General features: G+C 41.5%; 4 protein-coding genes across 4 annotated transcripts; 1 reads left to right on the plus strand and 3 right to left on the minus strand.

Moving 5' to 3' along the window:
* The first annotated feature begins 897 nt into the window (after nt 1-897).
* Nucleotides 898-10,573, plus strand: atp6ap1b (ATPase H+ transporting accessory protein 1b). The gene is made up of 10 exons (XM_061735175.1): nt 898-1,033; nt 2,941-3,061; nt 3,741-3,815; nt 3,928-4,121; nt 4,208-4,245; nt 4,349-4,434; nt 6,666-6,892; nt 7,030-7,065; nt 8,474-8,711; nt 9,616-10,573. The coding sequence occupies exons 1-10, from the start codon at nt 921-923 to the stop codon at nt 9,826-9,828; spliced, it is 1,341 nt and encodes a 446-aa protein (XP_061591159.1). The 5' UTR covers nt 898-920; the 3' UTR covers nt 9,829-10,573.
* Nucleotides 10,574-12,410: 1,837 nt separating this feature from the next.
* Nucleotides 12,411-24,244, minus strand: taf8 (TAF8 RNA polymerase II, TATA box binding protein (TBP)-associated factor). The gene is made up of 8 exons (XM_061734682.1): nt 24,037-24,244; nt 21,522-21,678; nt 18,567-18,665; nt 18,423-18,485; nt 17,839-17,963; nt 16,726-16,873; nt 16,493-16,632; nt 12,411-12,903 (listed from the first exon to the last, which is right to left on the minus strand). Exons 1-8 carry the CDS (start codon nt 24,082-24,084, stop codon nt 12,763-12,765), a joined length of 921 nt encoding a protein of 306 aa, XP_061590666.1. The 5' UTR covers nt 24,085-24,244; the 3' UTR covers nt 12,411-12,762.
* A 1,956-nt stretch (nt 24,245-26,200) lies between these two features.
* On the minus strand, nt 26,201-27,608 carry g0s2 (G0/G1 switch 2). Its single transcript, XM_061734683.1, has 2 exons — nt 27,524-27,608; nt 26,201-26,594 (listed from the first exon to the last, which is right to left on the minus strand). Exon 2 carries the CDS (start codon nt 26,571-26,573, stop codon nt 26,220-26,222), a length of 354 nt encoding a protein of 117 aa, XP_061590667.1. The 5' UTR covers nt 26,574-26,594; nt 27,524-27,608; the 3' UTR covers nt 26,201-26,219.
* Nucleotides 27,609-53,149: 25,541 nt separating this feature from the next.
* On the minus strand, nt 53,150-67,162 carry camk1gb (calcium/calmodulin-dependent protein kinase IGb). Its single transcript, XM_061735176.1, has 13 exons — nt 67,065-67,162; nt 64,458-64,569; nt 60,623-60,748; nt 60,402-60,476; nt 60,163-60,301; nt 58,553-58,676; nt 57,417-57,492; nt 57,045-57,157; nt 56,880-56,958; nt 56,653-56,740; nt 55,266-55,594; nt 55,084-55,181; nt 53,150-54,126 (listed from the first exon to the last, which is right to left on the minus strand). Exons 2-12 carry the CDS (start codon nt 64,541-64,543, stop codon nt 55,124-55,126), a joined length of 1,293 nt encoding a protein of 430 aa, XP_061591160.1. The 5' UTR covers nt 64,544-64,569; nt 67,065-67,162; the 3' UTR covers nt 53,150-54,126; nt 55,084-55,123.
* Between the last annotated feature and the right edge of the window lie 4,618 nt (nt 67,163-71,780).

Here is a 71,780-nt window from a genome sequence, read left to right on the forward strand (position 1 = left end):
AGTTGCCAGGTATAGGCTCAACCTTTTGAGAAAATGAAGAGCTAAAATATACATTACCCATCATATATGTCTTGATATCTGTATTACTATAGCTATATAACTATATATTATATCAAGTGGTGGAACGATGTGATAAAGATTTGGCGTAACGATCAGGGAGGTTTTAAGTGGTCTCTTTGTCCATGATGGGGAAAAAAAGTAAAGCATTCTGGAGCAATCAGTGTAAAAGGCCAACTTAAAAAAACGGCAACGTTATCCCCGTTGATTGTTTAGTCAGAAGGCTGTGTGGCAGGGCTGGGGGTAAAGGCTGATTTATGGTCCGCGTTACACCGACGCAGAGCATATGCCGTAGGCGACGCCGTCGATTTAACGCGGAACCATAAATCAGCCTTGAGCGGGGGGAGCAGGAAGCCCGTGTTCAGCACATGACCGTCAGCTGCTGGGTCACGTGACCGAGCCGCCGGTGTTCTGACGATTTCTGCTCCTTTGCCAAAAAATGCCACCTAATGGTTTTCTACCTTTGCAGAGCTACAATTTTACTGTGTTTTACTCCCTAAACCACGTCATTTTCCCCCAAGTGGTCCTTGTCACTTGCAAGGCCGTCATTGTAAATAAGAACGTGTTATTAATGACCTGCCTGGTTAAATAAAGGCGAATGACTGAATGAATATCAAATAAAGCGATAGAATGTTTTTTTTCTCTCTCTTTATCGTATAATGTTCACAAGGTCTAATGCGATTCATGTCATGGGTAGTGTATTTTGAAGGATCAAATACTCAACATCCCATATTATCAATTTAGCGTGGCAATCAAACTTTGAAAATCAACTCTGCGCATGCGCAGAACCACGAAGTAGCATTTCTCCGAAGGTATCAGAAATGGTCAGAACACCGGGTCACGTGACGGCGGCAGCAGCGAACATGGCAGGACCGAACTGTCTCCAACTTTCGGCTTTAATCGCCTTTTTCCTGGTCTTTTCAGCTTCTGGGAGCGTCACCACACAAGTGCCATTTCTTATGTGGTCAAGTGGCGGGTAATAAATATTATACTTATTCTTTATTTATCTTTTAAGAGTCGACTTAATAGTTTTAGTCTGATTAGCATGCCAATGCTACCATTATAGCCCCCTAAGTTTGTAATGAATCAGCCAGTATTTATAGTTGTATTTATAGTCTATAAAAGACAACAGCAACAACATTAGCAACAAAGGAGGACTAGTACAGAAAGTGCAGAATTGTACGAGGTGTTTTGGTTGGGACCGGTTTTTTAGTAAAGATTACATGGATAAAGATACAGGACTGTCTCAGAAAATTAGAATATTGTGATAAAGTCCTTTATTTTCTGTAATGCAAAAATGTCATACATTCTGGATTCATTACAAATCAACTGAAATATTGCAAGCCTTTTATTATTTTAATATTGCTGATCATGGCTTACAGCTTAAGAAAACTCAAATATCCTAAACCACTTCCTTTTCCCCCCAAGTGGTCCTTGTTAAATAAGAATGTTCTTAATGACCTGATGGTTAAATAAAGGCCAATGACTGAATGAATATCAAATAAAGCGATCAAATTGTTTTTTTTCTCTTTATCGTATAATGTTCACAAAGTGTAATGCAATTCATGTCATGAGTAGTGTATTTTGAAGGATCAAATACTCAACATCCCATATTATCAATTTAGCCTGGCAATCAAACTTTGAAAAATCCACTGTGCGCATGCGCAGAACCACGAAGTAGCATTTCTGGGCAGGTGGCAGAAATTGGCAGAACACCGGTTTTTAGTTGGATCGCGCCGCGACTAAAACTTGCTCATCCAACACAAAAGACGTGTTCATAGTTCTCTTTCTGCTCTCAGAGCTGACACATGCGCCGTTTTAATTACAAACACAATTAAAGCTGCAAGCAGCGATGAACGGTCCTCCACCCTTGTGCACGTTCAGGCTGCAGTGGAAGCTTGTATGACTTGATGTAGATTCTTCAGGACTGGATGTTTAGTGGATGAAACCACCCACGACTCTATACCAAACCATTCAAAAGTTATGGCAGAAAGTAGGAACTATCAAATATGGACCAATCAGATGAAGGGGGGGGCGCGCTTTTTGGCGTCTATCGTTGCCACGGTAACGCTTTTGAAAGAGAAAAGTAATACGCATCGTCGCAGGATGGAGACGCACATTTTGATGTATAACACACCTGGGTGCACGTTACGGTTCGGGCCAAGAAATGGCATAAATTGTGGCAAAATTACACAATTAATTCAAAATGGCTGACTTCCTGTTGGGTTTCGACCATGGTGCCAAGAGACTTTTCTTTAAGTTGTGACATGATACAGGTGTGTACCGATTTTCGTGCATGTACGTCAAACCGTATTGTGGGCTTGAGGCACAAAGTTTTCTAGGGGGCGCTGTTGAGCCATTAGGCCACGCCCATTAATGCAAACCATTTAAATATCAAATTTTTCGCCAGGCCTGGCTTGGTGCAAAATTTGGTGACTTTTGGGGCACGTTTAGGGGGGAAAAAGGCCCTCATTTCGTCGGAAAAATAAAGAAAGAAGAAAAAAAAAAGAAAAATTCCTACAGATACAATAGCGCCTTCGCACTATTTTGAAATTTGTTGTGAGTGTTTAAGCCTTTATGGGACGTACGAGCAAAGATGTAGTTCAAATCCAACCCTGGCAGTTATTTGACAATATGAAACGTTTTTTTTAAATTTGTCTAACTTTTTCTCAGAATTTTTATTTCATGTATGACTGAAGCCACTAATTCTGGTAGTTTGCCTGCTAAAGGCTTACAAACAGAGTCAAAGTCCTGTGTTGGACAACAACCACTGCTGTGATGACTGCACTGGGATGTTTGGGGGGACTGCTTTTGCATTAGAAATGTGTTGAAGCAATGAATGATAAAAATCCCCACTTCCCCTTATGTTGTTTTTGTTGTAAGCTTCCCGGCGCTGAAGCCTCCTGCAGCCGGCCACGTCACATCCAACGGAGAGCTGTCTGCTTACCTCAGCACTGTGTTTGGCTCCGGCCCCCACACCGTGCTGCTGTTTCTGCAGGACAAGGTCAGTGTCCATCACCTGGAAACCACAGTCCTACCTTGAAGAACACACTGAATAAAATGGGGTAGTAATGAATCATGTCTAGAAGCACTGGAACTCCTCATGACACTCACAGTCTCATTGTGGTGTGACGATGAGCTGCAGCATTACTTCTCCTTTTTACACTTCCCCCATATTCATTCTTCAGTGTTTTTCTTTGTGATAAACAGTACAGGACTGTCAGAAAATTAGAATGTTGTGATTTTCTGTAATGCAATTACAAAAACAAAAATGTCATACATTCTGGATTCATTACAAATCAACTGAAATATTTCAAGCCTTTTACTATTTTAATATTGCTGATTATGGCTTACAGCTTAAGAAAACTCAAATATCCTATCTCAAAAAATTTGAATATTCTGGGAATCTTAATCTTAAACTATAAGCCATAATCAGCAATATTAAAATAATAAAAGGCTTGCAATATTTCAGTTGATTTGTAATGAATCCAGAATGTATGACATTTTTGTTTTTTTTAATTGCATTACAGAAAATAAAGAACTTTATCACAATATTCAAATTTTCTGAGACAGTCCTGTAATTGTTGTGGACAAATTATTGGATTGGTAATTGTTTCACAAATTGTTGTGTTTTTTGTACCCTCAAGGAGTTAAATTAATTAATTATTTTTATTTGAAATCAGTTAAGCAAAGATGACTTCACAGTCTTTGGCGGGGCATATGGAGACAAGCAGGACAGCGCCTTTAAGAACCTTGAAGTACGTTGGTTATTAGTTCTAAAAATTAATGTAACTTGTTTGTTATAAATGAAACAATCGTGTTTTATCCAAATTGAGATGAATCCATCTCTTCCTGATCCCTGATCTTCAGGATGCGCTCCAGTCCTCGTCCTCGTCGGTGGTTCTTCCTGCCCTGGAGTGGGTGGACGTCGCTACCATCCCCGCTCTCCTGCAAGAGAAACTTAACGTTTCACCTCTGCTCGTAGATCCAGACAGTCTGTCAGACCTGACCATTGACACATCTGTCAGCAATCTGCTGCTCATCAATCTGCCTTACTGCAGCGGGTGTGACTTTTTATCTACCTTCATCTATTTTCAATTATAAAATAAAGATGTTGGCGTCCGTAACAATTCATTTTATCCTTTTACAGCTTACGCAAGTCATGCAGAGAAATCCTGCTTGAAAATGGTAAGCTTTACTCATGCAATTGTGGTCAGTTGTTATCGGCTGTGTAGTTGTGAACCGATTTTTGATGTATAACATTTACCTCAATGTATTTTTCTGTCAACAGATGAAATTATGGAAAAAGTTTCAAGTTCTGTGAAAACTAGAGATGTTCCATTCACAGCCATTTACACAGGACTTCAGCCTTCCAGAGTAAGATTTCCTCATTTTTCCTATACAAGTGTAATCATTTAAAGCAACACTATGTAACTTTTCCACCTGAATCTAATATTTCCAGAGTCATTGTGATGTAGGGGTGTAACGATACACTAATCTCACCATACGGTACGATACACGATATTGAGGTCACGATAACGATACGATATTATAGCAGTATTTTTTTAACAACCTTGAATGAGGAACATGTGACTGGAAAAAATGGTCTTTTATTTGAAAGACACAAAATACAAAACAATGCTGTGTGTTTGCCCTATTGTTCCAGTTTGTAATGTTTTATAACTGTTTAAGTTTTAAAGAGAAAGTCAGGCCAACCATTTTCCACAAACTGAACTAAAAGTAAATGTCAGGTTTGCATTATGATCTTCAGTTTCATACAAGTACAAATATTTAGACACAAACTGAATAGTTTCTCTCATGTATGATCTGACTTTTTTCTTTTCCAGAAATTTAACAACTAAAATTAGATAAGTAAATAAATACATTTTTACATCATAAAAAAGATGCTCACCTTCATGCTCACCTTATAAGTGTAAGAGGAGATTTATTTTTGTTAAGAAGGTTATTTTGGTAATTCAGGGTTCATTATTTTATAAAAATATTCTTTATATTCTGATGTAAATCAGGGACTATAATGACACTAGTCAGTTTATCTGTAGTGATTAGTCTGTTTTAGATTGGGCGGAGTGATACGCCACAGTACGGCACTAGGTGCTGTGTTGATGTTCTAAAATCCTACACTGTTGAGGGACATTAAAGTACACTGGAACTCAGCAGAAGTTTCCCCGTGTTTATCCTACTCACCACCCCAAAAAGGTTTAATTTAATAAGGTAAGGCTTAACTCTACACCAGCCTTACATCAGTAAAAGTTCAGAGCTCAAAACCTGCAAGAGTCCCGTGATCGGGACCAAAACGGTACTAGTTTCTTCTGAGCGGAGGAAGATTTTGGTCCGCGGGTCGAGGCGCGGTCATTACTAGTCAACACAATAGATTAATATTAATAACCCAATATCGTGATACAGTTTGTCACCTCCACGACACGTATCGTGACGTTTTTGTATCGTGAAATTTCGTGCCACGATATATTGTTACACCCCTAATGTGATGGTACATCAACTTCCAACAGGTTTAATGAACCTCTGTCATGGTCTGAGGGGTCTGTATCGCTTTCACTGGCACTATGTAACTTTGAGGAGCATGGTAGGAACCCTGCCACACTAAAAAACTACACATTTTTATGGCTTTGACTGCTTTACGGCATACGTCACTTCCCCCTCCTTCCCCATTCGTAGTGGAGACCAAAGCTGGGCGGGGCGTGGAGCGCAGAGCTCAGCAGAAGCTGGTGTCATGGCCCAAGCAGCGGAAAAACCCAAGACAATAAAAGTTTTATCGGAGGAGGCAAAAAAAGAAAGCGGGAGAGTAACAAGCTAAATGCCCGGACAAGAATAAACATTGTCCCGGCGTTCACTCGCTGGCGTGAGCTGAAAGACGAGGAGGGATGTCCCACAAGAGAGACACAATTGTTATGATACAAATGTAAATGTAGAGTTCTATGTTCAATAAGAATCAACATTAGAATGTTTTCACATACAGGGGATTCGTCTTGGGTTCTAGTATTTTTCCTGAGAACTGTAAAATTGTGCAGGGCTGATCTGCAAAATATAAGGAATGGGCAATTAGTTATTCACAGGTTATAAAGTATTTTTTTATTTTGTCAGTAAGTATGTTGGACTATTAATTTATGACGAAGTCCCTCTAAAAACGTGACAGGAAAAAGGTGCAGTAGAACAAAACCAGAGCGTTTGTAGTTTGGGGCGCATTATCTCGCTGAAACAGGACAGGTTGAACTTAGTGATTTTCAACATCGTCATATTATATTGTTTAGCCAAAAATAGATGCATTACCTCTTCACTATCCATCCTGCAAACGACCGCTGAAAACAGAAAAGTAGTTTTGAAAGTCCGTCCCGTCTTTCATTCACTATCAAAACAAATGCAGCGACGGGGACAGGAGTTTTCCAGCAGTACACGCTGGTGCTCATGGGAAATGTAGTGTTCTTTCTGGTAAAGCACTACCGCTTTTGTCCAAAGGAGCCGCCAAACTCAACAAAAGATGAAAGTTACATTGTGCTGCTTAAAGTTCAGCAGCACTCTGGATGTTTGACTGGAAGTAACTGAGAACATAAAGCCTTGTATTACGTTTGCAGGTGATTTCTGAAACATCTGTGCCAAAGCAGCAAGTTGGGCGGTCGTTGCTCCAAGCGGTTGATCCCGTCGTCAAGGCTCCCATCATGTTTAATTCATCAGCCGGTCCCTGCATCATGCTGTGGGCTCAGAATCTCAATGTCAGCCTCTCGCCGTCTGCAGGATGGGTCAACCTCGCTGCAGAAACCCCCAGCATGACGGGATCCATGTGTAACAGCAGCAACTCACTGTAAGACAGCCTTTTATTTATTGTTCTTTTCATGAGAAAAACATGATTTAAAAAAAAAAAAAAAAGATTTCTATTTTTTCTGCCAGTCTACAAGAAAAATCTAATTTAAATGTATTACTTTTTTTTGCTCACTTTAGGCTTGTGCTCAGTTATGCATCGGGTTACACGCTGAGGTAAGGCAGTAAATTGCATATGAAAATGGAAGAGTTTTCAAATTTTTGTAGGATTTTCTTCTGGATTTAAAAAATATGACGATTGCTCTCAGTTCTGTATTTTTTGTATGTTACTGTCAAATCCAGAAAGCTGATTGTTTTCTAAACAGCTCAGCCTCCTGAAGAAGTCACATGCAGCTCAGCTGCCTGGGACTGTGTGGATCTCTGCAGTAACATCAGTATATTTGCACCGTCCCTGCCTGATTTAACAGCTGAGCTGGTAGAGGAGCCAAAAACTGTACTCAAGTAAAAGTACTGTTACTTCAGAATAATATGACTCAAGTAGAAGTAAAAAGTAGTTATCCAAATAATTACTTGAGTAAAAGTAAAAAAGTACTTGGTGAAAAAACTACTCAAGTACTGAGTAACTGTTGAGTAATGTCTGATTTATTTTTTAACACAACCATTCAAACAGAAAAAAGTACAAAATAATAATCTTCAGGCTAATTAAATCAATAAAATAAAATAAATAAAAAATAGCTTAAATTAAAATAATCTTAAATTAAATTCAAGCACTTTAATAAATAATAAAAAAAAATAATAATAAAATAACAGAATAAATAAAAAAATAAATTAAGGCAAACAATGAAGAGACTGCATACTGTTGCTGGTGTTTCCCACCGTTTTAAAGTGAACATGCTTTTAATGTGAGGCCAGGGTTGTTCCTTTTCTTCTGCGTCTGCATGGTCTGCATTGCTGATGAGTGCCAATTTTGATTAATTTTATCTGTAGACAATCCTGTCCCGCCGACTGAGGTTCAATATGGTCACGTGACGAGACTACACGGCACAGCCACGTTTGATTGGTGAAACACAGTCACGTGGTAGAGCTGGCGGACCCCTCTCTCTCTCTGACAAAAGCCTGAATTCTGGTTCCGCGTTAAATCCACGGCGTAGACTACGCGGCGACGCACACCGTACGGTGTGCGTCGCCGCGTAGTCTACGCCGTCGATTTAACTACGTTGGTGTGACGCGGAACCATAAATCAGCCTTTAATAAATATGCCCCTCTCTCTCTGAGGGAGAGAGAGATACACGCGTACGCGGATAAAAGGGATAAAAGAAAAGTAACAGCTCAACGTAGCCTAATGTAGCGGAGTAAGAGTAACAGTTTCTTCTTCACAAATCTACTCAAGTAAAAAGTACAGTTATTCAAAACTATTCCTAAAAGTACAACATTTCCCAAAACTTAAGTAAATGTAACGGAGTAAAAGTAACTCGTTACTACCACCTCTGGGTATAGCTGATTACATTATTAATCGTTCGTCACATGTTAACGGGTGTATTTGTTTCTCTGTTGTAGGAATTAACATTGATCTATTACACTGATATGTTTTCACTTCAGTACTGATTATATTGTTGGCCCACAGTTTCGCCATGAGTCAGCGCTTCTATTCGGTGTCTGCACGGAACTGGTTCACTCTGGACTCTGTGCAGCTGCAAGCGAACGGGCTAACCGAGTCCTTCGTTGGGAGGCGCAACATCTCCGCCCCTGCAGAGTATTCCTTCCACTGCCAGTCCGTCAACACCTTCAGAGAAGGCCTGCTCGTCCCCAGAGACTCCAACCAGAACTCATCACAGTGGAGGCTCAACTTTGTCGACTTCCAGGTGCAGCTGCAATCTGTACTCCAGTTGTAAAAAAGAAATCAGGGGGGTGGTGGATTTTATCATATGGTGACAGATAATTATAATATATTACAAATAATAGCAGTGACCAAAACAGCTGCAGAAATACTGCAGGAATGACATAGCAGCAGTTAAATGCAGCCTTCTGTAAGCTTTAAATATCCACTGGGCTTACATCAAATACATCAAAACACAACAATAAAAAACACTTTTCTGAACTTATCAATATGACTCTGTCCTTCACAGGATAAGTAACATGGATCACTGCAAAAACTCACAATCTTAACAAGAATATTTGTCTTATTTCTAGTTAAAATGTCTCATTTTAGTAAAAAAATAACATTACACTTAAAACAAGACTCATCACTGGAAAAAAAACCCAACAATTTTCACCTGTTTCAAGTAGATTTTCACTTAAAATAAGTAGAAAAATCTGCCAGTGGAACAAGATATTTTTTCTTGTAATAAGAAGATAAATCTTGTCCCACTGGCAGATTCTTCTACTTATTTCAAGTGAAAATTTACTTGAAACAGGTGAAAATTGTCAAATAAGTTATTTTTCTGGTGATGACTCTAAATGTTGAAATAGCAGTAAAACCACATTCATTGATGAAATGACATAAGGGATGGAAAGGAGGGATGGCAGTTTTACAGGGGGGATGATTTGGACCGTTTTTATTTCAGGGGGGGATGATTTGGACCGTTTTTATTTCAGGGGGGATGCCATCCCCCCTCATCCCCCTCAACTCCAGTCCTGGCTGTATTCCTGCCTGCCACTCTGACAGGAATACATCAGTATATCTGTATTACATTTTTGTGGAGTTGGTGACAAATTCTCTATTTCAAACTTCTTTTCTTTTCTTTTTTTATTTTGATTCTGACACAGATTCAGGGCTTTGGTTTGGCCAACGGAACCAACTTCTCCTACGCCAGCGACTGTGCCGGCTTCTTCACCGCGGGGATCTGGATGGGCCTGCTCACCTCACTGCTCATGCTGCTCATCTTTGTGTACGGCTTACATATGATCATGCAACTTAATACCATGGATCGATTCGATGACCCCAAAGGTCCGTCGATTTCAGTGCCACAATCAGAATGAAAGCCTTTAGACGTACATGTGCACTCCGCCACTGCAGTGCCTTTCTCTCTTCATTACTGTAGACCCTGGAGATACTTCCTTTACCATGTTGTTTTTATGTGTTTAGAACTCTGCATCTTTCCTTTTGAAATTCTTTATAATTCTTTCCAGGTTTCGGTATACTTTCCCTTTCCAGGGCACATTCCATTTCATCTCTCCGTATCTGTACATGCCAAAACTGATTTTGACTTAATATGCCCAAATGGTACAGTGAATAACCCCCCTAAATATTTTAGATTCTTACCAGGGAAAGCCTTCTTTGCCAAAAAGAACAGAATTCCTGAATGCTGCATTGAATCGTTTCAGACCTGTCAGTTCCTACCTTTTTAATTGTTGTTTTTTAACTACCATAAAGACTACTGGTGAAGAAATACATTTGTGTATATAATGGTTTATCAAAGATTACTGGATGTGTTCTGTTCTTCAGGCCTTCAGGTGATTTTAGTTTTGTTGTCACTGTCAGGGTTCAGTCACATGAGTTCACTACTGCAATAACACATTCTCTTGACAAGTAACTTATGTTTTTATAAAAAAAACACCTTGTCTCTTAAAGTGCCCTTAAAGTTTACCCTTGGTCCAAGTGCTATAAACTAATTTAAAAAAAAGACTGTGCCTCAGTTCAGCTTTTGTTAAACAAAGATGTGCAATTGCCATGACATGTACTGTACATTGCCTTTAATAGCAAATAAACAGAATTCTACATTGAGATGCAATGTCATGATTTTAATGCTCCGGTTTGGATTATATTAAAATATTGTAGCCTACTAGTTATTTTAAAGTTTAAGGCAACTTGTCACAAATCGGCCTACTAAAATTTTAGAATCCTACATTCTCATAATATACTGATTAATATAACTATTAATAATCAGGAAACTCCGTGTCCCAAGCCTGCACTAGAAAATTTCCTCGTTTCTTTTCAACACCCAAATCAGAAGTAGGAAGTTGGAGAGAAGCTGCTGCGATGTATTTGATTGTGTATCTAAACGAAGAAGACAACACTAAAGATGTAGAACCTGGAGGAGATGATAGATGTGCTGCTGGGTCTGTGGCTTGTGTTTGATATCGAGTTAAAAAATGAGAGAGAGAGAAGATTCAAGCGGCAACGCTTTTTTTAAATTTTGTTTGTCTCTGCGCTGCTGAAAAGTCAGCTGGAGCCGTGAGCAGCTATGAAGAGACAGAGCTCCTGGTAGATCTGGTCGTTCCTTATCTCCGTCTAGATCCCTTTTTAATTCTTTCCTCAGCACCAGGTTTATGAACATCCGCACCTCAGAGTTGGATCACCAAACACTTTTGCGCTGCCATTGCTGGAATAAAATGAAGCTGCGAGCCGCTCTAGCGCTGATTCCCTGACTCAGACGTCTGACTCCAACCCCCGACCAATCGGTGGCAGAAATCCCAAAACTTTCGGAGCAAATTTCTTAACAGGCGTAGCTACAACTGTTAGATTTCATCTATTAAACCAACATTTATCTTCCTAAATGATTGATTTCAGCCAGCGGTAATTCTCCACAGAGCTGCAGGTTTCTCCCTGGGACGACGGTGCAGGTTGACCCGGCTGTGAGCTGCTGCTGTTACCATGGTAACAGCTGCTGCTGCTCCGAGCCGGCGGCTCTTCTCCCAAAACATCAGATCAGAATTTCTTAACAGGCGTTATTTGGATAAACTGAGCCCAGGTTAGGGATCTTAACGGTTACTTTTACGCCTGTAAAAATATTAAAACTTAATAAAGTGGCATATTAACAGCACTACAGGAGGAGGAGAACCTCAGGGACTCAGAGACTCAGAGACTGTTGATGTTTTTAAAAAGAGGCTCAAGACCCATCTCTTTAATCAGGCTTTTAACTGACTCATTTAACTCTTTATAATTCTTTATGCTCACCCCTATTTTTATTGGATCATACTACTCTGTTTTATATTAATCTTTAGTTTAGTTTATCCTGTTTTACTATCTCATTGTTTTATCTCAATGTTACAGAACTGTCTCAGAAAATTAGAATATTGTGATAAAGTTCTTTATTTTCTGTAATGCAAAAATGTCATACATTCTGGATTCATTACAAATCAATTGAAATATTGCAAGCCTTTTATTATTTTAATATTACTGATCATGGCTTACAGCTTAAGAAAACTCAAATATCCTATCTAAAAAAAATAGAATATTCTGGGAATCTTAATCTTAAACTGTAAACCATAATCAGCAATATTAAAATAATAAAAGGCTTGTAATATTTCAGTTGATTTGTAATGAATCCAGAATGTATGACATTTTTGTTTTTTTAAATTGCATTAGAGAAAATAAAGAACTTTATCACAATATTCTAATTTTCTGAGACAGTGCTGTATGTACACCTGCTACCTAACAATTTTGTGATGTGGATTTTTCTTATTCCAAACCAATAAACACTAGTTTGTTTTTCCACAGCAAACCAAAAGCAGTTAGTTAAACACAGGAACAGACTGGCTTATCTGAGTTTGTACTTCTGACTCCAAGGTGACATGAAAACACGACCACAGGGCGGATCAACAAATCACAGCAAAAACTGTTTAATTTACTTGGCAAAACTGCTGTCAATAACAGTTGGTTATGTCAAAATGTAAAAAAGGAGCATCTCTTTCTTCACAAAATGACTGGATTTATGTAAAGTCTGCATGTTACATAATAAAGTTGCTCAAAAAAAGGCTTGACAAATATATACAGAGTGAGTGCTTGCTGAAAAAGTGAAAAGAAAAGCAGACGTCTTCCCCAGACGTCAGTTAGCGTATCAGCGTGAACAACAGTACTGGTCCCACTAAAGAAAGAGCAGCTGCTGCAGACGATGGTGACCCGTTCCTCTCTGAGCGGACCGATAACCAAACACCCACACGGAACAGTCTGGTGATCCGGGCCGGTCCGGCTCACTTCTTCCTCCGGACTTTGGGCTTCTTGACGGGCCGCAGGTACGGGTTGTCGATGACGTTGTCCTCGCTGACCTTGGCTGACGGGACGCCCCCGCTGGGAGGAAGGATGGAGTTCTCTTTGTCAGCACCGGGATCGTCCTGAATGATGCAAAAATACAAAAACAGAAATGAAAAGGACGACTTTATTGCACTTTGGCAAAAGAGACTGAAAGTACTTTCATTTTTATGTCACATATAACCCGAGGTGGGTAGTAACGAGTTCCATTTACTCCGTTACATTTACTTGAGTAAGTTTTGGGAAATGTTGTACTTTTAGGAGTAGTTTTGAATCACTATACTTTTTACTTTTACTTGAGTAGATTTGTGAAGAAGAAACTGTTCCTCTTACTCCGCTACATTAGGCTACGTTGAGCTGTTACTTTTCTTTTATCCCTTTTATCCACGTACGCGTCAATCTCATGACATCACTGGGTGATTCTTTGGGAAAAATGTTTGTTTTTGCATGTTTTGTCACATTTACACAGACTCAAACACACACAGAGTTTCTATGAGTTCATGTTTGTTCTAGTTCTGCTGGTTAAAAAAGAAAAGTACAAAGGCTGGAAATGTTGTGCTACTTGTGCTTAATTTATTTTTTTATTCTGTTATTATTTTATTTATTTTATTATGTATTAAAGTACTTGAATTTACTTTATTTTAATATAAGCTATTTTTTTATTAATTTTAATTAATTTTATTAATTTAATTTGCCTGAAGATGATTATTTTGTACTTTTGTCTGTTTGAATGGTTGTGTTAAAAAAATAAATCAGACGTTACTCAGCAGTTACTCAGTACTTGAGTAGTTTTTCACCAAGTACTTTTTTACTTTTACTCAAGTCATTATTTGGATGACTACTTTTTACTTCTACTTGACTCATATTATTCTGAAGTAACAGTACTTTTACTTGAGTACAAGTTTTGACTCCTCTACCAGCTCTGCATATAAATGTGAGAAGAATGGGAACACCAGCTTAACTCTAGTTTTGAAAATCTCCTCAGCCGTACGTAAGACCATTAATGACTGTGTTTCCAGCATCAATAACCCTTTTAAAACCTGAATATTGGAAATAACCCGAATTTGCGCGGCCATGTAAACACCAATAACCCCTTTGAATAACCAGAATTTGCTCATATTCCGGTTTTTAAAAACCCCAATATGATCCCTGGGTTACTCCTTTTAAAACCTGAATATTCGTCATGTAAACACCAAACAGAATATCCCCATCAAACGGAACAGGAATTTGTTTTCTGCACATGCTCTGTTCACAAGGAATCCTGGTCTTTTGAGTCCAGGAAGTTCTTCTAAACACGGAGAAACAAGACCAGGAGGAGACTAATCACTTCATAAATGTAATGAAGGATATGAACATTTCTGCATTTGTAGACGGTAGAAAGTACCGGGATAGAAGATTTACAAGAAGGTGAGAGAAAAGTTGCGTGAAGCAGCATTTGTTTTGAATTTGGATACAGGAAGAAGAAGTGGAAATGACGGGAATTGCGTCATCACGTTCTCCGTGCGTCGCTGGTTTGATCCAGATATCCTGAATGATTAATTACCATGTAAACGGAATATTCTGAATGTTTCAGTAACCGGAATATTAGCAACAACCCGAATTTTGACTGCATGTAAACGTTGTCATTGTCTCTTGCATTAATCAGAACAAACATGAGAGTAAGAGTAAGAGTTTGTAGGTGTTTTGCAGAGCTGTTTACAGGCCGGCAGCACCGAGGTCCAGCCACAAATAATAATCCAGTTATAAGAAAGGACAGAACGACAGCAGCGGCGGTCTCAGCTCATTTTAAAGATGCTTAAACCAGACTTTTTAAGTCCATCTAAAACATGCCCGTTCATTTAAATGGTACTAAATCAAATCTCAGAGTAATGCAGCACATAAAGCAGTGCAGAGCTGAAGTTCTTTTCTCTGTGTTAGTTCTGCTACTCCCACCACGAGGGGCATCATGCTTCTGATACCCATCTTATTTATATCAAACTATTTTACAAGGAATTTCAAGGACGGTGACAAATTTCCACAGCTGGGGAAACCCGAAGAATAATAAATATTCTTGCTGAGGTCTGGACACACTGTTGATCTCAGTCGCTGGTGTGAAGTATCAATTGGAGGCCGTCTTTGGTGGGTATTAATGTTACAACTAAATCTAACAGGGTTCATATTACACGTCTTTAGTCTTCTCTCATCTAACAGGAGCCCTGTACAGGACTGTCTCAGAAAATTAGAATATATTGTGATAAAATTCTTTATTTTCTGTAATGAAATTAAAAAAAAAAAAAAAAGCCATACATTCTGGATTCATTACAAATCAACTGAAATATTGCAAGCCTTTTATTATTTTAATATTGCTGATCATGGTTTACAGTTTAAGATTAAGATTCCCAGAATATTCTAATTTTTTGAGATAGGATATTTGAGTTTTCTGAATGAATCCAGAATGTTTGTTGTATTTTTGCATTACAGAAAATAAAGGACTTTATCACAATATTCTAATTTTCTGAGACAGTCCTGTATTTAAACAGGAAAACCCTATGTTCTTCTGTCTCTGCTGAAGAAAAACATGGAAATAAAAGACAAATAAATAAATAGCTTATGCTCTATAAAGTGACATTTCAAACTTGTAGGATAACTTGAGGAAACGCCTTCAGTCCAGACTGCTGTGGTCGTCCAGTCAGGAAAGGGTTGGGAGTCATTTATGACGTGAAATGCCCTTTTGGTTGATGGGAACGCTCCCTGCAGCAAGAACCCTGACCATGAACAGGTTTATGGCTCCGTGTGTTCGTCAGAACCACAATCCCTGTGTAAAGCAACTCACAGAAATAATAAAAGCCTGACCAGGAACTGGTTTTACTCAGTACTGGAGTTGAGGGGGGATGAGGGGAGATGAAATAAAAACGGTCCAAATCATCCCCCCTGTAAAACTGCCATCCCTCCTTTCCATCCCTTATGTCATTTCATCAATGAATGTGGTTTTACTGCTATTTCAACATTTAGAGTCATCACCAGAAAAATAACACCAGAAAAAGAACCTATTTGACAATTTTCACCTGTTTCAAGTAAATTTTCACTTGAAATAAGTAGAAAAATCTGCCAGTGGGACAAGATTTATCTTCTTATTACAAGCAAAAAAATCTTGTTCCACTGGCAGATTTTTCTACTTATTTCAAGCGAAAATCTACTTGAAACAGGTGAAAACTGTTGTTTTTTCCAGTGATGAGTCTTGTTTTAAGTGTAATGAGATTTTTTTTACTAAAATGAGACATTTTAACTAGAAATAAGACAAATATTCTTGTTAAGATTGTGAGTTTTTGCAGTGATCCATGTTACTTATCCTGTGAAGGACAGAGTCATATTGATAAGTTCAGAAAAGTGTTTTTTATTGTTGTGTTTTGATGTATTTGATGTAAGCCCAGTGGATATTTAAAGCTTACAGAAGGCTGCATTTAACTGCTGCTATGTCATTCCTGCAGTATTTCTGCAGCTGTTTTGGTCACTGCTATTATTTGTAATATATTATATTATTTGTAATCAGCACAAATTATCTGTCCCCATATGATAAAATCCACCATCCCCCCTGATTTATTTTTTTTACAACTCAAGTACTGGTTCTACTGTAATAAAATAAATAAAGTTGCAGGTATAAACAGATAATTGTGTGTATCTGTGAGGACTCACAGTGATATTTCCGGTAGCGTTCTCACTGTCGGTCTGGTCGTCCTGCTCCGACGAGTCCGTCTCCTCCAGCGTCTGCAGCTCCAGCTCTGAGGGCAGCAGGGCGTTCAGGTACGGGATGGCGCTGGGTTGGGCTGCAATCACTACCAGTCACAGGAAACGCGTTACACAGGGCTGGGGCTGGCCGGCAGTCTGCATTTACTAACACCTTTACTGTCTCGCCAGGGATCCCTTACGTGGGAAAGTGGTAATGTCGTCTTTGAAAAGGCTCTGAGTCTCCCCGGTCTTGGCCATGAATCGTGTGAGTGCTCGTTCCACGTCTCTCCTCTGGGTCGCTGCTTTCTCTCTCACCACCTGGTAGTCCGACACAGGCTCTCGGAACGTCTGGAGGGAGAGAATCACTTAACTCCAGGGAAGTTTTTTTTTTTTTTTTTTTTTTAAAGAAGAAAATTACGGAAGCGTATTGCATTCACAAAAAAAATCTGCTCTGTTTTTCTGAATTAACGAGATAATTATCTCAGAATTCGGAGAAAAGTTTTAATGAAAATAAATAATTCTGTTCTGTTCTGAATTAACCAGATACCTCACAACTTGCAAGAAGCTGTCAATCACTTGAGAACTCGATGTCATGGAAGCAAGGAATGGGTGATATTTTACCGTTCACGATGTACCATCAAAAAAATTCTGCACGGTAAGAATTTGTATCTCGCGGTAAAAACGATAAATTCCCAATCCACGCACAACGTACAGAAAGAAAGAAAGAAAGAAAGAAAGAAAGAAAGAAAGAAAGAAAGAAAGAAAGAAAGAAAGAAAGAAAGAAAGAAAGAAAGAAAGAAAGAAAGATCTGAGAGCGAGACACATTTATAGTTACAAAGATGGAGTTGAATTGGTATTTTTTCATCGTCATTTTTATCGTTATCGGGATAAATGCCAGAAATGATCGTGATAAATTTTTTAGTCCATACCGCCCATCTCTAATGGAAGCAAACATGTTCCTGTCCAGTTTAATCCAGTTTTATTTTGCTTTGAAACATTGGGAGATACTCTTGTCTTTTTTTAAGTTTTAAAGATGGTATTGTTATTAGTTTGTCGACTTTGCGCAGGAACCTCAGGACTTTGTGGTTGTGAGAGCTTCTAGCAGGTTGTAAACAGAGCAGATTTATTTTTTTCATTAAAACTTTTCTCGGAATTCTGGGATAATTAACTCGTTAATTCAGAAAAACAAAGCAGATTTTTTTGTTATTAAAATTTTATCTCGTTAATTCAGAAAAACAGAGCAGATTTTTTTTTCTCAAGTGAACGCAATACGCTTCCGTAGAAAATAATTGCTTTTGATTTTAAGGACTCACAGGAGTTTTGATGTAAGTGTGAGGATCTGGGAACTCTGGGAAGTGACCGGGGATGTGAGATGGATGTGTGCGTTTCTGTCCGGCTGACAGGGACTTCGGTGTCACAGGAGCATTCGTCACGGGAGCTGAAATTCAGTAAGTCCAAAAAATTACTACATTTGAAACAAATTGGCAAGTACAGAACTGTCTCATAAAATTAGAATATTGTGATAAAGTTCTTTATTTTCTGTAATGCAATTAAAAAAAACAAAAATGTCATACATTCTGGATTCATTACAAATCAACTGAAATATTGCAAGCCTTTTATTATTTTAATATTGCTGATTATGGCTTACAGTTTAAGATTAAGATTCCCAGAATATTCTAATTTTTTGAGATAGGATATTTGAGTTTTCTTAAGCTGTAAGCCATGATCAGCAATATTAAAATAATAAAAGGCTTGCAATATTTCAGTTGATTTGTAATGAATCCAGAATGTATGACATTTTTGCATTACAGAAAATAAAGGACTCTATCACAATATTCTAATTTTCTGAGACAGTCCTGTATGTTTCAAAACTCATAATGCTCAAGTGGGTACTCACGGGCCGTGATGACCATCCTCTGTGATCGCTTGGCGTAAACAGGCAGGGTGTCCACACTGAAACCTTGAGTGTCAGAAACAAATATAGTTCATTTTAAATCTGAAAGTAGCGTTGAACTCCGTGTTGGCGTCCGTGCAGTCTTACCCATTTCAATGAGAGTCACCACGGTATCTGACAGGGTGGGGATGCTCCTGGCCGTGTGCTCACAGTAGGACTTAGCACAGCGACCTATTTCACTTATATCTGAAGGAAAAACATCAAGCTTTGCGTTACAGAACGGTCCCTACTTTTCAATTTTCAGACAACAAAGATACAAATTCTGTGTGTAGTAATCATTCACAAATGTTTGCCATTTCTTTAAATTACAGATGCAGTACAACAAAATACTGAATGGAAGTGAGCATGTTATTACCATTTCTATTCATTTGTGAGGTTTGTATTTGTATAGAAAACCACCTTAAATTCAATAATAAAACTTCAAAAACGAGCCATACATATCAATAAGGCTGATTACTACGCTCACAAATATCCACTTTTTTCTAAATTCTCATGTTATTACATTTTATGATTTGTTTTATTATAAAATCATGCAAATTATGTTCAGAGCAAAATCAAAAATGCTCCCTGACTAAATACAGAGGTTTTTTCAATTCAGGAGACTCGTTATAATCTTAGAGGTGTCTGCAATTTTACTGTACAAAAAGCTAAAAAAGGTATGAAAAGGAAACGTGTCTCCATTATTGGAGTTAAATTCTGGAATGATGAAAACATACATTTAAAAACATGTCATTCTCTTTTGGTTTTTAAGAAAATGGTTTGTAAAGATATTTTTGAAGCTTATAAGTGCGATTGACTATCTGTTAATGTTTCTTTGCTTTTCTGTTGTTTCTTTGCTTTTCTATTCTCTTTTTGGTTTTCTGGAGGTCGGTAGCCACAAAAAGAAAGTTGATAATAAAGGATAGGCTTTTATAAACAGTTTCCTTCAGCCTTTTCAGTCATTGTTCAACACATGATTATTGCTTTTGTGTGAAATGTTAATGCTGTGCACAATGTTTTTTTGGTGTTGTGTCTTGTGTTGTCATGACTGAATAAACTTCATTCATTCATTCAAAATACAGACTGTATTCAGTTGTCTTTCCTTATTCCAGAAGTCACAGCATTTTCCCACTTTGAGCATCAGACTAACATTCAGACTTATGGCAGCAGGGAAACCTGAGGAACCTGAGGAACCTGCACCCAGCAGTAGTAACTGGAGCTTTCATAATGTCAATACATTTCTGATATGTGAAGGGTCTACATGAACAGAAGTTGTCAGGAGGCATGTTTCCATCACCCCTAGATTTGGACAAAATCAAATATTGAAAAAGAAATCCTGTAATGGAAACGGCCCCAATTCGAAGAACTCCCAATATGGAATAAATCTTTTTCCACTTCCAGGAGGTGGTTTTTCCAGGCGATTCCATGATCCGCTTATGGAAAAGTGTAATGGAAATGCTTTTTGGGAACTTGCACCTCTCTGGCAGCGCTGGGTGGGATGTACCAGCTGATCTAAAGACATCAGCTGTGTTTGGCCTCATTAATACGATGTAGTTGTCCTGTAACACTATCATTGTGCATCGCTACATTACATAATTTCAATGATCATCCTTTGCCTTCATCATCTGGTCAGTTTCTCAACAGCGGTATGTTTTATGTTTTAGTACATTTTCTTCCATGTACAGATTTTCTTTTTCCTTGTTTCGAAGAGAAGTCTTGCAGGACGACGAGATACGAGAATTGCACTTATTCTAAAAACAGCTTTCAATTGAAACACCGACCCCCTTCAGGTTCATTTAACTTGCAGAGATTCTATTTTTCTTGTGTGCAAAATACATCAACTTAAACCATATGTAGGAATCGTAACATTCATTATCTGCTTACACAATCCAGGAAAAAAGGTGACGCTATTTTGTTAAAGCCAAATATGTAAGAAAAAGCTTAGCGAATAAAACCGGGATCAAGAATATTATAATAACCCTTGTACTGCATATTGCACTTTAAACCGCAGCCACTATTTTAGACTGTCATAACTTGCTGCCATATTCTTAGCTGTTTAATTTGCTGCTATACTTGTCCTGCACATTGCACTTTTAAATGGATTTGTATTCTTTATCTTTTATCTCCCTTTTTTGGGGGGTAATTTTCTGGTTATTTTTTGTTGTATTGATCCTCTGCTGTCCCTAGGTGGAGACATTTGGCACTTTTGCACTAGGACTTACTGAGCCCCACTCGGCTCGTCACGCCTCTACCCGTGTGTTTTTCCACAGCCAGGGGAGAAGTGGGGGGGTTGGGGTGAAGCTGCTGTGACGTACTCGATTGCGCAACCGCTTTGTTCATGTCGGCGCTGATCAGAAATCAGCTGGAGCCGCGAGCGGCTGAGAGTAAAACAGCCCGTCTACATCCCTTTTTTAATTCTCTCGTCAGTCACCAGGTTTATGAACATCTGCACCTCAGAGTTGGATCACCAAACAGACGTTTGTGCTGTATAATAAAATCGCCGCGAGCCGCGAGTCGCTCTCGCTCTGACTCCCGCTTCCTGATTCAAACGTCTGACGGCCCCGCCCCCGACCAATCAGAGGCGCGGAGGATGGTGACGGCCCCGCCCCCCGACCAATCAGAGGCGCGGAGGATGGTGACGGCCCCGCCCCCCGACCAATCAGAGGCGTGGAGGGTGGTGACGGCCCCGCCCCCCGACCAATCAGAGGCGCGGAGGGTGGTGACGTCAGAAATAGTCCCGGCTCAGCCCGGTAGAACCTCGCCAGAATGGTTACAGAAATAGTATCGGCTTGGAGCGGCTCTACCCGTCTCAGCCCCTAGTGCAAACGTGCAAGACGGGGCTGCACCGAGCCGAGCCGGGTGGAGGCGGGACTAGTGCTAAAGCGCCAATTGTTAATGTGTATTGTTGACTGTTTTATGTTGTATTGTTGTGGCAATGAAGTTTCCCCTTTGGGGATTATTAAAGTTGAATCCTATCCTAAAAACATTGTGTTTTCAGGTCTAAAACTCCAGTTAATTGTGCCCGTGTGTGGTGTGTAACCAGCGGGTGGGAGTTGTACGTACAGCTCTGCATCATCTCGGTGAGCGTCTCCACCGCCGCCTTCTCTGCGCTGTCGAAGCCGCTCTCGGTCAGCAGGGCGCTCACCACCACCTGCAGGGTGCGCCGGCGGGCCAGCTGGTAGTTCTCTGCAGGGCTGGACGCTGCTTTAGCCCCGCCACGCTGCAGAAACAACCACAGACAACAGTTACAGTCAAACAACAGTTACAGTCAAACTACCAGAGGAGATAACAATACCATGAGGGTAGGCAGTGGCTGCTGGTGATAAAACATTTTGGGGGGGCACTGGCGAGTGGGGATTACAACGATAAACTCTACTGGAACATACATTTTGCTCTCCTCTCCTTCAGGCCAGCAAAAGTCTCTTTTCCATGGAGAGCATGGCGTATGCACGTACAGGAAGCATTTTCATTCCATTAATGTACAGATTACATGATTAATTTATGTTATTTGTGAAGCTATTTCTTGGAAAAAGGGGCAGATCAGATAAGATTCTTCTTCTTTCTGCTTGTATTTCATTCACAAGTTAAGAACATTTGTATTTGTATTGAATTATTTTATTTTTTTGAATGAAATAAAGAATATTAAAAAAAAATAAAATATGTCACAGGTGTCAAACTGAATCCCAGAAGGACCGGTGTCCTGCATGTTTTAGATGTTTCACTGCTTTAACACACCTGATTCTAATTAATGATCGTCACCAGCTTGTCATCAAAGTCTGGATAGTTCTGTTGATGACACAGCTCCTTGTATCATGGTGCAATTAAACAGGGAAACTGGCCCTCGAGGGCCTATTTAAATACATTTGCATATTTAAATGGAGGCGTGGACAGGGAGGAGTCTGGTACTCCTACATGTGCGCTCAATTCCACGTTGATTGGGATGTACAAAGGAAATGTGCTTGGATTCATGCCTACGCACAGTTTCATACATCTGGATTTTTTTGTGCGTAGGATGTTTTCTGGATTTAAGCGTAAGCCATGTTTCAGTAGGAAATCCACGCAAGTCTTTGTACATGAGGCCCCTGGTCCTGAGAAAGGTTTTCACTCTTTTCAAGGTTGAGAAGCCTCAGCTTCAGCTGTGCTCATGGGTGATGAGGATCTTTAAGTGACAGAGTGACAGTTTCTTGAAAGACCTCCGCAAGATTGTTCTCCATGAACAGCTGGAATACGTCAACTCCACAGCATCCTCTCCTGAAATTCTTATTTTGTAATGAAACAACCGAATGTAGTTTTTCTGCTGCAATTGTCTCCTGTCTTGTGGCTGTGACTCCGTTTGTAGTGAGTGACAGATACAGTCGTCTACACTGTCAGGGCTGTGACTTTGATTGACAGCTCATGAATCAATCAGATTGGATGAAGAATGACAGAACACACGCTGATTGGCCACAGAGGAGAGTCTTTGAGTAACCAATTAGAGACCAGCATGAAGTCACATGGAAGAAAAGTTTAAGAACATACAGTACACACTCATTTGGCCATTGAAACCTATGTATTTCAGTCTGCACAAAAAACAACTCTGAATAAACCCAGTATGGGATGGGAAGGCTGGAAAAATTAAGTCAGACACATTTTATGAGTGCACAGATGGGATAATTACTTTTTATTATGTAATATGTACTGTGTCTATATTTTTTCCTGTAATTTTAATGGGGGCGGCACCCTAGCGCCCCCTATTGTTACCAATCCTGGTCCTCTGGGCCGCTGTCCTGCATGTTTTACATGTTTCCCTGCTTCATTGCACCGTGATAAAAGTGACTGTCGTTAACAGAATTGTGCACAGCTGGATGACGAGCTGATGATTAATTAGAATCAGGTGTGTTACAGCAGGACGGTGGCCCCAGGACCAGGACTGGTGGCCCCAGGACCAGGATTGGTGGCCCCCTGACATACTGGTACACATTTACTAGCCCTTCAGGTCATTGCATGACAAAAAAAGGTCCTGTCCCAACAACTGCTATAAAAACATTACAGATTAATACCTTTTTCCCATATGTTTTCCTCAAATCTATCAACCTATTCAATCCTAAACAAACTACCCAATATGGAATCCTTTTAAACCGGTTAAACCTTTAAAAGCAAATTTAATTACATGATTTATTTCCACATAAAACTAACGTGGTGTAATCATATTGGCATTTACAGGATTAAAATAATATATCGTTACATGTGATGGTTTTGATCATGGTTTTGTAGTAGAGGGAGAACTCTGCATGTGGTGAAGCAGGGGAGGACTTTCCTCTGTCCCCGATCAGACCTGGACCAGGACCTGAACCTGGTCCTGGATCAGGACCAGCCTGCTAGTCTAAACCACCTCGGCCAGGTCGTCCTAAAGCCTGAATTATGGTTCTGCGTTAAATCGACGCAGAGCATACGGCGTAGGGTACGCGGTAAGGTGCGCGTCGCCGCGTACCCTACGCCGTAGGCTCTGCGTCGCTGTAACGCGGAACCATAAATCAGCCTTAACTAACTCATCGAGGCTCTGAAGGCTGTCCGCGCCGCGCATGCGCAGCTGTCTTACCGCGCCTGCCTGCAGCGCTCCTCCCGAGGACACTGCGGGGTCCGCCATCCGCGCCGAGGAACGGGTTCTTATCGAGGGAGAAGCCGCTTTACTGAGCCGCCTGTCACCCAAGTAACACCCAAATACCACCCAGCCAGCACCCAACTAGCACCCAGGCGCTGTAAACATGGCCGGGACGTCACCTCCGTGGCGGCGGCGGAAACAGAGCTTCACCGCTCTCCGCCACACTGCCCCCTAGTGGCGGCCGCGGAGCTTTACCGCTCCCCGCCACACTGCCCCCTAGTGGCGGTTCAGCTGAACTGAACTGTAGTACAAATACTGTTGCTTTTATCTCCAGAAATGAGGTTGAAATCAAACCTGCACACAGTACTGGAGTTGAGGGGGGATGAGGGGGGATGGCATCCCTCCTGAAATAAAAACAGTCAAAATCATCCCCCCCTGAATAAAAACGGTCCAAATCATCCCCCCCTGAAATAAAAACGGTCCAAATCATCCCCCCTGTAAAACTGCCATCCCTCCTTTCCATCCCTTATGTAATTTCATCAATGAATGTGGTTTTACTGCTATTTCAACATTTAGAGTCATCACCAGAAAAATAACTCCAGAAAAATAACTTATTTGACAATTTTGACCTGTTTCAGTAAATTTTCACTTGAAATAAGTAGGAAAAAAGATTTATCTTCTTATTACAAGCAAAAAAATATTGTTCCACTGGCAGATTTTTCTACTCATTTCAAGTGAAAATCTACTTGAAACAGGTGAAAATTGTTGTTTTTTCCAGTGATGAGTCTTGTTTTAAGTGTAATGAGATTTTTTTTACTAAAATGAGACATTTTAACTAGAAATAAGACAAATATTCTTGTTAAGATTGTGAGTTTTTGCAGTGATCCATTTTACTTATCCTGTGAAGGACAGAGTCATATTGATAAGTTCAGAAAAGTGTTTTTTATTGTTGTGTTTTGATGTATTTGATGTAAGCCCAGTGGATATTTAAAGCTTACAGAAGGCTGCATTTAACTGCTGCTATGTTATTCCTGCAGTATTTCTGCAGGTGTTTTGGTCACTGCTATTATTTGTAATATATTATATTATTTGTAATCAGCACAAATTATCTGTCCCCATATGATAAAATCCACCACCCCCCTGAATGTTTTTACAACTCGAGTACTGCCTGTACAGATGTAATTGTGCAGTCATTTAAACTAGTAGGGGAATTGTGTGGTCACGTTTGTCTGCAAAATCTATATTTGTCAAAGATAAGGGGAGTTTCTCTTTCACATGACTTTTCTGTCACACAAAAAAGTTACTTGACATTAGTTAGTCAATTGTAATATATGGTCTCTTATGTTACATGTAATATAATATATTGTAATATGCAATATGCCGTTTTTAAACAATTTCAGTCAAACAGTTAATGACTATCCAAAAAATAACCACAAGTTTTAGCCTTTTATTTGGTTTTTGCACCAAATCTTTAGAAGGCATGATGTCATTATAAGTCACTTCAAGAAAAAATGCCCCATAATTTATACAGGACTGTCTCAGAAAATTAGAATATTGTGATAAAGTTCTTTATTTTCTGTAATGCAATTAAAAAAACAAAAATGTCATACATTTTGGATTCATTACAAATCAACTGAAATATTGCAAGCCTTTTATTATTTTAATATTGCTGATTATAGTTTACAGTTTAAGATTAAGATTCCCAGAATATTCTAATTTTTTGAGATAGGATATTTGAGCTTTCTTAAGCTGTAAGCCATAATCAGCAATATTAAAATAATAAAAGGCTTGCAATATTTCAGTTGATTTGTAATGAATCCAGAATGTATGACATTTTTGCATTACAGAAAATAAAGGACTTTATCACAATATTCTAATTTTCTGAGACAGTCCTGTTTATTAAAAAGATGGCTTGATAGCACTGGTAACGAAAAATTAAGTTTATTAAAGTGCAAAACACTCAAATAATGCGCATTCCAAAACGCCCATCACATCTGATCCATAAGTATCTGCTGCCCAGCAGCCTGACTTTACTGCTTTTTGAAGTTTTCAAAGTATCAACTCATTTTGTTTTGTGAATTTGCCATCAGGGAAAATGGAAAGTTGAACCGAATCTGAAATAAATGAATGAGTAAAACAGGACCAGTTGAACACAGCGAGGTAATTCAGGAGGAGTTTAATTAAGAAGCATATAAACGGTTGCTGGAGCCTCTCCGGCCAGCGGTGGCCAGATGTTTGGCCTTGCTCTCAGACAGCACTGTTCCCAGCATGTCCTCCTCTTCCGTAAGAACCAGGGCCGAGCAGGGTTTTAACACCTGCTTCTCTCCCTTCCTCTTCTTCATGAAAAGCTCCTCCATCATTTTGCTCTCAAGAGATGGATCCTCCAAAACGGGCAGGAAAACATTTTCCACCAGTCCTCCGATCATCCCCAGCATTGCCAGAGTGGAGCCGAGCACGTAGATCTTCAGCATGCCCCGGCTGGGCTTCTGCTCCAGCATCTCCTTAGCAAACACGAACACTTCGCTGTTCAGCATTTTATAATATTTGCTGCTATGCTGAAAGGAAAGAAAGAAGAAGTATCATACACAGATGTTTGGTCCAAAAAAAAACATAAATTATTTTTGAAAACAGACTGATTTGGCTATACTGTAACCAGTACTGGAGTTGAGGGAGGATGAGGGGATGACATCCCCCCTGAAATAAAAACGGTCCAAATCATCCCCCCTGTAAAACTGCCATCCCTCCTTTCCATCCCTTATGTCATTTCATCAATGAATGTGGTTTTACTGCTATTTCAACATTTAGAGTCATCACCAGGAAAATAACACCAGAAAAATAACTTATTTGACCATTTTCACCTGTTTCAAGTAAATTTTCAAATATTAAATTTAAATTTGAAATTTGAAATAAGTAGGAAAAAAGATTTATCTTCTTATTACAAGCAAAAAAATATTTTTCCACTGGCAGATTTTTCTACTTATTTTAAGTGAAAATCTACTTGAAACAGGTGAAAATTGTGTTTTTTTCCAGTGATGAGTCTTGTTTTAAGTGTAATGAGATTTCTTTTACTAAAATGAGACATTTTAACTAGAAATAAGACAAATATTCTTGTTAAGATTGTGAGTTTTTGCAGTGATCCATGTTACTTATCCTGTGAAGGACAGAGTCATATTGATAAGTTCAGAAAAGTGTTTTTTATTGTTGTGTTTTGATGTATTTGATGTAAGCCCAGTGGATATTTAAAGCTTACAGAAGGCTGCATGTAACTGCTGCTATGTCATTCCTGCAGTATTTCTGCAGGTGTTTTGGTCACTGCTATTATTTGTAATATATTATATTATTTGTAATCAGCACAAATTATCTGTCCCCATATGATCAAATCCACCATCCCCCTGATTTTCTTTTACAACTCCAGTACTGACTGTAACCACTCTTTCTACTCCCATGAAGGCACTGAAACGGATCAACAGATATTCATACTCACTTTGGTCCACACAGCAAATCTCTTCCTGGCAGAGCTTTACAGCCGCCGGTAGAATCAGGCACTAAAAGGCAAAGAGGCAAGAGCAAATCCTGCAATTTAAACACCAGTCCAGTCAGGTCAACTCCCACCGTGGAGTAGACATCATGCATATTCATGAGCCCACGATAACCCTTCTGACAGATTAGCACTGATTTGTGTTAAAGGGCATTGTTAGAAGTGAAACAAACACTCCCTGCGCAAGACCCGTGACAGTACAGTACATGTGTTTCCCAACAGATACAGCAAACAGCTCTGTGGCAACAGTTTAGGTCAGAACTATGTATAATAATGAATTCAATAAGTTATTGAACACATAGGAAATGACTGACATTTCCTATGTGTGACTTGTAACCAGAGGTGGTAGTAACAAGTTACATTTACTCCGTTACATTTACTTGAGTAAGTTTTGGGAAATGTTGTACTTTTAGCAGTAGTTTTGAATCACTATACTTTTTACTTTTACTTGAGTAGATTTGTGAAGAAGAAACTGTTCCTCTTACTCCGCTACATTAGGCTACGTTGAGCTGTTACTTTTCTTTTATCCCTTTTATCCACGTACGCGTCAATCTCATGACATCACTGAGTGATTCTTTGGGAAAAATGTTAGTTTTTGCATGTTTTGTCACATTTACACAGACTCAAACACACACAGAGTTTCTATGAGTTCATGTTTGTTCTAGTTCTGCTGGTTAAAAAAGAAAAGTACAAAGGCTGGACATTTTGTGCTACTTGTGCTTAATTACATTTTTTATTCTGTTATTTTATTTATTTTATTATTTATTAAAGTACTTGAATTTACTTTAAGATTATTTTAATTTAAGCTTTTTTATTTTTTATTAATTTTAATTTATTTTATTTTATTGATTTAATTTGCCTGAAGATGATTATTTTGTACTTTTGTCTGTTTGAATGGTTGTGTTAAAAAAATAAATCAGACGTTACTCAACAGTTACTCAGTAGCCTACTAGTAGTTTTTTCACTACTTTTTTACTTTTACTCAAGTAATTATTTGGATGACTACTTTTTACTTCTACTTGAGTCATATTATTCTGAAGTAACAGTACTTTTACTTGAGTACAGTTTTTGGCTCCTCTACCCACCTCTGCTTGTAACCATAAGCACAGATCTTGATCTGGTGAGTTTGTCCGGAGTGTGTGAGGGACAGTCCTGTTCTTGGGCAACGGAGATCTTTTACTGTATTAGTGGTCAGTCAGTCACACATCACATGTCCGTTATTGAGGGAGATAATGGCCTTGAGGAGATATGACTCAAGGCAACTCCGAGGATCCAGCAGTCCTGAGATCCCCCGGCTCCTGCAGACGTCTGACCCGCTAGCAGACGACAGAGAGACCTAGGACTCCGTGCCCTTTGACCCAGATCCCTCTGCAGGGCACGGGGGGAAACAAGAGTGAGGTCAGGCCAGTGAGTTGGGAAACGTGTCTGATCTTTGTCACGGAGAGACGCGTCACCAACACTCGCTGAAAACGGCTGCACGTGATTGTTGAGTGACCGTGGTGTGCACGACGATGGACGATGAACACAGTAGCGTTTAGTCCAGTTGTCCAGTTGGTCTTCAGGGGAGGAGACGTCAGTGTGGACTGAAGTTGAGGCTCCGCTGCAGCTGCAGTTCCCCCAGCCACCACTAGGGCCCGAGCACTGACGGTGCCAAGGCCCTATTGTATCTGTAGGAATTATTTTCCTCGTTATTTTTATTTTCCTTCTTCCGACGAAAGGAGGGCCTTTTTTCCCCCTAAACGTGCCCCAAAAGTCACCAAATTTTTCACCAAGCCAGGCCTGGCGAAAAATTTTATATTTCATGGTTTGCATTAATAGGCGTGGCCTAATGGCTCAACAGCGCCCCCTAGAAAACTTTGTGTCTCAAGCCCCACAATACGGTTTGACGTACATGAACAAAAATCGGTACACACGTGTATCATGTCACAACTTAAAGAAAAGTCTCTTGGTGCCATGGCCGAAACCGAACAGGAAGTCGGCCATTTTGAATTCATCGCGTAATTTTGGGGCAATTTATGCCATTCCTTCAACAGTTAATACGGCCCGAACCGTAACGTGCACCCAGGTGTGTTATACATCAAAATGTGTGTCTCCATCCTGCGACTACACGCATTACTTTTTGTCTTTCAAAAGCGTTACCGTGGCGACGATAGACGGCAAAAAGCTCATCTGATTGGTCCATATTTGATAGTTCCCCAAAAGTCACCAAATTTTGCACCAAGCCAGGCATGGCGATAAATTAGATATTTCATGGTTTGCATTAATGGGCGTGGCCTAACGGCTCAACAGCGCCCCCTAGAATACTTTTCTCTGCCATAACTTTTGAAAGGGTTGTCATAAAGACATGTGGGTGGTGTCATCGGTCTCTGTATTGAGTCATTGACCATAATCGGCCTGAATTAGCCCCGCCCCTTCTTCTGATTGGTTGTCCCTATTTTATGCCATAACCTTTGAATGGTTTGACATAGAGAGTCGTGGGTGGTGTCATCGGACTTAGTTTTGAGTCCTTGACCTTAATTGGTGCAAATTGCACGGGCCCGTTCATCTCTGCTTGCAGCTTTGATTGTTTTTGTGTTTGTGTGAATACAGTTCTGCTACGCCCAGTCTTTGTTTTATCTGTGTTAACATCAGCCATTATTTTCCCATCTCATCTTAAGACATACAGAAAGTGCAGGAACCTCCCTAAACGGAAGCTAAACGGAACAAAATCCGAATCAATATCACTGCAATCGTCTGAGTGGGACAGTCTCTTTGAGAATAATTGAACCAGCCTGGGGCCTCAGCGCACCAGCATTTTGAAGATATGGGGAACTTGCGACGCAGGCGGTGAGGTGGTGAAATGAAGCCAGATTCATGTCATACTGTTAATGTCATCACATATCAGACTTATAGATCCATGTACACCCAAGCCGGCAGCGTTATAGATCTATGTGTTCCGTAAGTGAGCCATTACGCAGGTATTTGCAGTATAGGTACTACGTTCATATATCATACTTCCATCTTCAAATGGTATGGAGTGGTGAATAGCACCAGAATGATTATTCATTGTGACAAGGTGTGTAACAACCAGTCTAATTGCTGAGTAAGAATATAAATTGCGTGGTGACAGCCGTGCGTAATGCTGCACAATGGATGCGCTGGAACTGCTTGAGGATCACATAAATGGATCAGGATGGAGAGTATTCAGGGACCAGGAAGATTTCCTGACCCATGATGATGACGGGCTAATAAGCCGATTTAGATTCCACTAGAGCAGAGTCTTGGATCTGTGCTGAACTGGTCGAGTGTTAGACAGACCGACCCGGTGCATATTCAGGTGCTGACCATTCTTGGTTTTCTGGCAACCGGCTTTTTCCAGCGGGAATTTAGTTACTTTCACATAGAGGGTGCACAGCGGCAGCCGCCGCCGGCTTTCCCATTCATTGTGAATGTGCTGCCTCCGCGCAAGGGCGCAGGGTCTGCCGCCGAGGTCGGCGGTGCGCAACAGGACGCACGCCGCCGAGTTTGCGCGGCGGCATAGGGCGCAAGTGGACGCACGCCGCCGGGTTGCCGCCGGGTTGCCGCCGGGTTGCCGCCGTTGCCGCCGGGTTGCCGCCGGGTTGCCGCCGGGTTGCCGCCGGGTTGCCGCGGCAGCAAGGGTGCAAGACGGCTTTCACCTAGAACACGGTTTGCGCCGCGCACACCGCCGGAGTGGGCGCAGACTCGGCGCAGAGCAGGGAGCAGAGCAGGAGCAGAGCAGGAGCAGAGCAGGGCGCGCCTGCGCGCATCACGTACAAATTTGTTGCAAGTTGCTTGGCAAACGAAAAAAGGTTCATAACCATATATTGATAAATGATTCAATTGATCCTGATATGAGGCATGGAAATGCTATATTTTATTTTAAATTAACATTTTATTGTTAAAAGCGCAAAAGAATATCACATTTCTACCACTTTTAAACACACCTGGTATGTCCAAATTCTGGGAGATTTCTCTCCACTTTTGTCCCTTTTTATTGATGTCCCGATAGGCCTGCAGTCTCATCCCACAGCTCCTCACACAGACTCACAGCCAAGATCATTCTTTCTTCCATGTTGATCGTCTCTGATCTACAAGCTGCAACTTTTTTTCTCCCTCCAGCACCTTCTCTCCTATTAGACACCGCCGAGATGTCGTCACAGGGCCCACGGTGAAATTAAAAAATTTTCAATTCGCAGCGGCAGCTTGGGCCGTCGTGCGCCCTTGCTGCCGCGGCAACCCGGCGGCGTGCGCCCTGTTGCGTGGCGCCGACCTCCGTGCAAAGCCCTGCGCCCTTGCGCAGCGGCAGCACATACACAATGAATGGGAAAACGGCGCCAGACCAGAAAAACCTTTCTCCGGTCGCCAAGCAACTTGTAACGAATATGCGCGCTGCTATGCGCCGAGTCTGCGCCCACTCACCGCCGACTCTGCTCCACCTGCGCCGACTCTGCTCCACCTGCCCCGACTCTGCTCCACCTGCCCCGACTCTGCTCCACCTGCGCCGACTCTGCTCCACCTGCCCCGACTCTGCTCCACCTGCCCCGACTCTGCTCCACCTGCGCCGACTCTGCTCCACCTGCGCCGACTCTGCTCCACCTGCGCCGACTCTGCTCCACCTGCGCCGACTCTGCTCCACCTGCCCCGACTCTGCTCCACCTGCCCCGACTCTGCTCCACCTGCGCCGACTCTGCTCCACCTGCGCCGACTCTGCTCCACCTGCGCCGACTCTGCTCCACCTGCGCCGACTCTGCTCCACCTGCGCCGACTCTGCTCCACCTGCGCCGAGTCTGCACCCGGTGGTGTTGCCGCGTTCTATGTGAAAGTAGCTTTAGCCGACAGGTATGTGTTTGATTAACAATAAATAATGTTACATGTTCTGCCTAAAGCCCCTTTGAGGTACGATAATATCTAAATTCCGTCTTTAGGTCTGGCATATCACAGCCGTCACTGAGCACTATAAAGCCAGCCTTTTTGGATGTTATTATTAAAATGACCATTCGATACGTCTGGTTTCCTTACACTGTGGGTGAACAGGCCAACATTCAAAGGCAATTTGCAGCAATGGCAGGTTTCCCAAATGTAATCGGTGCTATTGGATGCACTCACGTTGCCCCTCCCGCCAGAGGCGCAGCTCCTGGCGGCCCGCGGAGCAGCGCACCCCACCTGTCCTGGTCCCCGGGACCGCGGAGCAGCGCACCCCACCTGTCCTGGTCCCCGGGACCGCGGAGCAGGCACCCCACCTGTCCTGGTCGTCGGGACCTCGATGGTCCGCCATGTGAGGGTGCAGGGCGGCCAGACCTTCTGCCACCCCGGAGCCCGCGTGAAGGATGTGGAGTCCGCCGCCCTCCAGCTGTGTGATCAGCACAGCTCGGCCTCCACGCTGGTCCTGGAGGCCGGGATCAATGATCTCAAATACCGGCAGTCGGAGGTCCTGAAGCAGGAATTCAGGGTCATGGTGGACCGCCTGCTGGACACGGGGAAGCGGCTGGTCATTTCCGGGCCGCTTCCCCCGCCGCGCTACGGGGACGTCACCACCAGTCGCCTCCGTCAGCTGCACCGGTGGCTGAAGGGATACTGCTGGGACCAAGGTATCCCATATGTGGACAATTTTATGGCTTTTTTAAACAGACCCCACCTTTTTAAACAAGACGGCCTCCATCCAAACCAGGTGGGGTCACGGCTTTTATCAGTAAACATTGACCTGACAGTCCAGTCCTGCACCACCACCTCATGACTCACTGCTAACACACAGACACATAGGAGCACCTCTCACTCACCCCCACCCACCACATACACCAACACCACACACACCTTTACAGCACCACCACCACCCCTGTCACCAGAATCTCTGGACACCCACATTATCAAAACACTCATCTCAAGTAGAAAAACAAAGCACAGGAATGTTTTTAGATCGAGCTATGTTTTTAATGTTCCATTAAAGCACCATGATGAGCATGCATTCGGCACAGACATCAAGATGGCTGTGCTGAACGTGCGCTCTCTTTTAAACAAATCCTTTATTATAAATGACCTGATTTTAGACAGGAAACTGGACTGTATTCTCCTTACAGAGACATGGCTTGGCACAGATGCACCTGTTGTTCTCACTGAGGCCTCCCCGCCAGATTTTAACTTTCTATTTTCTACCAGGGGGGACAAGAGAGGGGGCGGAACTACATCAATAACAAAAACAACTATGTCATCCAATGCAGTTCCTTTTAACAGCTACACATCATTTGAATACCATGCTTTTGTTTTTAGCAACCCCCCAATTCTCTGCATAACGGTCTACAGACCCCCCCAGTATTCCACCTGTTTTATCAGCCAATTCTCTGAACTTTTATCAATTATTCACACCTCTTACAACAGGATCTTAATAACTGGTGATTTTAATCTGCACTTAGACAACATCTCAGACCCAGTATCCAGAGAATTTTTAAACCTTTTAAACTGTCTAGATTTTAAGCAACATGTCACACAGCCGACCCACAGCAGAGGGCGCACCCTGGACCTGGTCATAACCTACGGCCTGTCCCTGGGTGCGTGCTCTGTTGTGGACCTGGCTGTGTCTGACCATTTCTGCGTGTTTTTTAACATCACCAGTTTTAACCAGCGGGAGGCCCCGGTGAGAACGGTGAGGAAACGTAACCTAACTCCTGAAGTGGCTGCAAATTTTATCCAGATTTTACAGAACACTCCTGCAGAAATTTTACCAGCTCCGTGTGATTTTATCGTTGACAATTTTAACAAAATACTCAAAACAACGCTGGACTCAGTGGCTCCGATTTTAACTAAAAGAATTAGCATAAAACCTACACCCCCATGGAGAACTGAGGAAATAAAGAAACTAAAAAGAAACTGCAGGAGTGCCAAAAGAAGATGGAGGAAATCAAAATTAACAGTTCATTATGACATTTTTTGCCAACACCTTAAGTACTACAATAACAGTATTAAAAAAGCAAGAACCGCCCATTTCAAAAACCTAATTCTAAATAACAAAAACAATTCCAAATTCCTTTTCTCCACAATAGATCTTCTAACAAATGGAAACCTGAACAGATCCCATAAGACAGCAACAGATGCCCTCTGTGAGGATTTTGCAGACCACTTCAGGGGTAAAATTGATGACATTAGATCCAGTCTTTTATCTCAACAGATTTGAACTCTTAACACACCTGGATCAATGCTTTTACCTGAGGAAACACTGGAGAGTTTTGCCTTGGTTGATGCGGGAACACTTTGTAGAGTTTTCTCCAAGGTAAAGCCCACAACCTGCCTTTTAGACCCCATTCCCACACCGTTTTTTAAAACACTCTATGGATTCTTTGAGGAACAGCTTTTGTATTTGGTCAACTGTTCTCTTCAGACGGGTGTCTTCCCCGCCACCTTTAAAACGGCGGTGGTGAAGCCCCTTCTGAAGAAGAGTGGGTTGGACCCCAATGTTTTAAATAACTACCGGCCTGTATCCAACTTACCGTTTTTAAGTAAAATTTTAGAAAAACTTGTTTTTAATCAAGTGAATTAATTTTTAAACTCAACACACATTTTAGAGGCTCATCAGTCCGGTTTTAGGATGAACCACAGTACAGAGACAGCACTTTTAAAGATTTTAAATGACATCAGGTGCAATTTAGATAACCACAAACTCACAGTCTTGGTTCTGCTGGATCTAACTGCCGCCTTCGATACAGTAGACCATCACATTTTATTAAACAGACTGAAGCACCTGGTCGGCCTCTCTGGTACTGTTCTTAAATGGTTCACGTCCTACCTCACTGATCGAAGTTTCTTCGTAAGTATGGATACATGTTCCTCAGGAACCTATAAGATAAGGTGTGGGGTTCCCCAAGGGTCAATTTTAGGTCCAGCTCTTTTTATTCTGTACATGCTGCCCCTTGGGGACGTCATCAGGAGACACGGCATCAGCTTCCATAGTTACGCTGACGATACGCAACTGTACATCGCCGTGTCTCCTGATGACACTGGGCCAATTGATGCCCTTTTTAACTGTATTTTAGACATCAAGTCATGGATGGCAGCAAACTTCCTACAGCTCAACCAGGGCAAAACAGAAGTTTTACTCATCGGTCCCGAAGGCCAGAGAGAGAAACTTTTACCAAAGTTACAGGATTTTAAACCCTCAAAATCAGTTAAAAATCTGGGCGTGATTTTTTGACTCTGAGCTCACTTTTATTCCACATATTAAAAACATAACAAAGATCGGTTTTTACCATCTTAAGAACATAGCCAGAGTCCGCCCGTTTCGCTCTCAGGCCAGCACGGAGGTGCTAATGCATGCTTTTATCTCATGTCGTTTAGATTATTGTAACGCCCTGCTCTCTGGTCTTCCTAAAAAGAACATGTACAATCTACAATTATTACAGAATTCAGCCGCACGCGTGCTGACGAGGACCAGAGGGCGGGAGCACATTAAACCTGTTTTAAAATCGCTGCATTGGCTCCCCGTGCGCTTCAGGGTTGATTTTAAGGTTATTTTACTAGTTTTTAAGTGTCTTAACGGTCTTGGGCCTTCTTATTTGTCTGCACTACTTTTACCCTATCGAGCCTCACGGACCCTGAGGTCCTCCGGTGCTGGCCTTTTAACCATACCAAAAGTTAGAACCAGGACACACGGGGAAGCGGCATTCAGTTTTTATGGTCCCCGATTGTGGAACAGCCTCCCGGAGAACCTCAGGGCCGCAGAGACTGTTGATGTTTTTAAAAAGAGGCTCAAGACCCATCTCTTTAATCAGGCTTTTAACTGACTCATTTAACTCTTATTTCTTATATTTCTTATGCTCACCCTTATTTTTATTGAATCTTACTGCTCTGTTTTATATTTAATTTATCCTTTCTTATCGTATTTTATTTTTGTTTAATCTCAATGTTTTATCTAAATATTTTAGTTGTTATTTATGGTCTATTTTATACATTTTACTGTCTTATTATTTTAGTTTTTAATGTCTTACTTTCTAGACATACTTTTAGGATTTTATGTTTGTATGTTTTATGTTTTTATGTTTTTTATAAACTCCTTTAATGTATCTTATCCTGCTTTCTTGTAGCTTTTATCTCCAGTGTTTCCTCATGGGGAGCCTCCATGCTGGGAGTGACTCTGGCCTGCAGGGGGTCGTCCTGGGGGTGGTTCTGGCCTGGATGGTTGTGGAGCTCTGCACCACGGCTTCACCGCTGTGGTGTGGACTTCTCTATCCGTCCGGGCCGGGATGGTCTCTGTGGGCCCCCCCCCCCCTTGTAGCGCATTAATAAGTTTTATGTTTATTTGTTTTTCTTGGTTTTTTTTTGTTAAGCACTTTGTGTATGAAAAGTGCTATATAAATAAAGTTTGATTTGATTTGATTTGAAGGCTCCGAGCGAAAATGAATTTGTCTGTGTGAACCGTAAAAATTAGCATTTGATGAAGCATTTTGACCATTTGGCCCCCCTGCAGGGACACAACGACGCCTTGCAGATTGCTCAAGCCCCCCCTTATGCTCATAGACATGCGGGTTCCAGTTCCTGGGGACCCCTGCCGGGACATTGTCCTGATCCCTCAGGGGTGGTCCCAAAGCTAAAAGTCCCACCTCTCTCACTGGGCTGGTTTATTCCTGTAACTTTTGTATAAAAACCCTTTTTTTTTTTTTTTTTTTTTTTTTTTTTTTTTTTTTTTTTTTTTTTTTTTTTTTACCTTGTCTGCACACATATTATTGATTGATACCATGACGGTAGAAACCAAAAGTGTATATATGTGCATTATTACTATATGTAATATATACATATATATACGCACACATATGCGTACACATACATAAATATACACATACAAACCCAGTGTTTTTTTTTTTGTTTTTTTTGTCACGAAACCGGCACGGAGCCAACCAAAACACGAACAGCAATCGACCTAAATCTTGAGATCTGATCGCAGTCTGAGCTAAGCTATCGCTACCGCTAACTAAGCCCAAAAACTAGAGAGCCAGCATGCAGGTGAACAAGCCAGTGTGTATGTCTATGTGTGTGTGTGTGTATGTATATGATCATGCGTGTGTGTGTGTGTGTGTGTGCATGTGACTAAATGACTATATGTGTGTATGTGTGTATGTGTGTGTGTGTGTGTGTGTGTGTGTGTGTGTGTGTGTGTGTGTGTGTGTGTGTGTGTGTGTGTGTGTGTGTAATAAACCAAACAAAGCCCTTTGAACAAACCAATTTGTGTCGACACACCAAATACAGACTCGATCTGAGTTGGTCATGTCGAACGCCGGCTTACTGATTAAAAAAACCTCTCTATACCACGAGCGGACTTCTGAACTGGTTTTTGATAAATTCCACAACAATTTGGTGCTGTGACCCGGATGACAATAGACCTTCGATGGAAACTCCTGTTCCAGAACAACGGCGCAATCAGCGACTCTATCTAAAATTTTAGAGGTAAGGGATCCACTTAAAAATCCCAAATTATTGTTGCTGAGTTGTTGTCGAAAGTCTGTGAATTGGAGTGCCGGAGAATGGTTGACGTCATCCTGAGATTTTAGGTAAGTCCGCTGTGTGGTTGTGAGGGTTATTTTTATTATTTTGTGTTATTGGGAACGTTATTGTAGAGATGTTTTTAGGAACGCTGGCAATTTCATAACACTTGAATTTGATTGTGTTGTGAGAATGTTCTGCTTCTCCTGCCTTAAGAATCTGACTCGCTCTTCTAAAAAGGTTTAATATCTCTGGTAACATTAAGGAAATAATGGCCAGAATGCCATGTTGGTCTGAGTAGTCCAGTGGGACTTATAGCATATGCAGGACTTGAGGTCCAAAAAGAAGTGTTTGGAACACTGAGATACTTGTGGGAAACTGACATATATGTAGAAGAACTGTTTTTTTTATAAGTGGGGATGATTTGCTCTCCCAAATACTTGAGGTATATTTCATTTCAGTAAGAATTGACTCGCTCTCCTTGCATCAACAGGAATGATTTGTATGCTCTGAAGTAGACTGATGATTGGAAGAATTAGCAAGTAATTTGTGGGTAAAAGTAAGTGTAATTGAAAGTTTTTTTGGGGGGGATCTTACAGAAAGAAAAAAAAAATTGAAAGTTTTTGGGAAGTTTTTCAGTAGAGAGTCAGAGAAAGAGTTGACTGGTCCTTTTAAATACATGTATGGTAATCACGGTACCGATAGTTTTATTTGTTAGTTTTGTTTGTTACTTAGTTAGTATTAAATATTGTTAAAATAACTAAAAAGCACTTCAAACTCCCTCAGATTTTTGGAGGGATGAAAGTAGACGCCGTAATGCAGAATCCCAAATAGCTTCGCTTACTGATCTAAATAAAAAGCTGATGGCTTTACTAAGGAAAGATTTAAAAACACAACGCAGACAAAAATGAAAATAGAGAACCAGTTAAATGATAAAATCAAAACCTTTATCCGATGAAACAGATTAAAGAATCAAGTGACGATGACACTTCTGATGACGACTAGATTTTACAAAAATCTGTTGTCTACAAAATTTGGAGCCGAAAGAGAACTAAAATAATAGTAAGAGATTTTAAATAAATACACAAAAATGACTAGAGGAAACAGCTGTTAAACTAATAACTTTGTCACATGATTTGAAAGGCAAAGTACTTGATGCGCAAAGTACTTGATGCTTGTAGAATTCCCTTTAATCCCACAGCTGTTGCCAAAATCACACCGAGCAAGCTCAGACCTTTTACAATATTCATTGCCTTAACAGTTCAAAGGGAAGTAGATGACAATCCCAGAGAACTTTATGCTAAAATAATGTTGACAGCAAAAGAGAATTGTGGTCTGTCACGAGATCAGATTGATGGATTCCCTCCAGGGTACCTGCAAAATATATATTTGCTAATTGCCCTCAAACAAAGGGTAGGGCTGGATAACGCAAAAAAAGAATCTGAAATGTATGAAAATACTAATGTCTTTTTCAAAAGTGTTGTCTACACAGGTTGAGCGCTGAGAGGAGGTGGAGAGGAGCCAGCCAATGATTATTCACACCAATCCACATGTCACACACGTCTCACACAAAGAAAATGGGAACGGCTCCCATTGTGGTGAGGCAAATCAGAGCATCCCAATTTACCTAATCTTATCCTGCCTATGGTACCTTCATAATTTAATTGCATGGAAATCTGTCTGTGACCCAACTATAACGTCTCTGAATGCATGTATAACTAATCTCTAACTAGAGGTGTCAAGTAACGAAGTACAAATACCTCATTACCTTACTTAAGTAGAACCTTTGGTTGTGTATGCTTCACTGGAGTAATTATTTTTCAGACGTTTTTTTTTTACTTTTACTCCTTACATTTTCACGCAATTATCTTTACTTTTTACTCCTTACGTTTTAAAAACAGCCTTACTCTATTTCATTTCGGCCTTTAAAAAAACTATCCAGTTAAATTGTGCCATCCGGATAGAGTGAATTTGGTTGTGGTTGGATGAGAAGTATAAACATATTTGGTTTGTACGTGTCTGGTCTCTGAAACACATGTTAATGCTCAATAATGCACATATATGGTTCTTTAATATATTTGCATTATACTAAGATGCATTCATTTTCAATGGCTTTTAGCCTTAATGGTTTTTCCCCGCTTATATTACTTTTACTTTTATACTTTAAGTACTTTTGAAACCAGTACTTTATACTTTTACTTGAGAAAAAAATAAATAAATAAATAAATACATTTTGAGTTGATACTTCAACTTCTACAATACTTCAACTTCTACAGGAGTATTTTTGAACTCTAATATCTATACTTCTACCTGAGTAATGAATGTGAATACTTTTGACACCTCTGTCTTTAACACTCGTCCTGACCTTTCCTGTTTTCCTCACTGACGGCTCTGCTTATAAAAATGGAATACCATACGCAGGTTATACAATTTGTGATAATTCTTAATTGTTGAAAGCGCCCTCCTCCTCCAGCTCCACCCAAGTAGATGAAACTATATACTGATCAAAAGGTAAAACTGTTACAATCTATACAGATTCCAGAGATGCTTTTGGTTGTGTATATTGTATTTTATAGATTTTATATATTGTGGGCGAACCGAGCATTTTTATCATCCTCGGAGACACCCGTTAAATGTGGTTAATTGATTGGTGAACTGTTACAAGCCTGTCAACTACCTTCATCTATTGCTTTGTTAAATGTGAAGCCCACACCCAGTCCAACCCTGTTTTCACTAGGCAATGCTTCAGCTGACCATGCAGCAAAAGAAACTGCCAAATTTGGCTTACCTGTCTATGTAAAACTTTGCCCTTCTATACCCGCTAACGACCTGGTTTCTCCTAATGATGTAGCCCTCCTACGAGAAGACTACTGAGGTGAAGAAAAAAACGGATTGTAGCATTCCCATGGTTGTAAAAATGTAAATAATCATGGGTCAGCAACGACGGCCGCGTTGTTGCACCCACATCCTTGTACCCGTGATAGCTGATCACAGTTGGCAATCACAGATGAGCAAAAGGGGGAATGTGTCAGATAGTGTTGAAAGACTGATAAGCTCCAAGATTTGCATCCTATAAAAATATTGCAAACATTATCAACACTTCCCCCCACCGTGACTTTTTTTTTTTGAAGCTCTACAAATAGACATTATGTGAGGGATATGAAATTATTCTTGTATGAAAATGTTCATGTATGAAAATGTTTTTGTATGTGCAGACAATTTTAAACTGGACTTAAATGGACAATGTTGACACCTGTTAACACCCATTAGGAAGCACAAAACTCACGCCTCATGAAAGGATTATGGGTAGTCCTATGACCATACCAAGCAATTCAGTTCTGTATATATGAAGAAGATGGACTTCCATGCCATGGATGAATCCATGATATCATTCTGTTCTGCTCTAACTTTTGCTGTCCAGTCAATCCACAGACAAGTAAAAGCTGTCCAGTCTCCTCCTAGTGACAAACCGTGCCATAACCTCCAACCCGGCGACTGGGTCTGTGTCAGGGAGTTCCGACGGAAAAACGCCCTGAAACCTCGCTGGTCTAAACCTCAAAACGTCCTGCTCACCACCAACACCGCCGTCAAGTGTGAGGGGCGTCTAACCTGGTTCCACGCATCCCACTGCAAGAACACAACTCCTCGACCATGCAGCGGAAACCAGCCGATTCCTTCTTCTTCCTGCCCGGAAGTAGCTGAGCTCCAGCACCTGGGACCTCTGCAGAGGAGCAGGGGAGCAGGGGAGCAGGGGAGCAGGGGAGCAAAGGAGCAGCACAGGCCAAACTGTGACTCCACATGCTCTCCTTCTGAAGAACCGCTTGTTAAGCCTAAAACAAGCCAAAATCCACTGCCCGATTCCATTGAGGATTATAGCTATCTTGCTACAATGGTTAATCGCTGTTCCATACCTCTACCAAAGGATGTTTACTGGATTTGTGGCGTGAAGGCTTGTGAATATCTTCCAAACGGTTGGTCTGGAATATGGGTTCTGGGCCATGCGGGATCAGCCATGAGAATCGTTCACATTGTTAGAAGAGAATTGTACACACACACACACAAACACCATGGACAAGATTTTTTGGTGCCTTGTTCCAAATTACGGAGTCATGGCAGCTTTGGAACAGATAAGAGATTTATCCCATGCAGTTGAAGATTAGCCAACACCACTGCAAAAGACATGCCTATGCTCTCACAAGAAATGACTGCTGTAGGGATGATGGATTTATTAGCTTCTCAAGGGGGAACTTGTGCTGTCATTAAAACTGAATGTTGTACATTTATACCCGCAATGCCACAGTCCAAGAAATAACGCATCACTTGAAAGATATTGCCAAAATGTTACATACACCTGTCATAAGTAGTTTGTTTCATTGGTTTAAAGAACAGTTAGGACACGTTGGTTACTTGATATTTGAATTTGCTTTGTTGGCTTGTTGTTATTTGGTTTCCGACCACATGTCTAAGGTTTACTTGCAAACATATGTATCACTCAACTATTACTAAAATGATGTACTCCACTGTAAAAAAAAAAAAAAAAAAAAAAAAATTGTGAATTGATGAAGCATTTTGACCATTTGGCCCCCCTGCAGGGACACAACGACGCCTTGCAGATTGCTCAAGCCCCCCCTTATGCTCATAGACATGCAGGTTCCAGTTCCTGGGGACCCCTGCCGGGACATTGTCCTGATCCCTCAGGGGTGGTCCCAAAGCTAAAATTCCCACCTCTCTCACTGGGCTGGTTTATTCCTGTAACTTTTGTATAAAAACCCTTTGAACAAACCAATTTGTGTCGACACACCAAATACAGACTCGATCTGAGTTGGTCATGTCGAACGCCGGCTTACTGATTAAAAAAACCTCTCTATACCACGAGCGGACTTCTGAACTGGTTTTTGATAAATTCCACAACACATTCAATGAATGTACAAGTCATTTGTGCCTCAAACATGGTTCTGACAAATGTAGTGTCACGGTGGCTCGACACGTATCATTCATCCTGACGCACAGCAGTGCAGGAAACAGACTGCAGGTGGCGCTGCGCATGCTCAGCAGGCTCATTTATATGCAAGTACAGTCATCAAGTACTTTGCATTGACCATTCATGGTAGAAAGTGGACGTGTAGAGGGCGGGATATGGGGGGAATTCACCTGCACAACCTTCCAGCTGCACTGTGATTTATAAAGCGAACATTGCGTACAGATGTGCGTGCACACGGTTTTATAAATCAGGATTTTTTTTTGCGCACGCCATTTTCAGCTTTTGAGCGCACGTACACTTTTAGTATGAATCCTACGCACTCTTTTATAAATGAGGCCCCTGGTTCTGAGACACATCACACTAAATGACTTTCACTTGCAGAATCTTTTTATTCTGATTTATTCTGTTCAAGATGGATCTGCAACCTTTTGAGTTTGATTTCAAATCAGTATTTGACCAGCTACAACAGAACTTTTCTAGGCTATTTGGACACGTATACACATGCATACTCTTCCTCTACTGATCCATGAGGCAAAGTGGAACTACAACCTGAGATGTTACTGGAACATTCTGGATGGCAGGATGTTCACTGCAGATAATCTCACTGGGATTACATGGTCAATAATGTTCCTGTTCTAGCAACACTGGAGCTGCTGGGGAAAGGCTGAGCCTGTTTGGAGACCTTTCCCCCACATTTCCATGTCTGTTTCTGCACCGTTCTCTGCCGGGTCAGCCATGTCCTAGTCAGAGCTGTGAGGAGCGTTTATGGAGCGGGGGGGATAAAAGGATCACATACAGTTTATTTAAACATGGACTTCATAAAATGTTTAAGGAGAGCAGTCAAATAAAAATTCACAAAATTGTGGTCCTACAGAAACGTTTTGTTAGGATTACAACTGGATCAGAGTCACACGCTTCATCTACTCCTTTATTTCACAAACTCCACATTCTTACTATTTATGATATCAATATTTTTCAGATATGCGTTTTTATTTACAAGATAAATTCAAGTGAAGGGAATATTCCTGGACAGTTCAAGACTTACTTTAAATTAAATTCACAGGTTCATTCTTATTCAACTGGACAATCCTCAGATCTTCATCCTCCTAAATTTCTCACTTGCAGACGTCAATGTTCGGTGAGATTTAGGGACTAAATTGTGGAATGATTTTTCCCACTTGGCAAAGACTCTTCCTCTTTGAAATGTTACAAAAGACGTTTGAAGGAACTTGTCTGCTGTTTTGTAACTGTTTTCCCAATGTAATGTTGTACATGTGTTGGGCGTCGCCCACGTGAACTCTGGACTTATAAATGTGTATGAACATTTTGTGAATGTGTATATTTGAAACTTTGAAACTGCTCAGCTGAAAATCGGCTGCAATGTGCCCCCTGGTGATCTCGGCCGAGATAGTCTGTTTACGACCCCCACGGCCTAGCTCGAGATAGTAAGTTTACGATACCTAGGAGGGGGGTCAGGCGCAGTATAGCCCCCACAAACCCAGCAGGGTTCCTGCCAGACCTGGAGGAACAAAGGAAAAGACAACGCAAAGGGACCAGGGACAGACTCCCTGGGGTGACGACACCAGGGGGGGTCAGACTCAGTGGAGCCCCGGAAGCGAGCCCTGAAAGGGGGGACTGTCCCTCTCAGTAAAACCGCCCCAAGCCCAAAAGCGGGAAGCACCCAATCACTTGCCAGGGGCTGGTGACATCACGCAGCCCGCGGAACTCAAACTCCCGTCCTGCCCAGTGCCTCGCTCTCTCTCCCTCAGCCAGCGGACCGGACAAGACGTGCCTGCCGACCGAGGCAGCCACGGCCGCATCTACCCATTTATTCCTGAGCGCTGCAACGAGACGGGGGGGGGAGCCGCTTCGAGCCTGGAGTGTCCGGCGGAGCGTAAGACCCGTTACCACGGAGCGCACTGCGCTCCCAAGTTTCTCTCTTTTCTAATTTCTCTCTCCGCTCTAAGTTCTCTCCCGAGGAGGACCTGATCCTCCGGTCAGCCTGCCAGCTCAGCCCGAGGAGCACCCAGCCACCTGTGTCCGTGAGGCCCACGCGCTCAGGAGCCCGGACAGGAGCCTGCACGTCCGACGAGTGGACTGGATCCCCGCGCGCACCGAGACGCCGTGATAGGCTCCGTTGACCAGGGCGGGATCGCCCGGCTGCTGCACCCCTGTCTTTTTATTTCTTCAGAGTCGAAGGAGAAGAGAGAGAGACGAGAGACTGCTTGGACTGAAAGCCGAGAGGAACGAGGCCGCATCGGACTGGAACCCCCGACAGAACCCGCTCCAGATGCAGAATCCAGAGGAGACGTGAGGCTGTGTTTGGGCGATCAGTCAGTTAGAACGGTGTAAAGCTGAACTTATGTTTAATGAGATTACTGTATGCGTATTACTGTACGTTATCATTATTGTGTTCTTTATCATCTTTATTATTATTACATTTGATTCTCTTCTTTTCATTCCATGCATTTAACGTTTATGTTTCATTTTATTGATTGTTGTTTTTCTTGTTAGTTAATGGTTTTGTAATAAGGTAGTTTCTGCCATCAGGTTTATTTGGGTGTTGCGTTTATCATCTTTTGACACCCGTATGTAAATAAATTCTGATTGATTTCTTTATGAGTGGTTGTGTTATTTCATGCAAGATTTGGTCACCAATTGATTTGTTTAAGCAGAGCCTAGTGTTCGGATATCACGCCTTCACTGTTATTCTGTAAGATTTGCTGTTCTGCAGGATAATTCAAATCATAATGAGACTGATTTTCTGCTGTTAGTTATCGAATCCCACCGGAAGTAAGGCCCCGGCGGTGGTGCCCCTACGAGAATTATCATTTTTGATAATACAATTTGATAAATAGTCAACTTTATTAATTATTAATAATTCTTTAATAGAATTATCATTAGCCTTGATAACTGGACAGCCAAGCTACCTATGAGTTGCACAACATAAATGGCGCCCCAGCGTGAGGCTCTCTAATAACAATATTTGTGACCAAGTTGTATGAAATAATTGAACATTAATTGTCATCAGAAGAAAAATATTTTTTATTTTTCTTCCCCTCATTATCTGATTCCTACGGTTATTTTAAAACCTCCCTGTTCTCTGCAACCTTGCTTCACTGAAGTTAATGGTTGGTTTTGCTTCAAGTTCTTTAAATTCTATTAATAGAACTTTGTCGGGATTACCCCATGTGAGTTATTAATCTTTCGGATTAATTTCTACCGTGTTTGTTAAATTGAATCTTTAATTTGGTGGCATTTAAATTTTAATCCACCTTATTGATTCTCTTTTGTTTTTTTGTGCTTCCAAGGTTATCTCAATTCTGTTTATGATAACCAAGAACCCAACTGCTTTGAGGCACATATCAGAGTTGGCTCAGTCTCTCATGCTTCATTTATTGTCTCATTCCTCCTAATCTGGGTGATAACGTGAATCTACTTCATTACTGAGTGTTAATCTCTTGGCAGAGTCGCAAGCGAAACACTGGTGTCCGGTTCGTGAACTGCGTGTGGTGCACAGGGCAGGAAACTCATCGCATTTGGACGCAGAGCCAGCAGAGTAACCAGAGGTTGACTAAGGAGGACCATCAGGCAAGTTCCGTTTGAATAGGAAGCTTTTCGCCAGGTTCCCTTCCTTCCTGGGCCCCTGGCCAGACGCGCGATGAGTAGCTCAGGTAACCATGAAGGGGAAGCCGAGGCTTCCCCCAGCGTCACTTTTTCCGACACTCAAGAAGTAATTGCACGTATTATGGAAATACCTAGAGAAGAACTGTTTACGATAAATAGCTATAACCTCCAAACCTGCGAGGAGAAGATAGTGGAGCTCGTTAACTTTGCTAAAAACCCGACCAAAAAACTCCTTAAAGCCGACATTTTGGGCCAGCTGGCCTTATTAGGGCAATGTAAGGCAGAACTGCAGGCGGCGGAGCACGGGGATAGAATTAACGAGTGGCGAGAGAAATATGAGGCAGAGAGGCTGGAAAATTGTGATTTGCAGAAAGCGGTTGGAAGCTTGAGGGGCCTCTTAGCTGCGGCTCGAGCACAAATCGAAGACGAATCATCGGACGCCGAGGGTCCCCCTGCGCAGAGGGCCCCGAACGCAGGACCAGCTTCAACAGCTGGACTGCCTTCGGGACCGGCTGCTAACTCACGATCCCCCGAATACCCTTACCTCCGACCGCAGGCCAGACAGCTGGCAGCGGAAAGGCGCACGGTTAGCCCAGAAATGATCCCTCCAGGGAGGAGCCGCGGTCAGGGCGTACAATATCGGAGAGAATTTGATTCAAATCCCTGGCCGAGTCGAAGTCGTCGCTATGCCTCGGATGACCCGCTGTTTTTCGAGCCGGAACCCACTCGGGGTTACCGCTCGGTCCTCAGCTCACGGCAGAGGACCCCGTCTCCGCCCTATCGGAGAGAACGTCCCCCCCCACGTTACAGGGGACGCCATCACTGGGAAAGCTCAGATGATGAAAATGATGGACCAGCTCCGTTCTACGGGCACGGTCTTCGCACGCGCCAAATAGAGTCTCTGGCGAGAGACATAGAGCGTTTTGACCCCCACATCAAAGGATCTAACATTGATGACTATTTGAGGGAGGTTGAACGATGCTTGCTCGACCTCCCGGGAGCAACTTCCCGGGAGAAAATGAAATTAATCTGGAAGACTACTTCCAGAAGCGTGCATGTTTTTCTGGAGACCCTGCACCCCGACACAAGAGATCGCTATTCAGCTTTATGTCAGGCGCTGCGTGAAGAATACTCGATATTTTCTGATCGGGCATCCGCCACCTTCGGCGCTTTTGCGATCAAACAAACGAGGTCCGAACAACCGAGAGATTACTACTGGCGACTTCGGGCTGCCTACTTCCAGGGGTGCAACGCCCCAGGTTTAGAGGAGGAGCAGGCATTTAAGTCCCTTTTCCTGCATAACCTTCACGATAGCATAAAGTATAATGTAACCATGTACTGTAAAACTAGGGACCTACAGATGCGGGACATCAGAAGGTACGCACAGATTGCCTGGGAAGCTAGGGCGCGACCAGCGAGGGCCCCTGAGCACGATACCGAGGTGCTTGCAGTCCAGAGAACTGAGAACCGTCACGTAGAGTTCGGAGACGAGGTTTTCCGTGCCTGGACTGGACCTGAACCAGGTTCCAGGGACCACTACCAGCCTCGCCCGCCGCCAGGTCAGTCAGAGTACCAACCACAGTACAGGTTAGAGCAGCATGACGAAGGGGGGTCTAACTACCCGGCCAGACAGTATGACGAGTATGAAACCGCTGCGCCGAAATACATTAAAAATAGACGGAAGCGCCACAAAGATGACCTCATCGAGGACGTGTGCCAGGCCCTCGAGGGATTAATTAAACCACCTCGCTCCTCCGGGCCCCCTGAGGACCGGGGCACCAGGCCACCGATAGAATGACTAGGCGGACCCACCCCCCCAGCCGTGGCCAGGATCTGCATGGTGGGGGTGGACAGGGCAGCGCGTGCAGGCGCACGCCCCCCTTCTCTGATTTCCCTCGGTAAACTGGTCCGTAATGGACCGGATCGGCGTGTTGATTGCTCATCAGTTCTTAACAGCTGTGTTTGTGTCCTTGCTTTCCTAGATACCGGTCCCGGGGTCAGACCCATAAGTCCCGCCTACGTTTTCTCCTTAGATGCCGTGCCATTCTCGGGGGCCCCGAGACCACTTGAAGGTCGTGAGGGACTCTTGCCTTTAGATTGGCAGGCCGGTGCTTTGCCCCACGTCATGCCCCCTCTGGGACCGAATCCGGAACCAGAACCCCCGCCCCCAGGGGACGGGGACCGAAAGGTCAGCCAGGTACCCCTCGTCAACCACACCCCCTTCTTGCCCTCGTGGGAAAGGGGGGGGTCAGGTTTGTGCAGCTCCCAAATAGTGGAGACTGCAGCACGCGCACGCATGACAGTTTCAGGGTCACACTTGCGGGTGGATCGTGGGGGGACGGTCCCGAAATCCTTGGGAGGGAACCGTTATCTCCTCGCTGCCACCTGCTGGTTTACCAAATGGGTGATTACTGTCCTCCTCCTGAGCCATGTTTTCACCCGCCGGGGGGCTCCCCGGTCGGGTGGTCCGGACAGAATCACACATTTGGCCTTAAATGTCATGACAGCTCCCTTTGACTCCCGGTCCCCACGTCAGATCAAACGAGCTAATCTAACTCTTGTCCATATGCTGCTAGATCTCAGGGTCGTCAGGTCCACGCCACACCGCTCGGTTGCGATGACACCACTCGAACGGACGGCTGGTCAGCAAATGAAGTTGCCACTTCACCCGTTGTACCCGCCTGACAATGTTAGTGTCGCCTCCGCCAGTACCGCGCGCCAGTATGTGACAGACCTGCGTGACCACCCTCGGTCGACTTTTGCATGGGCACAAAGGAACACAGACGCCGGCGCTGAAGGCACCGGGCCTTACCATGATCATACGTCCTCTCGAGAGTACCAAATAGGGAACGAGACTTCCTTCTTCCGTTACGGTTCTGTTACGGGACAGACCCCTCCGATCCGTTTCCTTCCTCAGCACCGCTCTGCCAAGGGATTAACACGTAGTAAACACCCACTGAGCCTGGTCTGCTGCTGGCAGTTACGTATCAAGGGTCTGAAATCCAACGAACCTCCCCTTTTCTTTCCAGTTTTTCTTTTATCTTACCTTTTATCTACCTCACCTTAAGAAGTGATTTCACCGTATTATGCGATTTAACCATTTTTGTATTATTTGAATGTGTTTTGTTCATTTTCATACTTTTACACCGTTGCATAGATGAGTTTGATCCGCCCAGGCCAGCTCACGCGGATTGGATCGGATTTCATGTTCACATGGACTTGGACCGTTTGTTTTAGCTCCGACGCGGACCCTGCAGTCCTTCATCAGATCTAAAACGGGGGGAATGTTGGGCGTCGCCCACGTGAACTCTGGACTTATAAATGTGTATGAACATTTTGTGAATGTGTATATTTGAAACTTTGAAACTGCTCAGCTGAAAATCGGCTGCAATGTGCCCCCTGGTGATCTCGGCCGAGATAGTCTGTTTACGACCCCCACGGCCTAGCTCGAGATAGTAAGTTTACGATACCTAGGAGGGGGGTCAGGCGCAGTATAGCCCCCACAAACCCAGCAGGGTTCCTGCCAGACCTGGAGGAACAAAGGAAAAGACAACGCAAAGGGACCAGGGACAGACTCCCTGGGGTGACGACACCAGGGGGGGTCAGACTCAGTGGAGCCCCGGAAGCGAGCCCTGAAAGGGGGGACTGTCCCTCTCAGTAAAACCGCCCCAAGCCCAAAAGCGGGAAGCACCCAATCACTTGCCAGGGGCTGGTGACATCACGCAGCCCGCGGAACTCAAACTCCCGTCCTGCCCAGTGCCTCGCTCTCTCTCCCTCAGCCAGCGGACCGGACAAGACGTGCCTGCCGACCGAGGCAGCCACGGCCGCATCTACCCATTTATTCCTGAGCGCTGCAACGAGACGGGGGGGGGAGCCGCTTCGAGCCTGGAGTGTCCGGCGGAGCGTAAGACCCGTTACCACGGAGCGCACTGCGCTCCCAAGTTTCTCTCTTTTCTAATTTCTCTCTCCGCTCTAAGTTCTCTCCCGAGGAGGACCTGATCCTCCGGTCAGCCTGCCAGCTCAGCCCGAGGAGCACCCAGCCACCTGTGTCCGTGAGGCCCACGCGCTCAGGAGCCCGGACAGGAGCCTGCACGTCCGACGAGTGGACTGGATCCCCGCGCGCACCGAGACGCCGTGATAGGCTCCGTTGACCAGGGCGGGATCGCCCGGCTGCTGCACCCCTGTCTTTTTATTTCTTCAGAGTCGAAGGAGAAGAGAGAGAGACGAGAGACTGCTTGGACTGAAAGCCGAGAGGAACGAGGCCGCATCGGACTGGAACCCCCGACAGAACCCGCTCCAGATGCAGAATCCAGAGGAGACGTGAGGCTGTGTTTGGGCGATCAGTCAGTTAGAACGGTGTAAAGCTGAACTTATGTTTAATGAGATTACTGTATGCGTATTACTGTACGTTATCATTATTGTGTTCTTTATCATCTTTATTATTATTACATTTGATTCTCTTCTTTTCATTCCATGCATTTAACGTTTATGTTTCATTTTATTGATTGTTGTTTTTCTTGTTAGTTAATGGTTTTGTAATAAGGTAGTTTCTGCCATCAGGTTTATTTGGGTGTTGCGTTTATCATCTTTTGACACCCGTATGTAAATAAATTCTGATTGATTTCTTTATGAGTGGTTGTGTTATTTCATGCAAGATTTGGTCACCAATTGATTTGTTTAAGCAGAGCCTAGTGTTCGGATATCACGCCTTCACTGTTATTCTGTAAGATTTGCTGTTCTGCAGGATAATTCAAATCATAATGAGACTGATTTTCTGCTGTTAGTTATCGAATCCCACCGGAAGTAAGGCCCCGGCGGTGGTGCCCCTACGAGAATTATCATTTTTGATAATACAATTTGATAAATAGTCAACTTTATTAATTATTAATAATTCTTTAATAGAATTATCATTAGCCTTGATAACTGGACAGCCAAGCTACCTATGAGTTGCACAACACATGTATAATTTTTTTGTGTTTCACTCATAGCGACATGTACCGTCTTATTTGCTCAGGAGTCAATATAAGTAATATAAGTTGTAAAAACAATATACCATGCACACTCACAGACACTTATTTTTTTGTCTTTATTCTTTATTATTTATATATTGCATTATTAGTTTGCTATCACTTTTGTGTAGTTATACTTTTGTTTTTGTATGTTAATCTTGTGTTCTTTATAACACATGAAATGTTAATAACTTGGGTGGAGGCTTCAAATAAGCCCATTGGGTTTTTTGCCTCTTCCTGCACCTAAAGTATTTATATTTGATATTTCCTGTATATTTTTAAAACTGTGCAAAACAATAAACTAAACCAAACTAAAACTGAAAATGATACACAGTGATTTCCAACATTTTAGGGGAAAAAGCTGAATGTTCAATCCCCGTCGTAGTGTTTAAGTTCGGCTCCTTCTTCCTGTCTGCAGGTTCGCAGATACAGAAGATTCAAGGGGAAATGATTCAAAAGCTCAAATCAATGACTGTTAGAGGAACCTGTGCCTTGAATACTTAGCTGGGAGGTCAAACGTTCTGAGATTTTTGATAGAAACTGCAACATTGGTTTCAACAATACCTGGCATCTGATGGCTTGTGAATTCCCCCATTGTGGGAAAATAAAGGCAAATCTATTCTAGTCTGATCTAATCTAGTCCAAAACCTGGTGTTCTAAATAAGCTGCTGTAGTAATCCCCACTGTGCTGGACACGGATGTGCCATCTAATCCACTGAAGTTCAGCTTCCAATTAGTTTGGTGTTTAGTTAAATTGGGGATAATAAGTCAGGTCAGAGGGAAAAAAAGGAGAAAAATGTTTAAAGGCCATCCCAGCAGAATTTATGATCTATAAATTAGAATAATTTTATCCACACTTATGGATTACCAACAAAATCTTGTAATACAGTACATTTTCCACAAGATTTACATTAATGTGCATATGAAGTACACAGGACTGTCTCAGAAAATTAGAATATTGTGATTTTCTGTAATGCAATTACAAAAACAAAAATGTCATACATTCTGGATTCATTACAAATCAACTGAAATATTGCCAGCCTTTTATTATTTTAATATTGCTGATCATGGTTTACAGCTTAAGAAAACTCAAATATCATTGCTCAAAAAAGTAGAATATTCTGGGAATCTTAATCTTAAACTTCCATCCATTATCTATACCCGCTTTATCCCTTGCGGGGTCACGGGGGTCTGCTGGAGCCTATCCCAGCTCATTTTAGGTGAGAGGCAGGGGTTACACCCTGGACAGGTCACCAGTCCATCACAGGGCCACTTAATCTTAAACTATAAACCATAATCAGCAATATTAAAATAATAAAAGGCTTGCAATATTTCAGTTGATTTGTAATGAATCCAGAATGTATGACATTTTTTTTTAATTGCATTACAGAAAATAAAGAACTTTATCACAATATTCTAATTTTCTGAGACAGTCCTGTACAAGGTGAGTTTAAAATGTTGAATAAAATGATGACAAAGGGAATGCAGATTCTGGACAGCTTTTATTCCTCACCATACAAGATCCCAGCAGAAATTTGTTTAATGCAATAAACCAGAGCTGCACACAGCTGGGGAGAGAAACCGCACTGCACAAAGTGAAGGACTTACAGGAAGCAGAAAAACGTCTGTAGTTATTAGTAACACTTATAGCAGAATGACAGCATGTGAGGGCTACTGTACAAACCGGCAGTTTTAAACATATCCCTGGTATTAAGTTATCTAACTTCTACTTTCTTAGGTGATAAAAACACAGGAAGTGAATACATTAGAGGAAGAAAAATCAAAAACAAACAGTCAACATAAGAAAGGTAATTATAATAAAGACCATATAACAATATATTACACCAGGATGGAAGCAATAAGCGTGTTTTTTTTTTTATTCACATGTTTTATCGTGTTTAAAAATGCGGGTCTGCAGGTACAGTAGCTTCATAACAATTCTTTACTTTACTGTACAAGTAATATAACTGTCCTGTTATTTTGTGTGTCCTTGTGTGATCACAATCCTAAAAAAAGAGGAAACTTTCCCTGAATTAAATAAAAAAAAATATACATATTTACATAAAAATGATTGGGAAAAGAAACCGTAAGAGGAAACTTGAGCGTTGCTATGAAGCTCGTCAGAGGTCAGAGGTCAGGGGTCAGGGGTCAGAGACTCCATCGCTCCGTTCAGCTCCAAGCGTAGCAGCGAGTGAGCCGTCACACGACCTTCTACATCAGATCTATCTCTGAATCCAGTTGAAAATGTGGAACTGGTCTTTGCACTTGAGTTGAGCGTGAGTAACGACGTGTGCTTCAGTGGGGTTTCTGACAAGGTTCTTAGGCACTCTATCAAACAGAGAAAGTCACAGCAGAACAGACTGCAAACCCTGCAGACACTGGGAAGGATCAACCACGTCTTCCTCACAGAACCGGAGCTGCTGATGCAAGATACTGTAGCAGCAACGCTGAGACAAAACAGCAGCTCTGACCTGGAGAGGCAGAAAAACACGCATGGTGACACTTCCACACCTGCCTTAGTTGTTATGGAGCAAGGCGTACTATACTGTCCAACAGAGTAATAGCAACTCGGGTTCAGGTTAAGCCTTTTTTATGTATAAGCTGGAATTTAAAATGAGACAATACTGCATTTAATCATGATATTGAATTGAATACATTAAAGGGAAAATTTCAAAATCACTCGCAATCCTGTATAAATCCAGAAATGTACTGAATTCCAAGGCCTTGCATTTGATCTACTACTCATTGATTGTTCCCTATTTATCTTACTGTGTGGAATTGTGGGGATCCACCTTTAAAACCACCTTAAATTCAATAATAAAACTTGAAAAACGAGCCATACGTATCATCAATAAGGCTGATTACTATACGCTCACACAGAGACACTTTTTCTAGATTCTCATGTTATGAAATTTTATGATTTGTTTTATTATAAAATCATGCAAATTATGTTCAGAGCAAAATCAAAAATGCTCCCTAACTCAATACAGAGGTTCTTTACAATTCAGGAGACTCGTTATAATCTTAGAGGTGTCTGCAATTTTACTGTACAAAAAGCTAAAAAGGGTCTGAAAAGGAGACGTGTCTCCATTACTGGAGCTAAATTCTGGAATGATGAAAACATACATTTAAAAACATATCTGTTAATGTTTCTTTGCTTTTCTGTTGTTTCTTTACTTTTTTATTCTCTTTTTGGTTTTCTGGAGGTCGGTAGCCACAAAAAGAAAGTTGATAATAAAGGATAGGCTTTTATAAGCAGTTTGCTTCAGCCTTTTCAGTCATTGTTTAACACATGATTATTGGTTTTGTGTGAAATGTTAATGGTGTTGTGTTGTTTTTGTGTTGTGTTGTCATGACTGAATAAACTTTATTCATTCATTCATTCATTCATTCATTCATTCATATGCAAATGTTTTACATGAACTTACCTGTAAAATACTTGATTTCATGGACCAGATGGATCAGTGTTCACATGACAGAGCACACCCCGGTCTGTAAAATCTTCCCGTTGCGGCCTTTAGCGTACCTGCAAGCAGAACAGAAACATCCTGTATCAGCTCTGCAGTGATATCAGTTGTGATGCATGTCCTGAGGTGCTGCGGGTACGGACCCGTTGAGGTTGGCGGGTTCTGAGTGGTAGACGTGTTTCCCCTGCTCGGCCATGGTGTGGTGAGCTCCGCTGGGACTGGTGAGGGGGTGGAAGTGGTTCTTCAGGTCGATGTGGCTGGCAGGCACAGACATGTGCTGGGTTCCGTTGGTGCTGCCGCTCATCTCCTTGGGCTCGGGCTTGGCCGGCTCCAGAAGTTTGTGGTTTCTCATGGGGGAGGACAGGTCAACGACCTTGATGTCCGGGACGCTGGAATGCCTCAGGGCTGCGTCCGTGTGGGCCAGCTGCAGCTTCTTCATGTGGTTGATGGCCACGGTCGCGTTGAAGGCTTGCTGGAAAGGGAGGAAACGGGCCCGAGACCTTAGCTCAACTGGAAATGCTTCATATATTGTGCCAAAATATTTCAATCCTAAATTGCTGCATAGACCAGATGTTGCACTGCAAAAAACTCAAAATTTTACCAGGAATATTTGTCTTATTTCTATTTAAAATGTCTCATTTTTAGTCAAAAAATCTCATTACTATGGAAGAGTATTAGGGCCATGAAAGAGAAAAAATATTTGAGAGGGGAAGATTTTTTTTTTTTATTGTGCACTTCGAGAAAAAAGTCGAAATGTCGACATTAATGTTGAAATACAATTTCAAGAATAAAGTCAACATTTCGTGAATAAAGTAGACATTTTGAGAATAAAGTTGAAATACATTTCGACTTTATTCTCGAAATTGTACTTCAACATTAATCTCGACATTCCGACTTTTTTCTCGACATTTTGACTTTTTTCTCGAAGTGCATAATGAAAAAAAGAAAATCTAAATTACCTCTAAATTATTATTTTTATTTTTCTCCTGCGTGGCCCTAATACTCTTCCGTACATTACACTTAAAACAAGAGTCATCACCAGAAAAATAACTTATTTGACAATTTTCACCTGTTTCAGGTAAATTTTCACTTGAAATAAGTAGAAAAATCTGCCAGTGGGACAAGATTTATCTTCTTATTACAAGCAAAAAAATCTTGTTCCACTGGCAGATTTTTCTACTTATTTTAAGTGAAAATCTACTTGAAACAGGTGAAAATTGTTGTTTTTTGAGTTTTAGTCTTGTCTTAAGTGTAATGAGATTTATTTGACTAAGAATTAGACATTTTAACTAGAAATAAGACAAATATTCTTGTTAAGATTTTCAGTTTTTGCAGTGTGGACAATCAAGTGCAGGCCGGGGCTAAAAGCACTACAGTACGTCGATCATCAGTGGCGTTCACAATAAAAAAAAAAAAAACATCTTTTTAAACTGGCTTTTATCAGGAAGGATCTAAATGATCCATCTGTGAAAAACTGCAGATCTGCAATAAGCTTAGCACATTAAAAACAAGAAACCAGTGAGGACTGACCTTCCATTTGGATTGTGCAAAGTTCTTCTGGATCTGAATGCTGACGGAGTAGTAGATGTCCTGGCTCCTGGCCGTCTTCCCAATGATCCTACACAATTAGTAGCGCAACACAAAACCTCATTATCTAAATCTAAATGGAACATTTTATTTTGATTAACTGAAGTGTATGACAAACAATATTTGCATTAAAGTTTTACTGTGATAGAGCAATAATGAGTAAAACGCACCAGGGATGTCTGAGCGCTTGGTCTGTGGTGTAGCGCATGTTTGAATTCTTCTGCATCATGTTACGGATGAAATCCTTCGCTGAAGATGGAAAAAAAGACATTTTAAATGTGAGATAGTTCTCTGCAGACACACAGCGGGCAGCGAGCGTATTTGAGAGTATTTACCAGATTCAGATATGTCGTCCCAGAAGGGGGAGTCAAACTCATACTGGGCCTTCATGATCTTAGAAAAGAGCCGTGTTTCACTCTCTTCATAGAAAGGGGGATATCCACAGAGTCTGCAGGGAAAACACAAGCATTCATGTTTTCTGAGGAAATGCACCCCCAGCTAAATATTCCACAATGTGCATGTGTGAACATTAACGTACAACAGTAAACATTTCTGTTGTCCAATTTCACTAGAAGAGGATCAGATTTCATGAATGCATTACTTCCCAAATTTAGGAAATTAGATATTGCAAAACCCACTCGTGACCTGCAACAGGCTTTAATATCAAAATCCTGCCACTTTAAGTAACATTTGGAGGAGATACTTACAAGATGTAGGTGATAACTCCGATGGACCAGCAGTCAACCGTCTTGCTGTAGGGTTTCTGTGCTAGAACCTCCGGAGCTGGACGGGACAAACAATGTGTTAAGTCTGACCTCCCCCCTCATTGTAACACATACATTACCAATTCTAACTCTAATAATTATTTCTGGCATTATCATGATATATTGTTTCATAGTATATTATTATATTAAGTTATGAAATCTCATGGGATGTTAAACTATAGTATTATTATATTGTTATATATTATAGTATGGTGATATCATTTTGTTACGTTATAATATTATACAAATATTATGGTATATTAGGATATTACTATATTATTATGCTATATTTATATTATATCGTGCTACACCAGTCTATATGATAATTATTTATTTGTTTACTTATTTATTCTCGAATTAATATTCTTAATTTATGTATCTACTTTCATCATCTTTTTTACACGCACACACACACACACACACACACACACACACACACACACACACACACACACACCTAGATACATATAATTGTAACTCATGTTGTCTTTTGTCGCTGTTTGCACTGTATGTTAATAAATAAATAAAAAAATAAATAAAAAATGCTGTAACAGTAATTAAAAGCACGGATACAGAGAAATAATGGCATAAATACAGGACTGTCTCCGAAAATTAGAATATTGTGATACATTTCTTTATTTTCTGTAATGCAATTTAAAAAACAAAAATGTCATACATTCTGGATTCATTACAAATCAACTGAAATATTGCAAGCCTTTTATTATTTTAATATTGCTGATTATGGGTTACAGTTTAAGATTAAGATTCCCAGAATATTCTAATTTTTTGAGATTGGATATTTGAGTTTTCTTAAGCTGTAAACCATGATCAGCAATATTAAAATAATAAAAGGCTTGCAATATTTCAGTTGATTTGTAATGAATCCAGAATGTATGACATTTTTGCATTACAGAAAATAAAGGACTTTATCACAATATTGTAGTTTTCTGAGACAGTCCTGTAATCTACACGGTCAGTACTACCCCATTGTTACGGCCCTGAATGCTCCAATGTCACATTTTGAGCCTTCAAATTGCTGTTTGTCCATAAGTGATTAGTGAATGAAGCTGTTTCCTTACCCACGTATCCTGGGGTTCCACAGGCCGTGGACATGATGCCGCTCTCTGCCATCTTTGACAGGCCGAAGTCACTGATCATGATCTTAGAGTCTTCGTCCTGGCTGTAGTACAGGATGTTCTCCGGCTGCACGGGGACACACAGACGGAGAGCTGCTCACACACTCATGTCCTCACTGATGAGAGGATTATTACACCTCTGCTGGAACTAAGACCTACATATTCACTTTGCAGTACATTATTGAGCTTTTCAAGGGAACAGTAATAACCAACTGTGAAAAGTAAGAATACAAGATTATTATAGATTGATTATTAGTGATATTTGAACTGGAGAAAACAGTGTGGCATTGTGGGAAATATGTGTATTTGTCCACAAAGATGAGATGAACATGAAGCTAGGACTGCTTAGTAACTCACTTTACTCAACACTACACACACTTTAGTGAGTCCATTTTTCTTCCAATGTTAAATAATGAGCTTTGTGTTTTAGTGGACACGGATAACATTTAAACCTAAATGATAAGCTATTGTCTTGTGTTTAAAAAAAGGCTTTGTTTCCCCCACTTCTCTTCTGTTGTCACTATCTAATCAGGTTGCAAATCCCAAAAAGTACATTTAAGAAAATGTGAAATGTTTGGAAATGTCATCTTGTTCCTTGTTGTAAAGGATGATCAGTTTAACGCTGGGACTCTCCCGTATATTAAAACCTCTGGTGTATTGCACTTGCTACAACCTGAGAACATAGTGCACCGATTAAACCAGAGAACAGAGAAACAGGATAGAACCAGTACTGGAGTTGAGGGGGATGAGGGGGATGAGGGGGGACGGCATCCCCCCCTGAAATAAAAACGGTCCAAATCACCCCCCTGTAAAACTGGCATCCCTCCTTTCCATCCCTTATGTCATTTCATCAATGAATGTGGTTTTACTGATATTTCAACATTTAGAGTCATCACCAGAAAAATAACTTATTTGACAATTTTCACCTGTTTCAAGTAAATTTTCACTTGAAATAAGTAGAAAAATCTGCCAGTGGGACAAGATTTATCTTCTTATTACAAGCAAAAAAATCTTGTTCCACTGGCAGATTTTTCTACTTATTTCAAGTGAAAATCTACTTGAAACAGGTGAAAATTGTTGTTTTTTCCAGTGATGAGTCTTGTTTTAAGTGTAATGAGATTTTTTTTACTAAAATGAGACATTTTAACTAGAAATAAGACAAATATTCTTGTTAAGATTGTGAGTTTTTGCAGTGATCCATGTTACTTATCCTGTGAAGGACAGAGGCATATTGATAAGTTCAGAAAAGTGTTTTTTATTGTTGTGTTTTGATGTATTTGATGTAAGCCCAGTGGATATTTAAAGCTTACAGAAGGCTGCATTTAACTGCTGCTATGTCATTCCTGCAGTATTTCTGCAGCTGTTTTGGTCACTGCTATTATTTGTAATATATTATATTATTTGTAATCAGCACAAATTATCTGTCCCCATATGATAAAATCCACCACCCCCCCTGATTTATTTTTACAACTCCAGTGCTGGATATAACAATACAAACGTTGTGTTCTGTTTGTGTGTGATTGTGTTTGTGTGTGTTTGTGATTGTGTCTCACCTTCAGGTCCCGGTGCACGACCCCGTTCTGGTGCAGATAGTTGACGGCCTGCAGAACCTGCTGGATCACCCGGCTGGCGTCCTTCTCCGAGTACATGCCCCGGTCCAGGATCCGGTCAAACAGCTCCCCCCCGGACACTCTGGGAACGGGAGGCAAAACACAGTCAGTTACAGCATTAAATCCTCACATTTCATTTGCTACTTTGAAGTTTTGGGAAAATAAAAAGTGGTAAAACTCACAGTTGCATGATGAGGTAGTAATGAGTCTGGCTTTCATAGAAATCCTCCATCCCCACAATGTTATCATGCTTGATTCTGTTTGACAAGACAAGAGTCATCAATATTCCATCTCATCATGAAGATGGAATATTTATAACACTGCAAGAAATCAACATTTACTTCCCCGATGAAGGAGTAAGAAATGACAGCTGACATGATAAACAAAAGAAATGTAAAATGACCTTCTCATCACGGTGATCTCGTTTTCCAGGTTGATGTCGACCTTCTTCTTCTTTTTCACACACTTCATGGCAAAAGTCTTTCCCGTCTTCCTCTCCCTCACCATGTAGACCTCTGAGAATGCCCCCCTGTTAATAATAATAATAATAATGTTTATTTGTAAGGATCTCCATCAGCTCTGCCCTTAAACACAGCTAGTCTTACTGGGGTCCACATTAAAAACAATACATTTAAAACATACAGTTAAAAACAAGACATAAAGAAAGAAAATGAAATAACACGACAAACCTACATTAAACTTTACCGTACATGTAAATCATTATCTTACAGCAGAAAAAACATACAGGACTGTCTCAGAAAATTAGAATATTGTGATAAAGTCCTTTATTTTCTGTAATGCAATTACAAATTAGAAATAAGACAAATATTCCTGGTAAGATTTAGAGTTTTTGCAGTGTACTGTCTGAATTGATGAGCATCCTCACATGTCAGAGAAATAAGGAATAATGATAATGAGGGTTGCTATGTTGAATCCTTTCTGCTGCCTCATGTTTCCAGCTTTCAGATCTCCTTCATTCAAGAAGGATTTTCATTGACATGTTCCTTACAGCAGCACCGAGTACAGGAAGCCTGGGTCTGATCGGCATTTCTTGGAATGCCCTAAATATAACGGGGTAAAGATCAAGGCGAGGATGTCTTAACTTTTCCCATGTCAGAAGCCTATTATTGTGATTTGGACTGTTCTGGGCTATCTCCGGCTCTCTGGGAATAGTTGTCCCAGCAGGAGGATTAGGCTCCTTATCCGTGACGCAGTGGAAACCGTGGCCGGCCGAGGCTCCGGGTGCACAGACGCACACTGAGCATGTGCAGGAGCAGATATCAGCCGGGTCACAGACAGGATCAGGGCAGGGGCAGACATGCACTGAAAAAACTCAACATCTTACCAGGAATATCTGTCTTATTTCTAGTTAAAATGTTTCATTTTTAGTCAAATAACATAATGAAGGCATACGTTTCCCTAAATGCACATTCCATGAATGAGATGTACAACTTTCAGTCATAAACCTGTATATAATCTGGGTATTCGTATACCAAACGTCTGTTTGACATGAAAGCCTCATTAATCTTGAAGTTAGTCCGGAGAATTTATGTTGAGAAACCAGAGTAAAATGTATGTTTCTGCTACACTTGTGAGCATTATCAAGTTAAAAATTCAGCTCATTCATTTAAACAAAAAATAGTTCTGATAAAAGCGTATGCAAAACCAAAACCTAGTTTCTGGTAATATGATGCAAGCTGTGCACTGCAAAAACTCAAACTTACCAGGAATATTTGTCTTATTTCTTGTTAAAATGTCTCATTTTTAGTCAAAAAATCTCATTACACTTAAAACAAGACTCATTACCAGAAAAATAACTTGTTATTTGACAATTTTCACCTGTTTCAAGTACATTTTCACTTGAAATAAGTAGAAAAATCTGCCAGTGGGACAAGATTTATCTTCTTATTACAAGCAAAATAATCTTGTTCCACTGGCAGATTTTTCTACTTATTTTAAGTGAAAATCCACTTGAAACAGGTGAAAATTGTTGTTTTTTCCAGTGATGAGTCTTGTTTTAAGTGTAATGAGATTCTTTGACTAAAAATGAGACATTTTAACTAGAAATAAAACAAATATTCTTGTAAAGATGTGGAGTTTTTGCAGTGTGGGACATCAGGCACATCTCTGTTCAGAATGTGACACACATGTCTGCTGGATAAAAACAACCGTAGGACTGATTTAAGTGTCTGCTTTCAGTTTTATTTCCAAGTTTATGTTTCTATGAAGTGGTGTATATGTCACACTTAGATCAGATCAGACACACTGAGCACTCCCTGCTCTTTTATACAGCTGATTCACTCCATGCTTAACACAGCTTTTTCTCTTTTCCCTTTTACATTTCTATCAAAAAGGGAGAAAAAAAAAATCCCCGTCCAAGAAAGGTTAGTGTGTAAATGTATGTGCAGACTAAAAGCGTGCTGTGTTTTTAATGAATGCTGCTGCTTCTTTATTGCCAGGAAACCAGGGGACGTCATGTGTGCTCTGTGCACCAGCGGCTCAAACCTCTTATTCCCTTCTGGTCTCTCTTCCTTTGACTGGGATGAACGACAGGAAAAACCTACACCTGAGACTAAAACAGCCCAGAGGACGGGAGGTTTTCTTCTGAGAAATGGTGTGTGATTTTGTCACATCAGAGAAAATCTCACACCTTTATGCTTGAGGCGCTTTGGGGAAATGAGAGTAAGAGCTTGAGGTTAAATGAGCTGCTCGTTAGATTCACAGCACCGTCATCACGGATGTGTTTCCCTCCAACCTCTCCGGCCTTTCCACTCCCTCAACTCACTGCTTTTATCTTTCAGTGAATCCCTCAACTCTCCTCATGTTGGAGGGACTTCTGTTCTGTACCACGTACAGGACTGTCTCAGAAAATTAGGATATTGTGAGAAAGTTCTTTATTTTCTGTAATGCAATTTAAAAAACAAAAATGTCATACATTCTGGATTCATTACAAATCAACTGAAATATTGCAAGCCTTTTATTATTTTAATATTGCTGATCATGGTTTACAGTTTAAGAAAACTCAAATATCCTATCTCGAAAAATTAGAATATTCTGGGAATCTTAATCTTAAACTGTAAACCATAATCAGCAATAAAACAATAAATACCTCACGTATTTTTGAAAATATTTGTAAATATTTTGTAAATATTATCAGTTTTTTTGTGTTTAATATTTTTTTTTCTCTTGTACATACTCTTTTTCTACTTTTTATATTGCTCTTTTTTATTGTTTAACTATTTATTGGTTATTTCTATTTTAAATGTTTTGTATAAACCGTTGAGCGTGTGTGTGTTTTGGCTGCACGACTGAATTTCTCCTCTGGGAGATCAATAAAGTCTTCTATTCTATTCTATTCTATTCTATTCTATTCTATTCTATTCTATTCTATTAAAATAATAAAAGGCTTGCAATATTTCAGTTGATTTGTAATGAATCCAGAATGTATGACATTTTTGTTTTTTTAATTGCATTACAGAAAATAAAGAACTTTATCACAATATTCTAATTTTCTGAGACAGTTCTGTATGTAAGAAAGCGAACACACGAGGCAATTATGTAGATTCACAGCGTAAGAGTGACAAAACATGAACTTAAATTGAACAAAAAAAGAAAAAAACAAAACAAAAGAAAAACACTGATTTATTTTAAACTCTCACTTTGGGGTATTATAAGATTTCTATTCTTTTTAGGGCCAAATTTGGTTAATTGTCCATTATTTATTCACTGTTTTTGTCATCAGTGTGTCCCTCTCGTATCAGATCAGGAACTGCAGCACTGGCGTCTCTCCCAACTGGGCTAGACAGATACTGATTCTATTTTATTTTGATGGGTGTATTCATTTGCTCAGCTCTAGATGCTGTCTAAAAAGATTTCTATAATTTATCATTTCTATTTTGTCCAGAAATTATACATTTAAAAATATTATAAAGGAAAAAAAAACCCCAAACAACGAAACTTCTTCATAAAGATAGATGTTTTTGTTCAATTCAATTACATTTTATTTGTATAGCGTCTAATACAACAAAAGTTGTCTCTAGGCGCTTTGCAGAGACCCAGAACATTTTTGTGAATGAACGTGTGTGCTGGCTCCATCCCAGAAGCCAGATTAACCCCCAGCGAGAGCATTAACCTCTAGTAAAGTAAAGTAGACCTTCATCATGTAAGAAACCAACTCAGACACCAGAGATGGAAAGCACAATGTTGCTAATCCAAACAAATGAGTTCTATGTACTTACGATCCCAGCTCTTCCATCAGGTCAAAAACCTCCTGGATGTTTTCCGTGGTTTTCTTCCACACGTAGTCGGCCTCCTGACGCCCCATGTCTGGACTCTCTTCAGCAGTGATTTCTGGTGTTAGAGAAACAATAAGACACGGTCAGAAATGTCTCCAACTAAACATTCCCACAAAATACTGCTGTTTTCTCCCAGTGTCTTACTGCAGCATGTAAATACAGGACTGTCTCAGAAAATTAGAATATTGTGATAAAGTCCTTTATTTTCTGTAATGCAATTAAAAAAACTAAAATGTCATACATTCTGGATTCATTACAAATCAACTGACATATTGCAAGCCTTTTATTATTTTAATATAGCTGATTATGGCTTACAGTTTAAGATTAAGATTCCCAGAATATTCAAATTTTTTGAGATAGGATATTTGAGTTTTCTTAAATTGTAAGACATGATCAGCAATATTAAAATAATAAAAGGCTTGCAATATTTCAGTTGATTTGTAATGAATCCAGAATGTATGACATTTTTGCATTACAGAAAATAAAGGACTTTATCACAATATTCTAATTTTCTGAGACAGTCCTGTAAACATTCCCACAAAATACTTGTGTTTTCTCCGGGTGTCTTAGTGCAGCATGTAAATACACTTGCACAGGGATTATCCTGGTTTAATATTCAGACTCCATGATCATAATCACATGATTATGGTGACATTCATTAGGATTACGTGATGAGAGTCATGACAAAGCAGGTATGAAGGTTTTCATGTCTGCCGTGCTGCTCAGACTGTCTGGGAAAAGAAAGGTTAGGACTTTAATCTGCCCTGCAAATGAGCTGACAGGGCGGAGGAAAACAGAACCAGACACAGCCCATTCTGTCAGGCACTGATGGAAACTGCTTTAAGAAATGTTAAGAGAAAAGTGTGTTTGCGAGACTTCTAACTTCCCCTTTAAATGTTTTGTCTGCACAAATGAAGACTGTACAAAGAGAAGAATCCCAAATAGGCGAAATACTTGTGTATGTTGGATATTTAAAGGGGTCAGAGCTCAGAAATGAGTGACGTAGCCAATAAAACAGAAGGTCCTAAGAAGGATTAGGAACAGTTTAAATGAACAGGTTACCCACTTTGGTGTCCTGCCCTCTTTTTGCTTATATAATGGATTAGTAACTCTTGATCTGGAGACCTGACCTTCTCCCAAGTAAAAAGAACATCCTCCATCACATAACTTCCAATCTAAGATAAAGACCTTAACAATAAAACCTTTAGCTACTTGATATACATTTGGAACTACAAGATTTTCATTGTTCCAGTCTGTACATCTTCATTGATATCCAAATCCTGCAGCAGCAGACTACATGACCTGACTCAGCAGGAGATCTGTTACTATTATCAGTAAAACTAAACATTTGCTCAATCAAAGCCTGCAGCAGAAACCTAAAGTTTTACTCCAGCAAACTGTGTCTCCAAAAATAATCTGCCTTCATCTTTTTTACCCAAAGGTGGGCTCATACTCGCCCTTTACCTGCCAGTTTTTGATTGGGTCACATCTTTTAAAATTCTAACACATGAAAATAATTAATATATATAATTAATATATATATATATATATATGGAAGTAAAAAAGAGGGGGATGCTCAAAAATGCAATCTTTTTTACAGATACTTGTGCAAATACAGAGCAGTCTTCTGTAGCATCCCTCTCACATATTCCCACACACTGAACCTTAAAGCTCTCAGACTATACTGATAATCAGTACTCGAGTTGTAAAATAAAATCAGGGGGATGGTGGATTTTATCATATGGGGACAGATAATTTGTGCTGATTATAAATAATATAATATATTACAAATAATAGCAGTGACCAAAACACCTGCAGAAATACTGCAGGAATGACATAGCAGCAGTTAAATGCAGCCTTCTGTAAGCTTTAAATATCCACTGGGCTTACATCAAATACATCAAAACACAACAATAAAAAACACTTTTCTGAACTTATCAATATGACTCTGTCCTTCACAGGATAAGTAACATGGATCACTGCAAAAACTCACAATCTTAACAAGAATATTTGTCTTATTTCTAGTTAAAATGTCTCATTTTAGTAAAAAAAATCTCATTACACTTAAAGCAAGACTCATCACTGGAAAAAACAACAATTTTCACCTGTTTCAAGTAGATTTTCACTTAAATAAGTAGAAAAATCTGCCAGTGGAACAAGATTTTTTTGCTTGTAATGAGAAGATAAATCTTGTCCCACTGGCAGATTTTTCTACTTATTTCAAGTGAAAATTTACCTGAAACAGGTGAAAATTGTCAAATAAGTTATTTTTCTGGTGATGACTCTAAATGTTGAAATAGCAGTAAAACCACATTCATTGATGAAATGACATAAGGGATGGAAAGGAGGGATGACAGTTTTACAGGGGGGATGATTTGGACCGTTTTTGTTTCAGCATCCCCCCTCAACTCCAGCACTGCTGATAATATATAAACAACTGCAGGTTTGGACTCATTCGCTATGGAATTATAACAAAGTTCAAATGAAACAAAAGTGTAAGTCATTCAGAGCCAAGCAGTAGGCATAAAGAAGAAGTGAACTGAGACTCACCTAGAGACTGGACTGTGGCAGCTGCTCTGACTCTCCTGCTGAAAGCTCCCCGACGTCTGGACAGATGACTTTGTCTGAGACGGTACAAATAGGTGGTGTCACGATGCAGATTACCCCCTGGAGACAGTCAGGGGCGGGGCGGGGCAGACGCTCAGGTGCTCATTCAGACTCCAGAGCCCAGGCTGCAGCAGCATCACCCGGCCACCAGGGCAGGCCTGTCTCAATCACAACTGAGGGGAAAGAAGAAAGTCCCAGAGAGGTCACTCTCTACACGTGTAGCTGTGAAGACGGTTGGTTTGGACTGATAAAAGAGAAATGTGTGATCACAGTAACAGTAACAGCACTGACTGTTGCAGGACCGTCTGTACAGACACCAGCAGAGACTAAAACAACGCATGCAACAATGCATATATATGCTTTAAGTTTGACCAAACTTGGTAAAACCATTAATATACAGGACTATCTCAGAAAATTAAAATATTGTGATAAAGTTCTTTATTTTCTGTAATGCAATTAGAAAAAACTAAAATGTCATACATTCTGGATTCATTACAAATCAACTGAAATATTGCAACATGTAAACAGTAGGAATGGGTGATATTTTACCGTTCATGATAAACCAAGGAAAGAAAGAAGGAAGGGAGAAAAGAGGAAGGGAAGAAGGAAGGAGAGAGCAGGAGGAAAGAAGGAAGGAAGGGGAAAAAAGAAGGAAGGAAGGAAGGAAGGAAGGAAGGAAGGAAGGAAGGAAGGAAGGAAGGAAGGAAGGAAGGAAGGAAGGAAGGAAGGAAGGAAGGAAGGAAGGAAAGGGGAGAAAGAAAGAAAGAAAGAAAGAAAGAAAGAAAGAAAGAAAGAAAGAAAGAAAGAAAGAAAGAAAGAAAGAAGGATAAATTCCCGTTGATGAGGTTTTTGTGTAACAAACATGGCGGATCTGAGAGTGAGATAGATTTATAGTTACAAAGATGGAGTTGAATTGGTATTTTTTTTATCATCATTTTTATCGTTATCGGGATAAATGCCAGAAATTATCGTGGTACATTTTTTAGTCCATACCGCCCATCCCTAGTAAACAGTAACAGTAGCCTCTTAGTAATTGTCTGACTTCTAACTGCAATCATTAATTTGCCGCAACACTGAAGACAGAGCCTTCAGTGTTGCTGCCCCCACCCTTTGGAACTCTCTCCCTGCTGTAATCCGTGACTCCCCTTCTCTGGACAGTTTTAAAACACATCTCAAAACCCACCTTTTCACCCTGGCTTTTCCCCATTAGTGCCCCCCCCCCCCCCTGTCGTTTTGTCCCGATGGTGTTTTGTTTTGTTTGTTCTTCCTTGGTTTTCCTTTTTCATGATCTGTTAAGCGACCTTGGGTTCTTTGAAAGGCGCTATATAAATGCAAGTTATTATTATTATTATTATTATAACCTCATTAATTGATTTAGGGCATATGAGCCTTTGCTTCCTAAGAAGCAATTTCTACATAAAAAAAAAAAGAAAAAAGAAAAAAAAAAAAATATATATATATATATATATATATATATATATATATATATAAAGTTATACGTATTGTTATTTTCATATCAGTGTTGACAGGAGAATGAATGTGTTTCTTCCTCGTGTTTGTTCATTGACATCACAAGGCAAAGCAATACTTATGGTGAACACAAAATATGGAGATTCTTTTATAACTTGCAAAAGTAAAAGTTCTTATTACTGACCTACGTTACTGGTAAACACACCTGTTATCACAAGGGCAGCAACGTTCTCTCCTTTCACCATGCAGCTTTAGGTTTTATAATATGCACTACGGACTTCAGATGCAACTTTTAACTGGCTTACGTATTAATCTGTTTAAGCTGTTCGTGTCACTTGCCAAACAACGAGTCATGTAACAGTGACAGAGGACACGCAGCTCTAACGGATGACCAAACACTCCCAGGCTGCTCAGGCCGGGCCTTTTCTATTAGGTTTTTACAGAAATTAAACTATGACATGCCCAGGATGTTTCATGGAGTCAGCTGACCGAGTTTTCAGCATGTGTTGCAAGTAAAAAAAATAACAATAAATAAAAAATAAAGACCTCCATCCAATGGAAGAGTTGTCATTTTGTTTTCATGGATACTGTTTTTATTTTTCATTCTTAATTAGAACCAGCTTCTCCATCTTTAATGCCACCCACGTTTACATCATGCTGCATTCACTATGTCCTGGAATTGGGTAGAATAAAGCTGTAGGACACGTCTGAAAAGAGGCACATTCATCCAGGGAGGTGGAGGGAGATGAGTGGCTGATGGAAAACCCATTGCATGAACAGAGATGTAAAAAGATGCTATTCTATTGTATCTCCAGTACTCGAGTCGTAAAAAGAAATCAGGGGGGATGGTGGATTTTATCATATGGGGGCAGATCATTTGTGCTGATTACAAATACTCATCTTCTCCCGCTTTATCCGTTCCCGGGTCGCGGGGGCAGCAGCCTCAGCAGGGATGCCCAGACTTTCCTCACCCCAGACACTTCCTCCAGCTCTTCCGGGGGGAGTCCGAGGCGTTCCCAGGCCAGCCGAGAGACATAGTCTCTCCAGCGTGTCCTGGGTCTTCCCCGGGGTCTCCTCCCGGTGGGACATGCCTGGAACACCTCCCTAGGGAGGCGTCCAGGAGGCATCCGGTACAGATGCCCAAGCCACCTCAGCTGACTCCTCTCAATGTGAAGGAGCAGCGGCTCGACTCCGAGCTCCTCCCGGGTGACCGAACTCCTCACCTTATCTCTAAGGGAGCGTCCAGCCACCCTGCGGAGGAAACTCATCTCGACCGCTTGTATCCGCGATCTTGTCCTTTCGGTCACTACCCAAAGTTCATGACCATAGGTGAGGGTAGGGGCGTAGATTGATCGGTAAATCGAGAGCTTCGCCTTTCGACTCAGCTCCCTCTTCACCACGACGGTCCAGTACATCGACCGCATTACTGCGGACGCTGCACCGATCCGTCTGTCAATCTCACGCTCCATTGTTCCCTCACTCGTGAACAAGATCCCGAGATACTTGAACTCCTCCACCTGAGGCAGGACTTCTCCACCCACCCGGAGAAGGCATGCCACCCTTTTCCGGTCGAGAACCATGGCCTCGGTCTTGGAGGTGCTGCTTCTCATCCCTGCCGCGTGGCACTCGGCCGCAAACCGCCCAAGCACATGCTGGAGGTCCCGGTCTGATGAAGCCAACAGGACAACATCATCTGCAAAAAGCAGAGATGAAATCCTGAGGTTCCCAAACCGGATCCCCTCCGGCCCCTGGCTGCGCCTAGAAATCCTGTCCATAACAATTATGAACAGGACCGGTGACAAAGGGCAGCCCTGCCGGAGTCCAACATGCACTGGGAACAAGTCTGACTTATTGCCGGCAATGCGAACCAGACTCCTGCTCCGATCATACAGAGACCGGACAGCCCTTAGTAGAGGGCCCCGGACTCCATACTCACTCAGCACCCCCCACAGAATGGCACGAGGGACACGGTCAAATGCCTTCTCCAGATCCACAAAACACATGTAGACTGGTTGGGCAAATTCCCATGAACCCTCGAGCACCCTGCGGAGGGTGTAGAGCTGGTCCAGTGTTCCACGACCGGGACGAAAACCGCATTGTTCCTCCTGAATCCGAGGTTCGACTATCGGCCGTAATCTCCTCTCCAGTACCCTGGCGTAGACTTTCCCCGGGAGGCTGAGAAGTGTGATCCCCCTATAGTTGGAACACACTCTCCTGTCCCCCTTTTTAAACAGAGGGACCACCACCCCGGTTTGCCACTCCAGCGGTACTGTCCCCTTCCTCCATGCAATGTCGCAGAGGCGTGTCAACCAAGACAGCCCTACGACATCCAGAGATGTCCCCCCCGGTGCCCTGCCACTGAGGAGCTTACGAACCACCTCGGTGACCTCGGCTTGGGTGATGGATGAGCACGCCTCCGAGCCCCAACCCTCTGCTTCCTCAGTGGAAGGCATGTCAGTCGGGTTAAGGAGATCCTCAAAGTATTCCTTCCACCGTCCGACAATGTCCCCAGTCGAGGTCAACAGCTCCCCACCCGCACCATAAACGGTGCCGGCAGAGTACTGCTTCCCCCTTCTGAGGCGCCGAACGGTCCTCCAGAATTTCCTCGAGGCCGACCGAAAGTCTTCCTCCATGGCCTCCCCGAACTCCTCCCAGACCCGAGTTTTTGCCTCCAAGACTGCCCGAGCCGCGGCCCGCTTGGCCTGCCGGTACCTATCTACTGCGTCAGGAGTCCCACCGGCCAACATAGCCCGGTAGGACTCCTTCTTCAGTCTGACGGCATCCTGTACTTCCGGTGTCCACCACCGGGTTCTAGGATTGCCGCCACGACAGGCACCGGAGACCTTGCGTCCACAGCTTCGAGCCGCCGCGTTGACAATGGAGGCAGAGAACATGGTCCACTCGGACTCGATGTCCCCCGCCTCCCCCGGGATCTGAGAGAAGCTCTCCCGGAGGTGGGAGTTGAAGATGTCCCTGACAGAGGGCTCAGCCAGACGTTCCCAACAGACCCTCACAATCCGTTTGGGTCTGCCCGGTCTGTCCAACCTCCCCCTCCGCCAGCACATCCAACTCACCACCAGGTGGTGATCAGTTGACAGCTCAGCCCCTCTCTTCACCCGAGTGTCCAAGACATGCGGCCGAAGGTCAGATGAAACGACAACAAAGTCGATCATTGACCTCCGGCCTAGG

This window comes from Cololabis saira, chromosome 12 (assembly GCF_033807715.1).
Source record: "Cololabis saira isolate AMF1-May2022 chromosome 12, fColSai1.1, whole genome shotgun sequence".
In the NCBI taxonomy this organism is placed as follows: Eukaryota; Metazoa; Chordata; class Actinopteri; order Beloniformes; family Belonidae; genus Cololabis; species Cololabis saira.

Bases quoted from the DNA above. Each gene is read 5' to 3' on its own strand.
- atp6ap1b (XM_061735175.1), top strand. From the start codon at position 921: ATGGCAGGACCGAACTGTCTCCAACTTTCGGCTTTAATCGCCTTTTTC. The intron at 1,034-2,940 runs GTAATAAATATT...TTTTGTTGTAAG, and splicing joins CTTATGTGGTCAAGTGGCGG to CTTCCCGGCGCTGAAGCCTC. The intron at 3,816-3,927 runs GTACGTTGGTTA...CCTGATCTTCAG, and splicing joins GCGCCTTTAAGAACCTTGAA to GATGCGCTCCAGTCCTCGTC.
- taf8 (XM_061734682.1), bottom strand. From the start codon at position 24,084: ATGGCGGACCCCGCAGTGTCCTCGGGAGGAGCGCTGCAGGCAGGCGCG. The intron at 18,486-18,566 runs GTAAGACTGCAC...CTGACACTCAAG, and splicing joins GGTGACTCTCATTGAAATGG to GTTTCAGTGTGGACACCCTG. The intron at 12,904-16,492 runs GTGAGTCCTCAC...TGCATCATTCAG, and splicing joins ACGCTACCGGAAATATCACT to GACGATCCCGGTGCTGACAA.
- g0s2 (XM_061734683.1), bottom strand. From the start codon at position 26,573: ATGCTGAACAGCGAAGTGTTCGTGTTTGCTAAGGAGATGCTGGAGCAG.
- camk1gb (XM_061735176.1), bottom strand. From the start codon at position 64,543: ATGGGGCGTCAGGAGGCCGACTACGTGTGGAAGAAAACCACGGAAAAC. The intron at 56,959-57,044 runs GTAAATACTCTC...TTCCATCTTCAG, and splicing joins GGACGACATATCTGAATCTG to CGAAGGATTTCATCCGTAAC. The intron at 55,182-55,265 runs GTCCGTACCCGC...TTCTGCTTGCAG, and splicing joins GAACCCGCCAACCTCAACGG to GTACGCTAAAGGCCGCAACG.